The following is a 68,512-nucleotide window of genomic DNA, read 5'->3' as shown; positions in this document are numbered from 1 at the left end:
AAAAATAGTAAACTGTGCTGCAATTAAGGAAACTGAAAATGCTGAAGGAGACAGTTGTGGGGGTCCAAATGGGTTGGTGGGGCCACCAACATCCACCTGGATCATTCCTCCCCCTTAGGAAGCAATGGTCCCCATTGCGTTGAGTTCCTCCATCTGCTGAACTTGTCCTGCATTCTCTGATGTGTCCAGTGATGGTGGAAGCATGGTCGACGATGGTCCACATTGAATACTCGGTGCAAGCGAAGGAATGGAGGAATGCTGTGCTTCAAAGCATTGTTGCCCATAGCCTTGGTACTGCTGTGAGGACCATGTCGAAGTGGTCGGAGCTTCTGATGGGCTCTTGTAAGGTGTTCTTTCTGCAGATGTAACCAAAACTTTGTTGCCCACCTGAAACTTATGTGGTACCCTGTGGGTGAGGAGAAGTTGTTCCTGTGTTCTGTCATGACCGTATCCCTTTGTTGCTGTGCTGCGTGTAGGACCCTTTGCGGGGTCATGGATGTAGCAACGATCTTCCCCTTATTTTGGGAGTGAACCAGACAAATGAATTTCCTGGTCTGTGATATGAGCTTGCTGCCTTTCTTGGTAGTGATCAAGGATGTAGCAGTAGGTGGGGCTACCTCTGGTATCCTGTATAATGAATTATTCAAAGAAATATTGACACCACGAGGCCTTGACTCATACACAGCATGTCGCCTCCACAAGTATGGCTGGCCTAATAGTACATCACAAACATCAGGGGTGTAAATCACACAATACCTCGTCTGTGAAGGGCTTCATGCTGTAGGGAAGGCGGCACTGCTGGCGAACTTTCAGATCTCGTCCTTCGTGAAGCCACCCGATACTGTACGGCTGCGGGTGTGGTGTAGTCGGTAGGCCCAACGCTTCACGACCTCTGCTGAAACCAGGTTCTTTTGGCTACCACTGTCGACAATGAATCGCAGCGGTGAACCCTTCACCCACATCTGTGAGTGGAAAAAGACGCTCCCCCTTCTGGATCTTCGGGCTCATTTTCTTGATCTTGGCAGTGGCAACAGTGGCGCTGGATCCGCATCAATGATCTGCTTCCCTTTTCCATTCCCTTTGTCGGGTTCTGGCTCAGGATCGGAACATGCATCTGATTCGGAAGCCTTCAACTCGGCCACCAGTGACTGCTTGGTCCGACACTCACTTGTGTTATGAGTGGGACTCTTGTGGAACTCACACCACTTCCCTGTGTCCTTCTTCGGCTTCATGGTGTTGTTATTTTCTTGCGGCTTTGACGGGTTGTCTTGGGTCACCCCGCCTTGGCTTTGTCCTTTGGGCTTCGGGTTTGCAGATCCAAAGTCTCGCTTCTTCTGTTTGAACTTTTGCTCGATTTTGACAGCGTATTGATATGTTGTGCCGAGTGAGGGGATGTTCAAGAACACCATCTCTTCCTGGATGTATCTGTGTAGGCAGCCGCGGTATTTGAGTACTAGATGCAGCTCAGAAATTTTGATACCCAACTGTGTGCGAAGGGTATGAAAAATGTTTGTGAACTCTGGCACATCTTGGTCTCGTCCCTGCCGCAGTGTGGTCCATTTGATGTATTTGTCCTCATAGCTTCCGACAGGGTAGTACTGCTCCTTGATGGCATCCCGAAAGTCATTCCAAGTGGGTGCGGCCGAAAATAGTGAGCCTGTACTTTCATCCTTCTGCTCGCAGTAGGTTTCCCACCAGTCCTTGACGTGGGGGGCTGCTTTGAGAAGGGCAAAAACAATCTTTTCCGACTTGAAAATTCATGAACAGAAAAATACCCATCGAGCAGATTTAACCATTTATCTACGGCATCTGCGTCTATTTGACCCTCGAATATGGGGATTTCAAAATTAACTTGTACCTTGAAGGGTGTGGCATTTCTAGAGTCGCTGTTTTGAAGCCGATGCGTCGCCTCTAGGTAGCCGCTGAAGGATCTGCGCAAAGCTATCCATCATCGCGTTCCTTTGCCGCTCGAGCGCTTCTTCGAGCAAGATTTTGATAGGATATCCTGCCCCCTCGTCTTTCTTCTCGTCCGCCATGGGAGGCCGTCGGGATTTTCGAGGGGGTTCTTGCAAAGGTTCCGACCAGTTCAAGCCCTAACTCCTTATACCCTGACCTGGTTGGGGACATGCAAAGAAAAACAGAGAAAAAGCAGGACCGCTCTGATACCACTGATCCGAATTTAGACAGGAACGCAATAGATTACAGAGATAACCATAAATACAGAGAGGCAATAACCATAAACAAACAGATATGCAGCGGAAATAATACTTCATTTCATTACTGTAAAATACTGAAATATGCTTACAAATAGAAATGGGAGAGAAACCAGCTAGGGCGATGGTAGCTATCTCTGAGAAGAGATGTGCGGCTACATGCCTCTGAACTGTTCCGAACTGTATTACAATGAGGCTCGAAGGCCTATTTATTGTTGAGAAACAATGGAAAACACCTTCACATACCGAAACCTAACCCTAGAAAGATGAAAACGCCAAATTTGTGGGGCCCCGTTTGGGTAAATTGGTACATCCTTTCCCGGGGTCGTAACTTTGGCATACGATCTCCGTTTGACGCGTACGATAGCTCGTTAGAAAGATCTATCCGTACAGTACTACCACTTTGGGAGGGAACATAGGCCTCGGTCGCCCCAGAATTCCAAAAAAAAACGTTCGTTTGGGCCTCAAAACGGCTCCGGAAGTTCAGGACCCCAAAAAAAAAACTGCTAAAAATAGTAAACTGTTGAGCTGCAATTAAGGAAATGAAAATGCTGAAGGAGACAGTTGTGGGGGTCCAAATGGGTTTGGTGGGTGGCACCAACATCCACCTGGATCATTCCTCCCCCTTAGGAAGCAATGGTCCCATTGCGTTGAGTTCCTCCATCTGCTGAACTTGTCCTGCAATCTCTGATGTGTCCAGTGATGGTGGGAAAGCATGGTCGACGATGGTCCACATTGAATACTCGGTGCAAGCGAAGGAATGGAGGAATGCTGTGCTTCAAAGCATTGTTGCCCATAGCCTTGGTACTGCTGTGAGGACCATGTCGAAGTGGTCGGAGCTTCTGATGGGCTCTTGTAAGGTGTTCTTTCTGCAGATGTAACCAAACTTTGTTGCCCACCTGAAACTTATGTGGTACCCCTGTGGGTGAGGAGAAGTTGTTCCTGTGTTCTGTCATGACCGTATCCCTTTGTTGCTGCTGCTGCGTGTAGGAACCCTTTGCAGGGGTCATGGATGTAGCAACGATCTTCCCTTATTTTGGGAGTGAACCAGACAAATGAATTTCCTGGTCTGTGATATGAGCTTGCTGCCTTTCTTGGTAGTGATCAAGGATGTAGCAGTAGGTGGGGCTACCTCTGGTATCCTGTATAATGAATTATTCAAAGAAATAATGACACCACGAGGCCTTGACTCATACACAGCATGTCGCCTCCACAAGTATGGCTGGCCTAATAGTACATCACAAACATCCAGGGGTGTAACATCACACAATACCTCGTCTGTGAAGGGCTTGATGCTGTAGGGAAGGCGGCACTGCTGGCGAACTTTCAGATCTCGTCCTTCGTGAAGCCACCCGATACTGTACGGTGCGGGTGTGGTGTAGTCGGTAGGCCCAACCGCTTCACGACCTCTGCTGAAACCAGGTTCTTTTGGCTACCACTGTCGACAATGAATCGCAGCGGTGAACCCTTCACCCACATCTGTGAGTGGAAAAGACGCTCCCCCTCCTCTGGATCTTCGGGCTCATTTTTCTTGATCTTGGCAGTGGCAACAGTGGCGCTGGGATCCGCATCAATGATCTGCTTCCCTTTTCCATTCCCTTTGTCGGGTTTGGCTCAGGATCGGAACATGCATCTGATTCGGAAGCCTTCAACTCGGCCACCAATGACTGCTTGGTCCGACACTCACTTGTGTTATGAGTGGGACTCTTGTGGAACTCACAACCACTTCCCTGTGTCCTTCTTCGGCTTCATGGTGTTGTTATTTTCTTGCGGCTTTGAGGGTTGTCTTGGGTCACCCCGCCTTGGCTTTGTCCTTTGGGCTTCGGGTTTGCAGATCCAAAGTCTCGCTTCTTCTGTTTGAACTTTTGCTCGATTTTGACAGCGTATTGATATGCTGTGCCGAGTGAGGGGATGTTCAAGAACACCATCTCTTCCTGGATGTATCTGTGTAGGCAGCCGCGGTATTTGAGTACTAGATGCAGCTCAGAATCTTTGATACCCAACTGTGTGCGAAGGGTATGAAAAATGTTTGTGAACTCTGGCACATCTTGGTCTCGTCCCTGCCGCAGTGTGGTCCATTTGATGTATTTGTCCTCATAGCTTCCGACAGGGTAGTACTGCTCCTTGATGGCATCCCGAAAGTCATTCCAAGTGGGTGCGGCCGAAAATAGTGAGCCTGTACTTTCATCCTTCTGCTCGCAGTAGGTTTCCCACCAGTCCTTGACGTGGGGGGCTGCTTTGAGAAGGGCAAAAACAATCTTTTCCCGACTTGAAAATTCATGAACAGAAAAATACCCATCGAGCAGATTTAACCATTTATCTACGGCATCTGCGTCTATTTGACCCTCGAATATGGGGATTTCAAAATTAACTTGTACCTTGAAGGGTGTGGCATTTCTAGAGTCGCTGTTTGAAGCCGATGCGTCGCCTCTAGGTAGCCGCTGAAGGATCTGCGCAAAGCTATCCATCATCGCGTTCCTTTGCCGCTCGAGCGCTTCTTCGAGCAAGATTTTGATAGGATCTCCTGCCCCCTCGTCTTTCTTCTCGTCCGCCATGGGAGGCCGTCGGGATTTTCGAGGCTGGTCTTGCAAAGGTTCGACCAGTTCAAGCCCTAACTCCTTATACCCTGACCTCGTTGGGGACATGCAAAGAAAAACAGAGAAAAAGCAGACCGCTCTGATACCACTGATCCGAATTTAGACAGGAACGCAATAGATTACAGAGATAACCATAAATACAGAGAGGCAATAACCATAAACACAGATATGCAGCGGAAATAATACTTCATTTCATTACTGTAAAATACTGAAATATGCTTACAAATAGAAATGGAGAGAAACCAGCTAGGGCGATGGTAGCTATCTCTGAGAAGAGATGTGCGGCTACATGCCTCTGAACTGTTCCGAACTGTATTACAATGAGGCTCGAAGGCCTATTTATTGTTGAGAAACAATGGAAAACCCTTCACATACCGAAACCTAACCCTAGAAGATGAAACGCCAAATTGTGGGCCCCGTTTGGGTAAATTGGTACATCAATTTCCCGGGGTCGTAACTTTGGCATATGATCTCCGTTTGACGCGTACGATAGCTCGTTAGAAAGATCTATCCGAGTACTACCACTTTGGGAGGCAACATGGGGCTCGGTCGCCCCAGAATTCCAAAAAAACGTCGTTTAGGGCCTCAAAACGGCTCCGGAAGTTCAGGACCCGAAAAACTGCTAAAAATAGTAAACTGTGCTGCAATTAAGGAAACTGAAAATGCTGAAGGAGACAGTTGTGGGGGTCCAAATGGGTTGGTGGGTGGCCACCAACATCCACATGGATCATTCCTCCCCCCTTAGGAAGCAATGGTCCCCATTGCGTTGAGTTCCTCCATCTGCTGAACTTGTCCTGCAATCTCTGATGTGTCCAGTGATGGTGGAAAGCATGGTCGACGATGGTCCACATTGAATACTCGGTGCAAGCGAAGGAATGGAGGAATGCTGTGCTTCAAAGCATTGTTGCCCATAGCCTTGGTACTGCTGTGAGGACCATGTCGAAGTGGTCGGAGCTTCTGATGGGCTCTTGTAAGGTGTTCTTTCTGCAGATGTAACCAAACTTTGTTGCCCACCTGAAACTTATGTGGTACCCTGTGGGTGAGGAGAAGTTGTTCCTGTGTTCTGTCATGACCGTATCCCTTTGTTGCTGCTGCTGCGTGTAGGAACCCTTTGCAGGGGTCATGGATGTAGCAACGATCTTCCCCTTATTTGGGGAGTGAACCAGACAAATGAATTTCCTGGTCTGTGATATGAGCTTGCTGCCTTTCTTGGTAGTGATCAAGGATGTAGCAGTAGGTGGGGCTACCTCTGGTATCCTGTATAATGAATTATTCAAAGAAATAATGACACCACGAGGCCTTGACTCATACACAGCATGTCGCCTCCACAAGTATGGCTGGCCTAATAGTACATCACAAACATCCAGGGGTGTAACATCACACAATACCTACCTCGTCTGTGAAGGGCTTGATGCTGTAGGGAAGGCGGCACTGCTGGCGAACTTTCAGATCTCGTCCTTCGTGAAGCCACCCGATACTGTACGGCTGCGGGTGTGGTGTAGTCGGTAGGCCAACCGCTTCACGACCTCTGCTGAAACCAGGTTCTTTTGGCTACCACTGTCGACAATGAATCGCAGCGGTGAACCCTTCACCCACATCTGTGAGTGGAAAAGACGCTCCCCCTCCTCTGGATCTTCGGGCTCATTTTTCTTGATCTTGGCAGTGGCAATAGTGGCGCTGGGATCCGCATCAATGATCTGCTTCCCTTTTCCATTCCCTTTGTCGGGTTCTGGCTCAGGATCGGAACATGCATCTGATTCGGAAGCCTTCAACTCGGCCACCAGTGACTGCTTGGTCCGACACTCACTTGTGTTATGAGTGGGACTCTTGTGGAACTCACACCACTTCCCTGTGTCCTTCTTCGGCTTCATGGTGTTGTTATTTTCTTGCGGCTTTGACGGGTTGTCTTGGGTCACCCCGCCTTGGCTTTGTCCTTTGGGCTTCGGGTTTGCAGATCCAAAGTCTCGCTTCTTCTGTTTGAACTTTTGCTCGATTTTGACAGCGTATTGATATGCTGTGCCGAGTGAGGGGATGTTCAAGAAAACCATCTCTTCCTGGATGTATCTGTGTAGGCAGCCGCGGTATTTGAGTACTAGATGCAGCTCAGAATCTTTGATACCCAACTGTGTGCGAAGGGTATGAAAAATGTTTGTGAACTCTGGCACATCTTGGTCTCGTCCCTGCCGCAGTGTGGTCCATTTGATGTATTTGTCCTCATAGCTTCCGACAGGGTAGTACTGCTCCTTGATGGCATCCCGAAAGTCATTCCAAGTGGGTGCGGCCGAAAATAGTGAGCCTGTACTTTCATCCTTCTGCTCGCAGTAGGTTTCCCACCAGTCCTTGACGTGGGGGGCTGCTTTGAGAAGGGCAAAAACAATCTTTTCCCGACTTGAAAATTCATGAACAGAAAAATACCCATCGAGCAGATTTAACCATTTATCTATGGCATCTGCGTCTATTTGACCCTCGAATATGGGGATTTCAAAATTAACTTGTACCTTGAAGGGTGTGGCATTTCTAGAGTCGCTGTTTGAAGCCGATGCGTCGCCTCTAGGTAGCCGCTGAAGGATCTGCGCAAAGCTATCCATCATCGCGTTCCTTTGCCGCTCGAGCGCTTCTTCGAGCAAGATTTTGATAGGATCTCCTGCCCCCTCGTCTTTCTTCTCGTCCGCCATGGGAGGCCGTCGGGATTTTCGAGGCTGGTCTTGCAAAGGTTCGACCAGTTCAAGCCCTAACTCCTTATACCCTGACCTCGTTGGGGACATGCAAAGAAAAACAGAGAAAAAGCAGACCGCTCTGATACCACTGATCCGAATTTAGACAGGAACGCAATAGATTACAGAGATAACCATAAATACAGAGAGGCAATAACCATAAACACAGATATGCAGCGGAAATAATACTTCATTTCATTACTGTAAAATACTGAAATATGCTTACAAATAGAAATGGAGAGAAACCAGCTAGGGCGATGGTAGCTATCTCTGAGAAGAGATGTGCGGCTACATGCCTCTGAACTGTTCCGAACTGTATTACAATGAGGCTCGAAGGCCTATTTATTGTTGAGAAACAATGGAAAACCCTTCACATACCGAAACCTAACCCTAGAAGATGAAACGCCAAATTGTGGGCCCCGTTTGGGTAAATTGGTACATCAATTTCCCGGGGTCGTAACTTTGGCATACAATCTCCGTTTGACGCGTACGATAGCTCGTTAGAAAGATCTATCCGAGTACTACCACTTTGGGAGGCAACATGGGACTCGCTTGCCCCAGAATTCCAAAAAAACGTCGTTTAGGGCCTCAAAACGGCTCCGGAAGTTCAGGACCCGAAAAACTGCTAAAAATAGTAAACTGTGCTGCAATTAAGGAAACTGAAAATGCTGAAGGAGACAGTTGTGGGGGTCCAAATGGGTTGGTGGGTGGCCACCAACATCCACCTGGATCATTCCTCCCCCGTTAGGAAGCAATGGTCCCCATTGCGTTGAGTTCCTCCATCTGCTGAACTTGTCCTGCAATCTCTGATGTGTCCAGTGATGGTGGAAAGCATGGTCGACGATGGTCCACATTGAATACTCGGTGCAAGCGAAGGAATGGAGGAATGCTGTGCTTCAAAGCATTGTTTCCCATAGCCTTGGTACTGCTGTGAGGACCATGTCGAAGTGGTCGGAGCTTCTGATGGGCTCTTGTAAGGTGTTCTTTCTGCAGATGTAACCAAACTTTGTTGCCCACCTGAAACTTATGTGGTACCCCTGTGGGTGAGGAGAAGTTGTTCCTGTGTTCTGTCATGACCGTATCCCTTTGTTGCTGCTGCTGCGTGTAGGAACCCTTTGCAGGGGTCATGGATGTAGCAACGATCTTCCCCTTATTTTGGGAGTGAACCAGACAAATGAATTTCCTGGTCTGTGATATGAGCTTGCTGCCTTTCTTGGTAGTGATCAAGGATGTAGCAGTAGGTGGGGCTACCTCTGGTATCCTGTATAATGAATTATTCAAAGAAATAATGACACCACGAGGCCTTGACTCATACACAGCATGTCGCCTCCACAAGTATGGCTGGCCTAATAGTACATCACAAACATCCAGGGGTGTAACATCACACAATACCTCGTCTGTGAAGGGCTTGATGCTGTAGGGAAGGCGGCACTGCTGGCGAACTTTCAGATCTCGTCCTTCGTGAAGCCACCCGATACTGTACGGCTGCGGGTGTGGTGTAGTCGGTAGGCCCAACCGCTTCACGACCTCTGCTGAAACCAGGTTCTTTTGGCTACCACTGTCGACAATGAATCGCAGCGGTGAACCCTTCACCCACATCTGTGAGTGGAAAAGACGCTCCCCCTCCTCTGGATCTTCGGGCTCATTTTTCTTGATCTTGGCAGTGGCAACAGTGGCGCTGGGATCCGCATCAATGATCTGCTTCCCTTTTCCATTCCCTTTGTCGGGTTCTGGCTCAGGATCGGAACATGCATCTGATTCGGAAGCCTTCAACTCGGCCACCAGTGACTGCTTGGTCCGACACTCACTTGTGTTATGAGTGGGACTCTTGTGGAACTCACACCACTTCCCTGTGTCCTTCTTCGGCTTCATGGTGTTGTTATTTTCTTGCGGCTTTGACGGGTTGTCTTGGGTCACCCCGCCTTGGCTTTGTCCTTTGGGCTTCGGGTTTGCAGATCCAAAGTCTCGCTTCTTCTGTTTGAACTTTTGCTCGATTTTGACAGCGTATTGATATGCTGTGCCGAGTGAGGGGATGTTCAAGAACACCATCTCTTCCTGGATGTATCTGTGTAGGCAGCCGCGGTATTTGAGTACTAGATGCAGCTCAGAATCTTTGATACCCAACTGTGTGCGAAGGGTATGAAAAATGTTTGTGAACTCTGGCACATCTTGGTCTCGTCCCTGCCGCAGTGTGGTCCATTTGATGTATTTGTCCTCATAGCTTCCGACAGGGTAGTACTGCTCCTTGATGGCATCCCGAAAGTCATTCCAAGTGGGTGCGGCCGAAAATAGTGAGCCTGTACTTTCATCCTTCTGCTCGCAGTAGGTTTCCCACCAGTCCTTGATGTGGGGGGCTGCTTTGAGAAGGGCAAAAACAATCTTTTCCCGACTTGAAAATTCATGAACAGAAAAATACCCATCGAGCAGATTTAACCATTTATCTACGGCATCTGCGTCTATTTGACCCTCGAATATGGGGATTTCAAAATTAACTTGTACCTTGAAGGGTGTGGCATTTCTAGAGTCGCTGTTTGAAGCTGATGCGTCGCCTCTAGGTAGCCGCTGAAGGATCTGCGCAAAGCTATCCATCATCGCGTTCCTTTGCCGCTCGAGCGCTTCTTCGAGCAAGATTTTGATAGGATCTCCTGCCCCCTCGTCTTTCTTCTCGTCCGCCATGGGAGGCCGTCGGGATTTTCGAGGCTGGTCTTGCAAAGGTTCGACCAGTTCAAGCCCTAACTCCTTATACCCTGACCTCGTTGGGGACATGCAAAGAAAAACAGAGAAAAAGCAGACCGCTCTGATACCACTGATCCGAATTTAGACAGGAACGCAATAGATTACAGAGATAACCATAAATACAGAGAGGCAATAACCATAAACAGATATGCAGCGGAAATAATACTTCATTTCATTACTGTAAAATACTGAAATATGCTTACAAAAGAAATGGAGAGAAACCAGCTAGGGCGATGGTAGCTATCTCTGAGAAGAGATGTGCGGCTACATGCCTCTGAACTGTTCCGAACTGTATTACAATGAGGCTCGAAGGCCTATTTATTGTTGAGAAACAATGGAAAACCCTTCACATACCGAAACCTAACCCTAGAAGATGAAACGCCAAATTGTGGGCCCCGTTTGGGTAAATTGGTACATCAATTTCCCGGGGTCGTAACTTTGGCATACGATCTCCGTTTGACACGTACGATAGCTCGTTAGAAAGATCTATCCGAGTACTACCACTTTGGGAGGCAACATGGGACTCGGTCGCCCCAGAATTCCAAAAAAACGTCGTTTAGGGCCTCAAAACGGCTCCGGAAGTTCAGGACCCGAAAAACTGCTAAAAATAGTAAACTGTGCTGCAATTAAGGAAACTGAAAATGCTGAAGGAGACAGTTGTGGGGGTCCAAATGGGTTGGTGGGTGGCCACCAACATCCACCTGGATCATTCCTCCCCCCTTAGGAAGCAATGGTCCCCATTGTGTTGAGTTCCTCCATCTGCTGAACTTGTCCTGCAATCTCTGATGTGTCCAGTGATGGTGGAAAGCATGGTCGACGATGGTCCACATTGAATACTCGGTGCAAGCGAAGGAATGGAGGAATGCTGTGCTTCAAAGCATTGTTGCCCATAGCCTTGGTACTGCTGTGAGGACCATGTCGAAGTGGTCGGAGCTTCTGATGGGCTCTTGTAAGGTGTTCTTTCTGCAGATGTAACCAAACTTTGTTGCCCACCTGAAACTTATGTGGTACCCCTGTGGGTGAGGAGAAGTTGTTCCTGTGTTCTGTCATGACCGTATCCCTTTGTTGCTGCTGCTGCGTGTAGGAACCCTTTGCAGGGGTCATGGATGTAGCAACGATCTTCCCCTTATTTTGGGAGTGAACCAGACAAATGAATTTCCTGGTCTGTGATATGAGCTTGCTGCCTTTCTTGGTAGTGATCAAGGATGTAGCAGTAGGTGGGGCTACCTCTGGTATCCTGTATAATGAATTATTCAAAGAAATAATGACACCACGAGGCCTTGACTCATACACAGCATGTCGCCTCCACAAGTATGGCTGGCCTAATAGTACATCACAAACATCCAGGGGTGTAACATCACACAATACCTCGTCTGTGAAGGGCTTGATGCTGTAGGGAAGGCGGCACTGCTGGCGAACTTTCAGATCTCGTCCTTCATGAAGCCACCCGATACTGTACGGCTGCGGGTGTGGTGTAGTCGGTAGGCCCAACCGCTTCACGACCTCTGCTGAAACCAGGTTCTTTTGGCTACCACTGTCGACAATGAATCGCAGCGGTGAACCCTTCACCCACATCTGTGAGTGGAAAAGACGCTCCCCCTCCTCTGGATCTTCGGGCTCATTTTTCTTGATCTTGGCAGTGGCAACAGTGGCGCTGGGATCCGCATCAATGATCTGCTTCCCTTTTCCATTCCCTTTGTCGGGTTCTGGCTCAGGATCGGAACATGCATCTGATTCGGAAGCCTTCAACTCGGCCACCAGTGACTGCTTGGTCCGACACTCACTTGTGTTATGAGTGGGACTCTTGTGGAACTCACACCACTTCCCTGTGTCCTTCTTCGGCTTCATGGTGTTGTTATTTTCTTGCGGCTTTGACGGGTTGTCTTGGGTCACCCCGCCTTGGCTTTGTCCTTTGGGCTTCGGGTTTGCAGATCCAAAGTCTCGCTTCTTCTGTTTGAACTTTTGCTCGATTTTGACAGCGTATTGATATGCTGTGCCGAGTGAGGGGATGTTCAAGAACACCATCTCTTCCTGGATGTATCTGTGTAGGCAGCCGCGGTATTTGAGTACTAGATGCAGCTCAGAATCTTTGATACCCAACTGTGTGCGAAGGGTATGAAAAATGTTTGTGAACTCTGGCACATCTTGGTCTCGTCCCTGCCGCAGTGTGGTCCATTTGATGTATTTGTCCTCATAGCTTCCGACAGGGTAGTACTGCTCCTTGATGGCATCCCGAAAGTCATTCCAAGTGGGTGCGACCGAAAATAGTGAGCCTGTACTTTCATCCTTCTGCTCGCAGTAGGTTTCCCACCAGTCCTTGATGTGGGGGGCTGCTTTGAGAAGGGCAAAAACAATCTTTTCCCGACTTGAAAATTCATGAACAGAAAAATACCCATCGAGCAGATTTAACCATTTATCTACGGCATCTGCGTCTATTTGACCCTCGAATATGGGGATTTCAAAATTAACTTGTACCTTGAAGGGTGTGGCATTTCTAGAGTCGCTGTTTGAAGCCGATGCGTCGCCTCTAGGTAGCCGCTGAAGGATCTGCGCAAAGCTATCCATCATCGCGTTCCTTTGCCGCTCGAGTGCTTCTTCGAGCAAGATTTTGATAGGATCTCCTGCCCCCTCGTCTTTCTTCTCGTCCGCCATGGGAGGCCGTCGGGATTTTCGAGGCTGGTCTTGCAAAGGTTCGACCAGTTCAAGCCCTAACTCCTTATACCCTGACCTCGTTGGGGACATGCAAAGAAAAACAGAGAAAAAGCAGACCGCTCTGATACCACTGATCCGAATTTAGACAGGAACGCAATAGATTACAGAGATAACCATAAATACAGAGAGGCAATAACCATAAACACAGATATGCAGTGGAAATAATACTTCATTTCATTACTGTAAAATACTGAAATATGCTTACAAATAGAAATGGAGAGAAACCAGCTAGGGCGATGGTAGCTATCTCTGAGAAGAGATGTGCGGCTACATGCCTCTGAACTGTTCCGAACTGTATTACAATGAGGCTCGAAGGCCTATTTATTGTTGAGAAACAATGGAAAACCCTTCACATACCGAAACCTAACCCTAGAAGATGAAACGCCAAATTGTGGGCCCCGTTTGGGTAAATTGGTACATCAATTTCCCGGGGTCGTAACTTTGGCATACGATCTCCGTTTGACGCGTACGATAGCTCGTTAGAAAGATCTATCCGAGTACTACCACTTTGGGAGGCAACATGAAGCTCGGTCGCCCCAGAATTCCAAAAAAAACGTCGTTTAGGGCCTCAAAACGGCTCCGGAAGTTCAGGACCCGAAAAACTGCTAAAAATAGTAAACTGTGCTGCAATTAAGGAAACTGAAAATGCTGAAGGAGACAGTTGTGGGGGTCCAAATGGGTTGGTGGGTGGCCACCAACATCCACCTGGATCAATCTCACACTGTGTGCATAATAGTTCCAAGTAGCCATAATTGATAAGTTTATTGCTCACACCAGAGGAAAGGATGACACCTGTGTGGGAGGTACAAAGTTCATTCCTCTCATTCATGGAGGAGATTAATGGCTTGGGTGTGGGTCTCATTTATTTAAAGGAGCATCATAGTCATTGGAACATTATGGAAGCTCGGCTCTACCTTCTCCATGTCGTGGGGATCCCTTTGAGCCAACAAGTTTTGGATGAGAAATTGGTCCCGCATTACATCCTAGATGGGATTGAAGTTTACTCGAGATTATATTTCACATTCAAGCTCTATTTTTTGGGTCTTGGCTGGCAAAGGAAGCTACACCCACTAGATTTCAAGCTCTTAGCAAATTCTATGATAATTGTCTAGGGATGAGCTAGTCTAAGCATTAAGTAGCACAAGAATTATTCGCCTTGCACGATAACGTACTTGCATGTGACTCCTTGGCAACATTTGAGCAAAATTTGGTGATTTTCCTCCTTCGTTGTACATTGCATTCGACTACAACATCTCTTTAGTGTTTCTCTGTGGCTATCCATTCCCATCTCCTACTTCAATTGACACATTGCAAATTTCGGGTATTTTTTTATGGTTTTAGTTGGTGACAGAGTTTGGATTTGGAGGCCTCTAGTATTCAGGGACATGATGGACAACTCTAGTCGAAGAGATGGAGGCAAAGGAACCTCAAATTCATGTCCCCTATTCCCACACCTTCCTATCAATGATAGCATTGATTGTCATTCCCTTCTTCAGATTCTCCTTCAACGATCCCACATAGTTACAAAACTGTTAGAAAACTGGAAAGAAAATCATGAATTGAATTAACTAGCAGCTCACAGGTGAGCAAGCTGCAGCTGGAGACTGTGAAAACTGGAGCATACACTCTCATATTCAATTAATCAAAGATGAGACAATAAATACATCTCAAAAGAATAGGGAGGTGAGAACAAACTCCTACAACCTAGGAACTAATCCTAACTTAAGGAGTTACATTACAACCATGTAACCATTTCTCCATTAATACAATATAATATTAATTATTTTCAACTCTCCCCCTTAATGGAGAAAGGATTATCTTGAAGTCCTAACATCCCCCTAAACAATTCAAACTTCACTTTCCCAAGAGGCTTTGTAAAAATATCAGCCATATTGTCACATGTTTTATAGTATTTAATAAAAATTTCTTTTGACTAGACCTTTTCTCTTACAAAGTGAAACTGAGTATCTATGTGTTTCGTGTTCTTATGAAACACTGGATTCTGGATTGTTCGCCAGCTTAATGGAACTCTGTTTGTCACAGTTGATGACAGTCGCTTCTTTCTGCTCTTCTCCTGCATCATGGAGAAGTCTCCTCAACCAAATAGCTTCACATGTCATTGCGCATACTGCTTGGTACTCGGCTTCAGCTGAAGATAAAGACACAGTGCTCTGCTTTTTACTACTCCATGCTATAACCCCAAATCCAATAATGAATGCATAACCCATGATAGATCGTCGATCATCTAGGTTACCTGCCCAATCAGATTCTGAAAAACCTGCTAAACTAACATCATATGTATCAGTGTATAAAATACCATAATCATTGGTACCATGAAGACACCTCAGTACACTTTTTGCCACTACCCAATGATTTTCAAGAGGTTTAGACATAAACTGGCTTAGCACACTAACAGAGTATGCTAAATCTGGTTTAGTTGTAGTCAAATATATCAGACTACCAGCTAGTTTCCTGTAAAAAGTGGCATCCACCTCCTTAGAGCCATTGTCTTTGCACAATTTCAGGTTCTACTGCAAATGTACTGATGTTGTTTTACATTGTTCCATTCTGAACTTTTTGAGAAGCCCTCTGACATACTTCCCTTGAGTAAGGAAAGTCTGCCCAGAGTCTCTCCACACTTCTAGACCTAGACAATAATGTAAACTTCCGAGGTCTTTCATCTCAAAAACTTGTGACATCTGCAATTTGATTTCTTTGATTAATGCATATGCATTACTTGTTATAATCATGTCATCCACATACAAGGAAATCAAAATTATCTGCCCCTGTTCATCATACATGGTATATAGATTTGGGTCATTCTTACTCCTATGAAAACCATGTTGTAAGAAAAATGAATCAATCTTCTCGTACCAAGACCTGGGTGCCTGTTTTAAAACATAAAGAGCCTTTTTCAATCTACAAACTAAATGCTCCCACCCTTGTTTAAAAAACCCTTTAGGCTGCATTAAATAGACCTCTTCATTTAAATCACCATTTAAAAATGCAGACTTAACATCTAACTGGTGTAGCTTCTGCTGATGTTTTATAGCTACAACAATTAACATTCTAATAGTATTCAGTTTGGCTACAGGAGCAAAGGTTTCTTCATAATCAATTCCCTCTTTCTTTGAATAACCCTTTGCTACCAGTCTAGCTTTAAACTTTTCTATACTCCCATCTACATCAAATTTGGGTTTGTAAAGCCACTTGCAACCTATGGTTATTTTTCCTTCGGGTAATTCAAATAGTTCCCAAGTATTATTTCTAATAATAGATTCAAATTCTTCATTTCTTGTGGCCCTCCACTCATGAGATTGACTAGCTTATTTATAGTTTGTGGGCTCTATAACATCTAAAATGTTTGACATTAAAGCATAGTCTTTCAATCTGGCTGGTAGTTGAGTCTGCCTTCCTGACCTTCTTGGCAAGGGACTCACCTCAAATATGTCTGCTTCAAAACTTAGTGGGCTCGACTTACTGAGTACATCACCTGCCTCTTCCTCTTTCTGTTGCTACTGCTGCTGCATGTCCTCACTGCTTTCTTCCATCAACAATGGAATATCCCACTCTTCAAGGTTGTTCTCCTTATTTCCTTCCTCAGTCTGCTCATGAAGTAGCACATCTCAACTCATAAAAGGTTTATGATTCAAAGGATTAAACAACTTATAAACTTTAAACTCAGTGCAATATCCTACAAATATGCATTTCGTAGCCTTAGGATCTAACTTCTTCCTATCATCCTTGGGAATATGGGCATAGGCTTTTGACCCAAAAACCCTTAAATGATTCATTGCAGGCTTATATCCATAAAATGCTTCAAAACGAGTTTTAAAATTGAGACATTTAGTTGGACTACTATTTTTTAAGTAGACTGTAACGTTAATAGCTTCAGCCCAAAAACCATTAGATAGACCCTTACCTTGAAGCATACTTCTTGCACACTCCACAAGGGTTCTGTTCTTTTTTTCAACAACTCCATTCTGTTGTGGAGTGTATGGTACTGTGTATTGTTGAATAATCCAATGATTCCTGCAAAATTTCATGAACTCTCCCAGCTTGTATTCTCCCCCTTGATCAGAGCAGAGAATCTTAATGAATTTCCTTGTCTGCTTTTCCACCATATTCTTGAATTCTTTAAAGCATTGAAATGTCTGACTCTTCTTTCTAATAAAATATACCCAAGATAATCTAGTGTAATCATTAATAAAGAGTAGAAAATAATATGCACCACCTAGCGACCTAGTCTGCATAGGTCCGCATATATCTGTATGCACAAGCTCCAAAATATCTCTTTTCTTCCTATCATCATTCAAAGGAAATTCTTCCCTATGCATTTTCCCTAATGCACATCCATCACAATCTAAATGTACATTCTGAAAAGCAAGTAGTCCATCAACCATACCTTTTCTTTGTAGCTGCATGGGATCTTGTAGGTTCAAATGACCGAATATTTGATGCCAGAGATTCTCGGTTGTCAATTCTATTGAAGTCAAAGCTTGGTGTGGCATGCTCTTGACATTCAACCTATACATGCCTCCCACACGCACTCCTGATGCAACTGGTTCCTTCTTGCTATCCTTTATGACACAATATGATATGAAGAATTCGACTTGTAGGTCCTTATCTGCCATCATTGAAACATAGATCAAGTTCTTCTTGATCCCAGGTACATACATCACATTTTTAATATATCTGATGTTACCATCAGGTATTATCACCGGAATATCACCGTACACCTTGATTTGATAACCTTTGTCATCACCTAGATATATGTTAGCTCCATAAGTAGTTTCTTAAAAAATTTCGAACCAATGTCTAATACCTTTCATATGTGAAGATGTGCCTGAATCTACGAACCATATTTTGAACTTATCCTCCTCAATAGTTGAAAGAGCATAATCAACTACAAATAATCGAAGATCATGACTATGACCTTCATCATCAAAGTGCCTTGTATTTTTTCTCTGTTTGTTTCTAGCCTCATATGTTTGTCTCTTAAAACAAAACTTAGCAAAGTGACTGATTTTCCCACAGTAAAAACACTTAATGTCATATTTATTACCATTGTTACATGGAGACATACCTCTAAATGGTCTCTTCTGAAAAACGCCACCGCCTTTCTGTCCCTGTGGTTGTTTCCCTTTGTATGGCTTCTTCTTTGCCATCAAAGCAATATCGACACTTTTTGGTCTCAAATTCTGCCACCACTCTTCTACATGTATCAGGATTCCTATTAGCTCTTCAAATGAAGGGGTTTCCTCACAGGGGCTTCGCTCGGGGAGAAATACCATACCACATGGGTTCATATTGGGGGATATATAATGAGGAAAAAATGACATAATATATTGAGCATATAATAGGGGGTAAAGGATTTTTATATTGGAAGGTATATAAAATGAAGCTCAGAGTTAATGAAAAAATATAAAGGGGTATAAAAAAAATTAATGAAAAAATGGATACCTACAATATCTAGTGTAAGTAGGGGTTTTTTAAATTGGGAAGGTGTATTGGGTTCGTATTGCTAGGGGGTTAAATAATGTGATTTTTAGAGGTAGTTTCCAATATGTAGTGAAATTAGGGGTATTGTTTAGTATGTCACGAATGCACATGATATGTCAGAGGTTCATTGAGTGAAGCTCCTGTGGGTTTCCTTCCTTGCAGACAAGCCTATGATGAACATCTGGTATTCAATTGTCATTCTGTTCAATGTAATTGTGACAAGATCAGAATCAGACACCTTCTCCCCAATGTCTCCCAATCTGTCCTTCTGGTCCTTGACCCGTGCAATGAATCCGACAACGGATTCATTCTCCTCCATCCTCATGGAAAACAACTTGCCTTTGAGTGACAAGATGTGATTGGTTTTGTGTTTGGTAGAGGTTCTTGAGTGTAGTCCATATGTCACTGGATGATTTACAGTCTATGATATGTGGGATAATATTCTCTTTAACAAACATCTTTAATAGGACTTTCACCTTATTCTCCCTTTTATCCCAATCTTGCATTAGTGTTGTCATGTCGCCTGCTACCATGGTCGACTTCTGCTCTTCGCCACTGACGATCGACTAAGCGCTCGATCCCTCAAGCAACGTTTGTAGCTTAAATTTCCAATTGGTATAATTGGTCCCATTGAGTTTGTTAGACTTGTTGAGATAAGCCTATGTGAAATTGTACATTTTCGACTGATCAGAATCTCAATCTCTCGATTTACAGTCGATTCTCAACAAGTGAACAATTACAAGCTACAAAAAAAAATTCTCAAAACATACCAAAAACTTTGAATCGATCACAAAGCTGCCACCAAACTGCCCGATCTGCTTCTAATCTGGTCGATCTCCCACCAAACTACCACGATATTTGTGTCTGCAACTCAGATCTGTCACCAAACTGCCCGATCTAAAGCTTAGAACCATAAAAAACACGCCATCACTCTTTTATACTGAAAAACAACACTGATTTAAAATGCCTCTAAGGAGAGGTCGATCATCGCAGGTTTGACCCTAAGATTCGTGATGATCATCGCTTATGTCAGGCCGAAAGGCACGATGACCGCTTTGTGCTCAATTGGAGATAGGCTGAGACCTGTAAGAAAATAAATTTCTCTTGTGAGTAAGGTACATCACTACCAACCACCTAGACTCTGAAAATGTGTGCACTGAGGCTCCTTTGTTGCCAACGGGGCACTATAGCCACTAGGGATCTAATGTAGCTAATAAGGCTCTGTAGGTAAATCAGGCTCACCAGATCTGAGCTCTGATACCATGTTAGAAAACTAGAAAGAAAACCATGAATTGAATTAACCAGCAACTCACAGGTGAGCAAGTTGCACCTGGAGACTCCACAAATTGGAGCATACACTCCCATATTCAATTAATCAAATATAAGACAATAAATACATCTCAAAAGAATAGGGAGGTGAGAACAAACTCCTACAACCTAGGAACTAATACTAACTTAAGGAGTTAGATTACAACCATGTTACCATTTCTCCATTAATACAATACAATATTAATTATTTTCAACTTAATCGGAAAGAATGCAAGACTTTCAAGATCATATCAATAGGCAAAATGATGATATAGGTGCCCTTTGCAACCAAGTGGAGAGTCTCTCTTCAACAACTTAAGCTACAAGACAACAAACTTTAGAAAGAAACACAAACATATCAGGCGAAAATAATGTGAGTTAATTCCTCTTCTTATAAATGACAAAATATTGTAAAACTATTATACTTTATGGTCAAATTTACAAGCTTTAATAATTGCAAATATGCTAATAAGATGTATGTACCAAACCGTCACTGTGTTGATGTTGTAGAACTTCTTAATTTGTCTTGTTTTATTGAAAAATCTGGTCTCAATATTTGATATAAATCTCCCAATTTTTTACTACCTATTTTATAAAAATATCTACTCATCAATATTTAAAAAAATAATACCTGAATTAAATTAAAGGTAAATAAAATACTTTTTTATTGGAGTTGTCTATAATGCGACTTTTTGAGATTCCGGTGACGGAATCCGGCGGAAGAAATTGAGATGAAATCATGATTTGTTGCAGTTAAAATGGTTTTTTAACTGCATATTCGGATTCAACACCCTGGAAAACCCCTGGGACGCTTTCATTGTGCAGAAACTAGTTATCAAACTTGGATTTCAATAAATTACTGCCGGATTTTCACCGGAAAAAATCGCCGGAAAGGCTTTCAAAAAGTCGCGTTAAAGACTACGGCTTTTTTATTTATTTGATATATTTTCTAAATAAAAAAGAGGGAGCATGTCACTTCACGGTCTGCGACATGGTACTTGAATTTGGATAATTTATTTTCTCAAAAGAAGGCCGCTATATTTTAATATGGTTATATTTATGTTAGGTATTTGAAATCTAATGAATCTGTCAAAATTAGTTTCAACAATTTTATTTGTGGTATTATTTTGCAAAAGTAGGTGGACAAAGTGTCTAATGACATGCAATCTATCCTTAAAGTCCATGACCGCTGAATCATATTTATATATATGTTTTAAAATAATTATATTTATCTTTTGAAAAACAACGGTAATATATATATGATTATGTTTCCTGGGCTGGAGTATGCCCTAAAACTGCTTCTGCTTGGCTAAGAGCTCGTCTTCCTCGGACGTAAGGAAAAAGGTTAACGGCCCAAGACCCAGAGGCATCTGGCAGGAGTGAAAGCCTGCTCCCTTACGGACCACCAGCGGGTTATTTCAGGTGGCGTGGTTTTCCTTGATAACAGTGATGTGTCAACTGACATTTGCGGATAGCAGCCAGAGATGGCTGTCCTCACTGTTGGTTTGACAAACTGAGTTTGATAGGTTTTTCCACCTTTGAAAAAAAAAAAAAAAAAGACAAAAGAAAAAAGATTATTAAATGGTATTGTCTATACAGACTATAATATTGTGAATTTTTTTATTATTGAAATCCGTTTATTATTAAATGGTATTGTCTATACAGACTATAATATTGTGAATTTTTTTATTATTGAAATCTGTTTATTTTATTTTAAAATTTTTATTTATTTGAGTGTTTAAATCAGAAATAAATTTAGTATTATTAAAAAAATTTAAGTCGCTCAAATATTAAAGCTTTATAGCGGCCATTTAAATTGATTTCTCAAAATTTATACTAAATTTTAATAAAAATCTAAACAAAATTTCTACTATTTTCCAAACAAAATTATAACACCACTTATCCTCGTGATAACTAACTACACTTATTGGTTAAACAAATAAATAATGATGTGATTTTTACTAAAACCCCTCCCAATAAAATTATAACATTCTTAAACTACTCTTTATTAAATTATATGAAAAACTATCCGATTTTTTTTTTTTGCATCCCTGTTACTTAAAAGTTTACCGCCCAAAACGGATATGTGTTTATGATTTTATATTTATTAGATTTTTTGTTGAATTATCATTAAAGTTGCATTAATATAATATAAATATGATTGTCTATCATTGGTTTGGTTTACTTTACTTTTTAGTGAAGTCATATCTATTTTCAAAGTCTAAAATTAAAGATGAGATATTTATAATATTGTCTCGAAAAATGAGATATTTATTGACAAATAATGATGAAGAATTAAATAAATAATATTTATAAGGTTAAACTTTGTATTTGTATATAAAGTTTAAAGTTGTTGATTTAAAATAGACAAAAGAACTTTTAATATAATTAATATATTATCAAAAGAATTCCACGATAATATTCTCAAAATTAAGGTCGACATATTATGAATAATTTTTTTTTTCAAAATTAAAGTCAATTTTGACGTCCAACATACTTGAAATAAAAAAAATTATAAAATATTTAACATCCATAGCATCCACCATAAGTGGAGGGGAGGCGAGCGGGCCCACCCTTGGTAAAATTACACAACCCTTGAACGCAAATCTTTGGTCTATGTCCCATTACTCCGCACGAGCCTCGAGAGACCCATTTTGCAGTTGAACTTGGCCGTGTAAGGTTTCAACAACCTAGTTAAAAAACTATTTTCTAGAGGTGGGGTGAAAGTATGGAGATGGGTTATATTTTTGGACCAAACATGGTAATGAATTTTTTTTATTTTTATTTTTGAATTGAAGTTTTCCAAATTCTAAAAAGATAAATTGTGGAGAATTATATTGTTATCATAATATTTTTTGCAAAAATATTTAGTGTCCTATAATATGTCAATTTTCCTTTAAATAAATTATGGTGTTCACATACAATAACTTAGTGTAAAAAGTGTAATTCTAAAAAATATATATATGAGCATGATCTACGGGGAGAGGGCTAAGTTTTTCATATTAAAATTTTATTTTTTTATGCAAAAATATATTTTTTATTATTTTTCAAAGTTGACGAAGTAATATTTCAATTGCATTTTGCAAGCAAACACATGTATTCACGTAAGGTTTTTTTCTACTATTTAAATAAATTGAAAAACCAAAAGTACCATTTTGAAATTAGATGAAAAATATCATATGAATTTTAAAATGTCAAATTCATATGCCATTGGATGAATCCTTCATGAATCAAATTCATGAATCCAACGTGATCAAATCCGCCACCTAAGGACAAATTTAGCCTTAACTATGCTACGATACAAAATGGTGTTGCATGGAATTTTGCAGAAGGGGTGTTGAAATTGTGGATTTTAGGACTTAAGAGGCTCGGTCAGTCGCTTAAAGCACTTGATCAAGCACCTTGATTTCAAATTCAAATAGCTCAATCAAGGGTTTAGTAAACCCTCAATTGAGCCATATACATGGTTAATAAGTAGCAAGAGAAGAGCTTCAAACAAGTCAACAACACTGTTGTGGATGTAGTTCAGAAACTTGAAAGGACAAGCAACCCAAAACCAACGAATTCTTGACAGAACCCTGAAAGGCCTCGGTTACATAGTCCAAAAATTCAAATTTCATACAAATGGAACCGAGAAGGACATGCCTCAGTAAACACAATCAAAACAAGCTTAACAAGGTAAAAGAAACAACAAATGACAAGCTACACTGGTCTATTCAGGAGGTAGGGATGTAAAAATCAACCCTACAGGAATCGTTGCAGGGGTAAGACTGACAACATGAGACGATCGCCAAATCGTAGCAGGCACTACACGGCAACTGAGCGATGTCGTCACAAGGGCACACCTGTTCTTCGCGATGGTCCAATTTCAAGAATCGTCGCAGCTATATGACGAGATATCCGTGACGTATAACGTGGGTAAAGAGGACAGGAGCGATTCATCGTAGTTGTTAGGAATTAAACAACGATGATCTCAACAGAGAAGGAAAACAAGGCAAAAACAGCTAAAAGACACCAAGCTTATCACTCAGACAGTGAGGTGGACTACCAAATCTACTCAAGTGATCCAAAACATTGATGGTTTAGTCCCAAACAAGGAGACACTATGTAATTCAATAAAAAACAAATCAAGAGAAAAAATAAGAGACAATACACAAAGGGATCCCCAGTGGAGTCACCAACTTGTGATGCAGGTAAGTTCCCTCTGCGGACAAAGACAACCCATCTAGCCCTAGAGTGGGTCTAATCACAGCAAGACAAAGACAATAGCTAATTCCTTAAATAGTTATCGTTGAAGAGGCCTACCTTATAACGGTGTTTGATGAAGTCTTCGTCACGTCGCTTCAGCTTTTGCGATCTTCTCCTTAATGAATGATTTACCTAAAACAACATATGAAAATGACAAAAAACATAATAGAGCACAACAACGAACTATCTACTTACAGAGTCAAGGAACCATAAGCTATCAACATACATTTCATACATGATATATGAAATAACCATTGATTGTATTAATGTAAACAATAGTAAAGCTTACAACCACGCCTTGAAGTCGCAAGCTTCCTTGAAGGGTCCGATCATTATGTCTCCATAAGCATTCACTCTCGAAGGTCTCCCAGAAACACTGATGACTCTCTTTCTCACCCAAAAGCACAAGTATGAAACTAAGGCAATCACAACAAGGCTTCCTTCTTACAAAACCATTTTGCACTCTCAATCCACAACATGAAAGGCAATCCAAACTGTAAGCTATCAATCCAACAAGCTAAGAACTAGCACACCAAAAACTCAAATAACACTATCTGAACCAACAACCAATTCCAGAACCACCGAGAAGCATTCTGTTTGAACTAATTCTCCATACCTGGGTTGTTTCAGGTCAAACACTGAGACTCAAAGACGACGTCGTGAGGCGTTAGTTCATTCTGGGCTATCATCGCAGGCAGGACACTGATGACCTAAGACGATTTTGAAACATGGGTAAAAAGGGGTTAACTTCAGGATTAATGAGCTTAGGCAATCTTCTTGAGTAATATGGAAGATTTGGACACATATTTTGGTATATGACAAAGAGCGAATGTCACTCAGAGATTGACTTTATCCAGTATCAGGGGATGTGGGGTCGATGATAAAATACTGTGTAACAGGCTAGATTTTCTTCATCATCTTGCTTTGATGAAGATCCATCTCTGGTGCTTCTTCTTATCTCCTCCTGCATCAGATCCGACCAAAGTCGTTCCCAATCTGGCAGTTTCTCTCTTCCATTTACCGAGTCTTGGTAGCTATGCCAGCTCTTAGGAAGACCGAGGAGAGCAAGACTCACCATGTCATCATCGGCTGTCGTGATCCCTACACTTCCAAGCTCATCCCTGTAGGTGGTGAGCTTGTTCAGATATGTAGAGATCATGTCGCCCTTTTCACACTTGATTTTCCAAAGCTTGTCTTTCAGCGCCAGCTTCCTCTGATCGTTGTTGTTTTGATATAGATCTTTCAATGTTTTCCACATTGAAAACAGTGTCTCCTTCCCATGGAGATTTGAGACTATGTGGTCTCGAACTCCCTCCAGAAGAATCCTCCTCGCTCTAGCCACACATTTCTTCCATTCCGCCAATTCTGTAGCATTAGTTGCTGCTAGCTTGGGGACTTCTTGATCAATGAAGTCCTTCAAACCATTGTCCTCTAATACTGCTTCCATGTGATCCTTCCAGGCTATATAATTCGAGTTGCCATCAAGGGCATACTCGAGTCTCAAACCGTTGAACGCCATTGGTAAAATTTGAGATGTGATAAGAATTTGAATTCTATAATCAGGAACTTCAAACTTCGAACTTCTATCTTCTTTGTATACTGTTCTTTGCTCTGATACCATGTAGAATTTCCCACTATAGATCACCAGATAATGCAATATACTAAAGCAAAATACTTGATCTACTTCTACAAACAAACTTGTGGAAGCTTAATTGATTTTGAGCAAGATCAAATAGAACACATATAATAGAGAATGAGAAAGCAATCACACATGAACACAGAAGAATACTCTGGGGAAAGCCTCAGCTAAAAACCTCGATCTCTGTATTACCATACAAGTGGAAATATTTCAAGATTACACAAATCTTTATCTCACAAGCTATCCATCTCTCAGTACAATCCCTCAATACAACTCATAGACTGAATAGACACAACATATGCCTTCCTCCAGTCCTCCAAGCCTCCTATTTCCTTGCGCGGTTTCTCCTGGGTCCTTTGGCTGCCACCTGTGTGAATTGACCTCTCACACAACTCACCAAACTCAGAAGTAACTGCGTAATCTCCAAGGAATGAATTCATTCTACATGCAAGAGATATCCCTAATGGAATATTCCTACAACTGATAGTACACTGTCCCATCATCTGATCTCAACTGGGTCTCTGACTGAACTGACATGCATGAGTTATTTATGAGAGAATATTCAGTTATCTAAAGTGCAACAGTTACATGCATGCATGCATTAACTAACTGAACTCACAATCAGTTCCACAAACTATTGGAACTAATCTAACTGGACTTAACTCAGTTAACTGAGCTAACTAATTACAACTGAAAGTACAACTCATCCTGATCTCCTTAATCAAGGGATAACTTCCTCAATCAAAGGGGAAACTGTTGCATGTCTTCACATAGACTTCATATTTGATTTTCTACAACTAATTAACTCAAGATGAATTAATAAATTATTTACAAATAGTTGCTAAGATCAAATTCGAATTTTAATTCTCAATTTTAGTTTAGGGACTAACTAAAATTGGAATGTATCCCGAAATGCTATTTATAGCAGTTCTATTTTTAGCATTTCTTGTTGCTATTTTCAACAGTTCGCGCATTATATAAACAGCATAAACGTAATTTATACCCAATACGTTCAATGCAGAAAACAATATTGAATACACACGAATGGTATAAAACTTCTCTTTATTAATGCTTCAATAGTGACAGACTCAACCTGGGCTGGCACTTAGCTGCAGGGGTTCGCGTAGTCAGCTGCGAACTACTAGGCCTCTATGCACTCAGTTGTAGAGCCTTCTCCTACTCTACGACCCAAAGAATCGACTCTACACTTCAGACAAGACTCAATTCCTCATCATTCCTTTCTTTCTATTGACTAACTGATTTACAACTTAGAGCCTCGTTCTATTTATACAATTCCATGGTCCGCAGACCATGGGTAGATCTCTAAATCCGACATTACATTACAAAATTGAGGGCAGACAACCTTATGACTCATTTACAACTTCGCGCTCCGTGCCCAAAAAATGCAGAGTCTTTACATTGGATTTACACTTTTTAGCCAAACTCTGGGCTTTAAGCCCCAAAACTTCCCTTGGGGGATCCCGTGCCCAACAAGCCCCCAACACAAACATCGTGACTCACCCTCGAGTCACTCTGTCGGTGCGAAGATCTTCATGCAGAGACCTCCCAACTCTGCCTAGACTACTGCAAGATTGACAGTGCACTGAGCAACTTCTTGTTGCACTTCCTAAATGCGTTATTCAGAAACTGTTGTAGCTGAACTGATTCCCTGAACCTGTTCCTGCGTTCCCTGCATTTGTGAGAGCTTGGCTTCAATCGAGGCTGTAATGGTGAATGCCTCATTGATCCATGGTTGTACGTGCGCCTTCAAGACTTCCTTATGTTGCACAACGTCTACCTACTCCTTGAGCGCTTTTGCCTGCTGCATCCTCGCGAGCCTCTTTGTAAGGGCCACCATTTGTGCGGTCCCTTTTATGTCATCATACTGTTGCTGCAGCTCACGGGCCTCTGTTTCCAGGCGCTTTATGTTCAGGTCCTCCTGCAAAATGGTGAGGACCTCAAACGATTCTTCAAAAGGTTTGGTGCAGTCCTTCACTACACTGCTGATCTCCGCTATTCCTGTTGTAATGGTGCTGGCGCACTACTCTTTCACCTCTGGCGAAGTTGAAGGTTGCGCCTTCAGTTGCAGCTCAAATATCTAAAGGTTCAGCTCTTGTTGAACCTTAGCCATCTCTTCTTTCACCTTGCGCGGAGCTGAACCTTAGCCATCTCTTCTTTCGCCTTGCGCACCCCTACTGCTAATCTCTGGATGCGCACCTCTGCTGGGATGGCCAACTCAGGGACCATCTGGCAGGCTTCCTCGACCACTTGCACTAGCTGCCTATTCTGTGTGACAAGCTCATCGCGCCGCAGGCTCAATTGTTCCATATTAATCCGTTGCTCTCTCATCACTTGGAGCGCGCAATTCTCTTTGGCCCGCAGTTTGACAGTCACTCCATCCTGCAGAACATAGTGTGTCTCTCGTGGGAGCGTAGCCATGTTTATCCCAACTCCCTTCAGCGCATTGACCATATGCCTGTCGTGCGGGGGTGTAGCATTTCCTCAGCCACGGCTGTACCTACTGCGAGGCTGGTCAATAGAGTACCAGCCTGAGGAGTGCGCAACTGCAACTCTTGTATCTGTGTCTAGAGGCCCCCAACACCATCTGGTTTTCCTCCGTGGTGATGTCGCGCACTGTCTCCCTTATATCATGTAGATCGCCCTCAATGAGGGTGATCAGGTCGAAAGAAGTCTTGGAGGCTTTTGACTTCTTCCGCGGCCCCACCTACTCTCTCGGGCGCTGCCGCTTCAGCTGTGTGGACGTTGTTTGTGGGTCCATGCCACCTTCCTCTATTTCGGGCTCTTGTTCAGGTGAGGGTAACTTCTGGCCCTCTCACTGCTTCTATTCTACCTGTTGTTGTTCTGCTGCTACCTTCGCAGCGTCGCACGCCTCCTGCACCTTGGCTGTTGCCACTTCTTTCCTTCTCTTCTCTACCAGCTACACCATCCGCAGTTTTGCCTCCTCCTTCTTCCTTTGTGCAGCAGACTTCTCTAATTCCATCATGGATCTGGCGGGAGTGCGCCACTCCAGCGCGGCCAGGACTCAAGCACGATGAATATGACATCGTTCGTAGCTCATTCCATTTCTTCGCGGGGTCCTTGCGTGCCCTGATATATACATGATGGAAGTTCGCCTTAAACTCCACATAGCTCTGCAGACTGTTATAGACAGTGGGCGATAATCGCGGCTTGCGGTTAATCCCCATTCTGATGTTCATATCCATGAACACCCAGAATATTTTGTTGTCTCTAATCCTCTGCGCATCTTTAGTTGCCCACAACGAAGCATACTTCACTGCCTCTGGAAGATCCTTCACAATCATGGGGAACTAGATGTCCTCAGGCAATTCCCAAGCCATCAGTACTATGGATAGAAGAAGCCACACATAGTGGAAAGTCTTCCCTTGTTCTTGTTCCTCGTGACAATTCTCCGGGAAATCCTTGCACAAGTACTTTGACTAGTTAAACTGGACCCCCTCTGTGCACTGTGTGGCAAGTGCAACCACCAGTGTGGGCACCTCATCCGCGCGACACTTACGCATAACCTTGCTAGCTAGTATTTGTATTGTGACTCTAACCGCATTATTGTTGATATTGGAGATCGCGTACCCCCTCTTCTTCCTCTCCAGTTTGATTTTTTTCTTCATGGCCTCTACGATGGCCAAATCGTTGTTCTTACCCTCTGAAATATCCGTTGGGTCCTCCCCCTTGCAAGGGAGTTGGGTAATTCTATGGATTAGGTGGTCTGTGATGGGGATGGGGTCCTCTAGCCACAAACACCCATTGTGCACCAGGTAGAGCAGCTGCCTGATGACAAAAATAGTTACTGGGGAACGATGGTAATGTGGCACCCAAAGAAGGTTTAACAACCCTGCTTTCTCTACTCCTCGCAACCACTTGTGCGGCTCCAACTCTATGACTCCCGTCGTTGTATTTTTCTCGGCCGCATTAGCTGTGTGGTTGCCAGATGTGGGAATTTCTTATGGTACGCGAGATCCTAGTCTTCAAATTTTAGAACCGGCACCCGTCCCAAGTGCGCTCCATAGAAAACGATATCATCGGGTAGCAGTGGAGTCTGCAAAGAGCTCTGACTCTCATCTAGGTCCTTGGGCACCCTTGCTTTCCCCTTCCGCGGAGGAACATACAGGGGCAACCTGGTCAAGGGTCCGCACCTTGGGTTTCTTCCTCCATTTCTTCATCCTCCTCCTTTTCCACCAGGATTTCCTCAAGGTCTTCCTCCTCCTAATCGGCTTCCAAATTGATCGCCTTCCCCTTTTCTTCCATGGTCAATTTAGTTCTCAACGGGTTTCTAGGGGACATGCACACCAGTACCATAGGTTGCTTATCTTTCTTGGGTCTTGGCGTGTGCAGCGATTTAGGTATTTTTGCAACTATATCGATGCTTTCTGGGGCGTCTCCTCTCGTCATGGCCAATGCGGCCTCTTCAGCGGTCATCTCTCTGATATCCATGGATTCCTTTGGCATGGTCATACTGCTGTTCTCCAAATCTCTCAACGGTTCAGGTAGGTGCTCAAATAATACCTTCGACTTCAAAAGATCAAAAAAATCGGGGTTCATGAATCTTTGGGCGTGCAATAGCTCAATTCAATCATATCGGGTCAAAATTGGAGTGGTCCAAAACCACTCACACATCGGTCTTATACTAAAGTTGGGTTCTTCCATGTTTCCACGTTACATTCACTACATTTTTCGGTCTTCGCGACGCCAAAGCCATGTCCACTAGGGCTGGCGTGCTTCGTTTGGATTCTCATTCATTCAAGCTTTTAAAGCTCATGAGTCTCGGGCATTCCCGACCACCTTTTAGGTAGTAGCATCCACCAGAAGTGGAGGGGAGGCCACCGGGCCCTCCCTTGGTAAAACCGGCCTCATTCAAAGGCCCAACAACCCTTGAACGCAACTATGCTCCCAATTATAGCCATGCTCATCATAGCCATTCCAACTATGCACATAAGAACACATTCAAATTCAATAAGTAGACACATATATATTAAACACCAATCAATATCATTTCTATTTCAAGTAACTAAATTTCATTTGCAAATAAAAATTTATAGAGGTATTTATCTTAATGAATGCAATAATTGAATGTAATTGATAAAAGGTATGCAATTTTCCACCTAAGCAAGGGTTATACATTATCTCCTCTAGTAGCCAATGCCCCTTAGTCAGAGCATGGAGTTAGGAGTAGAAATCTCTCTCTCTATTAGTTAATAACATGTGGAATGATAAATTTCACTCTCCTTCATCAATAGAAAATTAGCAAGTTCCCTTTAAACCCTACTAAACTAGGAGCCTGCACATTACTATGGGTGGTTTGTCAACTAGATTGCATAGCACAAAGAAACCCCTTCATAGCCCCAATAATCCCTTGATGGCCTCTCCTTTCATTGCTTCAGTGTTGTACCCAAGAAAAACCTAAAAATGAAACTCTAAAATACAACTATGTTTCAAAAACGTATGCTCGATTTTCTCAACCCAAAAATGGATCTCATGACCCCCCCGCAATTATCCTTCCATCAACCAACAACACTTTTGTCACTCCATTTCACATATATTTGGTCCCTCGACCCAGTCGTGTGCAACCCATACCTCCAAACTTATGGAATATTTGCATATACCTATATCAAACATCAAATGAACATTTATAATATAACCATTTTTCTACAACCATTAATATATTCATTAGAGTTTTCACAATGTAGACAAGCAAGTCAAAATATACAACTCTCAATTATGTATGGCTACCCTTTACTTCACAAGACTTCCACAAGAAAAAAATTTAACTCTCTTTTGCTCAAACAAACCCAATGCACTCATGATCTCAATGTATGTGACATGAATCTTTCATAACAAATTCATTCAAGTATCCTCTTCATTGCAGTCACTCACCATTCCAAGCTCAGGCATTCCCTTCACTAAATAGTTTGTTGAACAATCCATCTCGCCAAGGATTTCTTGCATAGGAAGAACAAAGAGACTTATAGAGTCTCACAAACAGGGCATCCATTTGCATTGTTGTTAACGCAACACAACCCATATCATCATGGTGATCTATGCATCTCATAGGGTTCCAATGTCACCATAGTAGCCATGTTCCCAGAATTTCAACATTGCAAGCATCATCTATCCTTCTTGAATAGACTCATTATCTATCCTTCTTGAATAGACTCATTATCTCACTTGTATTGCATGCATATAGTTCCCATGAGGTTAATCATAGTAATTTCCAATCAAGAATTTCTTTTTATCAAACCTAATAGACGCAAATTTTCACAAGTATGAGATTCTTCACTTAATGTTTGGTTCTTTGCATGTGTTAATTCCTAGCATTCATCATGGGCTTACACTCAACACCATATCTAGGGCCATTCCACTTACAATCTACTCTTGCACTCAGCCAAGTAATGTTAGCAATCATGATGTAGTACCCCTTAAATGTTTTCAAAATTATCACAGGCTCATTAACACACACACACAGAGTAAATTGACTTGTATTACCTCAAAATATCAGATTACATCAATCTTTCCATTATCGATAAGCACAATACATAACAATTTACATTCACTATCTCTTTGATATTACTACCTAACCCATACATTACTTCTTTCTTGGATAATGAACCCGAGAATAATCATGGATCTCTCTGAGGATCATTTTTCCTTTTTTCTTGCGAACATCTATCCACCCTAAGGAATTTTTAGGGACAGATGAAGATGGTACAATAATTGTGTTTTCTTGAGTCAAATCCAACTCTGGGGGTTATGCATTTGTAGTTACTTCCTTATCACTATCTAAGTGATTCAATTCATGGGAACATTTGTGTCCGCTTATTATCGAAGCTAAAACCACAATTGTGTCTCATGCAACTCCATTCAAGGGGTGGACCCCACCATCCAAAGGATATGATGGTGTTACATGCCACTGAGTTGAAGCTGGGGGACTCGATTTATCTGTAGAGGTATTTTGGTGTTAAGGGTTATCTGGTTGGTTTTTTATAGATTTCTTGGATTACTTTGAAACTTTACGGTCATTCCATCCTCTAGGTTTATTCTTGGAAGCTGAAGGAGGAGAGCGCCCCTTAGAAAAAGGGTAGACATTCTGCAGATTACTTGGTTGTTGACAAAGTCTACAACATAGAGGCGTATTTTCATAATCCAACAACTACATACAAGTCAATCCATTCCATTCGAGACATATATTATTTGGCAGTGCACTAGTGAGATTTACTTCAACACATATGCAAGCGAACATAAAAATACCCTTCTCCAACCTATCTATGTCTACTTTTATGAAACAACCAACTGAGTTACGCGCTTTAGCTAAAATATTTTGATGAAGTAGGTGAAAGGGCATATTTGGGGGCCTAACCCAAACATGCATGGACAAAGATGGTATAGAAAATGGATTAAAACAATCAAAATATGACTTCATGCAACATGGCAATATAAATTTTAAGTATCGTTAATAATTTAATAAAATATATGAATATATAAGTTATATAGTATGTTATAAATTTTAAGTATATTAATAATTTAATAAAATATATATATATATATATAAGTTTTTAAACTTAACTTGATTTGTAATTTTTATATATAATTTAATAATTAAAAAATATAATAACTTATTTTATTTCTTTATATGGTTAATAAATTTAAAACCAAATAAAATATAATGTTTGGTGGATACTTTTGAGAGGTTAAGGTTCATTTGAATAAATTTAAAAACTAATAAAATATAATTATAGTATTAGAAAAGATTAAAAGATCAATGGTGATGGAAGAATTCATATGCATGGAAATAATATTTATGTTATTATTTTATAATAAATATATTATTATGTGATGGAAGAATTCATATGCTTACGCCTATTGTAATTTTATAATTTGATATTTTGAAAGTCCCCATCACTAAGATGATGACGGTCAACTTTGTGGTGTGAAGACACAACTCCCCTATATATACTTATATATATACAAGTCAATGAAATATCAAGAATATAAAAAATTATTACCTCCTTCGCAGCTACCATCTAATTCAAAGTGGATTTCCGTAGTCTCCATAAATAAAAACTGTTGTATGCTTAAACTATGGGTTTCAAACCAGTAGACGAAGTGTATTTTATTGTTTTAAATTTATTCAAATGAGTTTTGTTCTTAAAAAATCTATATATATACTGTCTCCAGTCCATCACATTTATGGACTGAACACAAGTAGCATATACGTACACATGTACTTTTACAGAAGGAAAAACACGTATATCTTGGAAAACTAAGTTTTTGGTCCAAGGTATTTGGTCCATGGTATTTTGATCCATGGTATTTTGATCCATGGTATTGGTTCAAGGTATCTGGTCTGAGGTATTGACCCTAGGTATTTGCTCCAAGGTATTGGTCCTAAGTGGTTTTGGTCCATCGTATTGAGAAAGACCTAAAATTATAAAAGGAGGAGAAGATCATTAGGCCAGGTGTGCAAGTATCAAATATCTGATGAAGTGTGAGATCTAGTATGCATGTTATTGGCTTATGGTATTGTGCTTGATCTGAACCAGGGATGAACCTCAATGGTTGGTGAAGGATAAGATGTAATGATGGATTGGGATCTTAAGACTTGAAATGAATTATCATTATGTGGTTTGATCATGTATAGTCTAGATCTAAATACTGACGCATGTGTTGTTCTGTAAATATTATGATTTGGGTATAACTTAAGTTTGGAATAGCTGCAGAATTATGAATTAATATTTGCAAATGTATACGCTGGTTGGCTTTGATAAAAGCATGTATACACGCAGGTTCGACACATGGAAGTAGCGTATACCTCATAAAATATGTTTTAGTTGTTTCTGTTTGCTGTTGCAGAATTCTGGGTTCTGGTCTGGGTTCTGGTGACTATATTCTGGTGATAGTGTTATGACTGATCAGATTGACTGTCAAAGTGATTGATTGGTTCAGTTATGGGTGATTCAGAAAGTGATGTTTGAGTTTCAGTGATTGGTTGATGCAGATGTATTTGATGATTGAATTGTAGTTATAATGTTGTTAATGGATCTAATATGAAAATTTATGAAGTGTGGTCCATGGAGGAAGAAAGAAGGTCGTAGCCTTCTGTAGGTTGCAGCCTATGTACTAGTAAACATATTGGCTAGTACAAAAGTTAGGGGATTGTAGCTCCCTTCCAGAAGAAGCTGGAGAACGAGAGAAGGTTGTAACCTTTTGTAGGTAGAAGCTTGTGTACTGGTATAAGTTTGCACCAGTACAAAATTGTAAACATATTTTCTTATTATTAAAAGAAGACAGAGACGACAACAGTAGGTGGTTTTCACCCACATTGGGTTTCCACCTTATATCTTGGTGTTCATGTGTGTTGCTTATGTGTGATGCTTTATTCTGCTTTTAATGCACTGTCTAATAAATCTCTGATATACTGGTTAAAGTTCAATGCATGATAAATTGGGTAAATCAAAAGTTCTCTGCATATACGCTGGTTTCTTTAAGTACAGTCGTGTATACATGCTAGTTCACTTAGCTGAAGTAGCGTATACAAATCTGTTTGGGAAATTAAATTATTGATCTGATATTACTGATTCACCCCCCCTCTTAGTATTATTTCCAACATCCATAACATAATTGTTCTCCATAGGAATATACATCTTCCATACTCGACATATATACATCATTGATCATCCAAGCAATATAAATGCAATCTAGAACAATCCGTACATAACTACACAATAATATAATCACACATGCACAAGTATTTATATGAAACCAAAAGGCAAAAACTACCATTTTAGTGCTTGGCCTCTCTCTCTCTCTCTCTCACACACACACACATTCTTTTATGTAGAATTTTATAATGGCCCTACGGTTGCATATTAGTTTACAAGCTCATTGGGTTTCCAAGCCAAAGGCCATGGCAACCTCAACCATTACCTCTATCTTGTTCCTCTCAAGATCTCCTCTCTTCTTCTTCTTCTTCTTCTTCAAGGCACCTCTTATCATTATTCATTCTATGATTAATCCTTTTCCAAACCATTCATCTTCAACTTCCAAATGGTTTGTTCATGTGCTTGCTTTAGCTACCAATGCTCATTCCCATTCATTTTTAACTTTTGATCCTTCTTCTACCTATAGTGTGACCTTTTAGATTTTGCTCAATAATATGCCATATGGATTCCTTTCTACACATGTGGATAAAGTTCCTTTTGACTTTTCTATTTTCTTTCATTCCTAGTTCCGCAACTTTGACTTGGGAAGTTTCATAGCCAAGAGTGATTCAACATGATCCATGTTGTAAAGTTTCAACACACACAATGGCTTCTATAGCACTATCACATTCTATAACAACTAGTTTCAACACCTATTTCTTTTGTGTGGAAGCATATTTCTTTCCATATTGCTCTTCATTATGCTATGTAATGCATTTCCACGGAAATCCATAGATTATGAACTCTTTTCTTACTTTAGACAAGTCTATCACACCTCTACTAACCATGATTAGTGTCACTAAGATGGTACCCTGAAAATGACCTTGATGCTCCTGCATCACATGTGGTCTCTTATTTCAATGTAGAGAGGTTTTAAGTATAATCACCTCCCTTAAGGAGAAATACCTAATATTTAGATCTTATATTCTATCCCTTAAGGAAGGATTGTATTTCTTAATCAACACGATACTAATTAAACTCATTCTAATCATCATCATAACGACACTAATTAACCTCATTCTAATCATCATCATATCTGAAAATTTCCAACTTTTCACTTTTGATTTGGTCCCTTTTTCCCTAAGAGGATGTGCTTAGAGTAAGAGCAAGTTACTTACAAATGTATTGGAATTTGAAATATCTAACATTAGAATTGCGTGCTCACATAATCCAAGACCCAAGACTGAGTGGATTTACAGTTTTCCCAGTAACATACCCAACACCCTTTATCACCTTAAGGAGGAGGGGTCGTGAAATCTTCAATTCTAACTCCATCTTTGGGACCACCATTTTTTCTACATGTTAAAGGTGTTGTCTAACGAGGCCACAATTTCAGCTGGACGATGAATTTCTTGTCAGAATCTGGCAAAAAATCTTCAAGAAATCCAAGTGTGGGTGTGTTTAAATCATTTTTTTAAAGGTAAAAATGGATTCAATACCATCAAGAACCCTTGGGCACACAAAATCCCGAAGCTTGACAACTATAATTTAGATTTTCAAATATTTTTGCCTCATTATCTCAAAATCATGCTGGAATTTCTATTATTTTCCGAGTGAAATTATGGTATGTTTAGGCTACCTACATGTTAAAAGCTTTCCAATAATAGAAATTATATAAATTTCATCTCAATTTAAACTTGAAACACAAAATTATACCCCTTAAAGAACTTTGTACCAATGCCATGTCATCATCCATCCATCCCTGTGAAGTCCAAAGCCATATGGCTACGGTCGATCCTTCCATAAATAACTTCCACGCTAAGAGAATGTGTTTCCTTCCATAAATAACTTCCACGTTAAGAGAATGTGTTTCCTCCTAAGAGATCACAGGGTCAAAACCAAAAAGAATAGAGTATGTATGCCTTCATAGACTTAACATTCAAATCACTAAACTTAACTTTAAAATCAAATAATATATATATAAACTGCAATCAGATAATATATATATATATATATATATATATATATATATATATATATATATATATATATATATATATATATATAATATAAACTGCAATATGTATATCATGACACGAAATCCAAATACCTTGGCACATTGCCATATCTCATGCAACCCATTGAAGTAGACAATTAAAAGGCAATATCGAGATTCGAGACTTTAAGTCGAGCATGGGTTCGTTTCCCGATACCACGGATTCGGGACTTTAAGTCGGGTGTGGGTTCATTTCCCGATACCACTCAACGTATACTACAGTCAAAATTGGAGTGGTCCAAAACCACTCGCACATCGGTCTTATACTACAGTTGGGTTCTTCCATGTTTCCATGTTACATTCATCACTTTTTTCGGTCTTCGCGACGCCAAAGCCATGTCCACTAGGGCTGGTGTGCTTCGTTTGGATTCTCATTCATTTCGAGCTTTTAAAACCCATGAGCCTCGGGCATTCCCGACCACCCTTTTAGGCGGTAGCATCCACCAGAAGTGGAGGGGAGGCAACCGGGCCCTCCCTGGTAAAACTGGCCTCATTCAAAGGCCAACAACCCTTGAACGCAACTATGCTCCCAATTATAGCCATGCTCATCATAGCCATTCCAACCATGCACATAAGAACACATTCAAATTCAATAAGTAGACACATATATATTAAACAACAATCAATATCATTTCTATTTCATATAACTAAATTTCATTTGCAAATAAAAATTTATAGAGGTATTTATATTAACTAATGCAATAGTTGAATGTAATGGATACAAGGTATGTAATTTTCCACCCAACCAAGGGTTATACATTAACTCCTCAAGTAGCCAATGCCCCCTAGCCAGACCATGGAGTTAGGAGTAGAATTTTTTTTTTCTATTAGTTAAAAAAATGTGGAATGATAAATTCCACCCTCTTTCATCAATAGAAAATTAGCAAGTTCCCTTTAAACCCTACTGAATTAGGAGCTTGCACATTACTATGGGTGGTTTATCAACTAGCTTGCATAGCACAAAGAAACCCCTTCATAGCCCCAATGATCCCTTGATGGCCTCTCCTTTCAATGCTTCAGTGTTGTAACCAAGAAAAACCTAAAAATGCAACTCTAAAATACAACTAGGGTTTCAAAAACGTATGCTTGATTTTCTCAACCCAAAAATGGATCTCATGACCCCCCCGCAATTATCCTTCCATCAACCAACAACACTTTTGTCACTCCATTTCACATATATTTGGTCCCTCGACCCAGTGGTGTGCAACCCATACCTCCAAACTTATGGAATATTTGCATATGCCTATATCAAACATCAAATGAACATTTATATTATAACCATTTTTCTACAACAATTAATATATTCATTAGAGTTTTCACTTCACAATGTAGACAAGCAAGTCAAAATATACAATTCTCAATTATGTATGGCTACCCTTTACTTTACAAGACTTCCACAAGAAACAAGTTTAACTCTCTTTTTGCTCAAACAAACCCAATGCACTTATGATCTCAATGAGTAGGTGACATGAATCTTTCATAAAAAATTCATTCAAGTATCCTCTTCATTGTAGTCACTCACCATTCCAAGCTCAGGCATTCCCTTCACTAAATAGTTTGTTGAACAATCCATCTTGCCAAGGATTTCTTGCATAGGAAGAACAAAGAGACTTATAGAGTCTCACAAATAGGGCATCCATTTGCATTGTTGTTAACACAACACAACACATATCACATATCATAACTCATGGTGATCTATGCATCTCAGAGGGTTCCAATGTCACTATAGCAGCTATGTTCCCAAAATTTCAACATTGCAAGCATCATCTATCCTTCTTGAATAGACTCATTATCTCACTTGTGTCGCATGCATATAGTTCCCATGAGGTTAATCATAATAATTTCCATTCAAGATTTTATTTTTCTCAAACATTATAAATGCAAAATTTCACAAGTATGAGATTCTTCACTTAATGTTTGCTTCTTTGCATGTGTTAATTCCTGGCATTCATCATGGGCTTACACTCAACACCATATCTAGGGCCATTCCACTTACAATTTACTCTTGCACTCAGCTAAGTAATGTTAGCAATCATGATGTAGCACCCCTTAAATGTTTTCAAAATTATCACAGGCTCATTAACACACACACACACACACATAGTAAATTGCTTTGTGTTACCTCAAAATATCAGATTACATCAATCTTTCCATTATCGATAAGCACAATACATAACAATTTACATTCACTATCTCTTTGATATTACTACCTAACCCATACATTACTTCTTTCTTGGATAATGAACCTGAGAATAATCATGGATCTCTCTGAGGATCATTTTTCCTTTTTTCTTGCGGACATCTATCCACCCTAAGGAATTGTTAGAGATAGATGAAGATGGTACAATAATTGTGTTTTCTTGAGTCAAATCCAACTCTGGGGGTTATGCATTTGTAGTTGCTTCCTTATCACTATCTGAGTGATCCAATTCATGGGAGCGTTTGTGTCCGCTTATTGTTGAAGCTAAAACCACAATTGTGTCTCATGCAACTCCATTCAAGGGGTGGACCCCACCATCCAAAGGATATAATGGTGTTGCATGTCGCTGAGTTGAAGTTGGAGGACTCGATTTATCTGTAGAGGTATTTTGGTGTTAAGGGTTATCCGGTTTGTTTTTTATAGATTTCTTGGATTCCTTTGAAACTTTACGGTCATTCCATCCTCTAGGTTTATTCTTGGAAGCTAAAGGAGGAGAGCGCCCCTTAGAAAAAGGGTAGACATTCTGCAGATTACTTGGTTGTTGACAAAGTCTACAACATAGAGGTGTATTTTCATAGTCCAACAACTACGTACAAGTCAATCCATTCAATTGGAGACATATATTATTCGGCAGTGCACTAGTGAGATTTACTTCAACACATATGCGGGCGAACGTAAAAATACCCTTCTCCAACCTATCTATGTCTACTTTAATGAAACAACCAACTGAGTTACGAGCTTTAGCTAAAATATTTTGATGAAGTAGGTGAAAGGGCATATTTGGGAGCCTAACCCAAACATGCATGGACAAAGATGGCATAGAAAATGGATTAACACAATCAAAATATGACTTCATGCAACATGGCAATATAAATTTTAAGTACCATTAATAATTTAATAAAATATATTATATATGAATATATAAGTTATGTAGTATGTTATAAATTTTAAGTATATTAATAAATTAATAAAATATACAGATATATAAGTTTGTCAACTTAACTTGATTGGTAATTTCTTTTGTATATAATTTAATAATTTAAAGAATATAATAACTTATTTTATTTCTTTATATGGTTAATAAATTTAAAACCAAATAAAATATAATGTAAGGTGGATACTTTTGAGAGGTTAAGGTTCATTCGAATAAATTTAAAAACTAATAAATAAATAAAATATAATAAATGATTTTTTTTAAGACCGGGTAGTTTGAATAAATTTAAAAACTAATAAAATATAATTATAGTATTAGAAAAGATTAAAAGATCAATGGTGATGGAAGAATTCATATGTATGGAAATAATAGATATGTTATTATTTTATAATAGATATATTATTATAGTATTAGAAAAGATTAAAAGATCAATGGTGATGGAAGAATTCATATGTATGGAAATAATAGATATGTTATTATTTTATAATAGATATATTATTATGTGATGGAAGAATTCATATGCTTACACCCATTGTAATTTTATAATTTGATATTTTGAAAGTCCCCATCACTAAGATGATGACGGTTAACTTTGTGGTTGACACTCAGAGTTTTAACGAAGTTAAGAATTAGATTGAAGACACAACTGCCCTGTATATACTTATATATATACCAGTCAATGAAATATCAAGAATATAAAAAATTATTACCTCCTTCGCAGCTACCATCTAATTCAAAGTGGATTTCCGTAGTCTCCATAAATAAAAACTATTGTATGCTTAACCTATGGGTTTAAAACCAGAGATACCATGGGAAATAAAACCATTGTATGCTTAAACTATGGGTTTCAAACCAGTAGACGAAGTCAAAATTGGGCAAATCACTATGTATTTTATTGTTTTAAATTTATTCAAATGAGTTTTGCTGTTAAAAAAAATATATATATATATATATATATATATATAAATATATAAAACATATATATATATATAAATATATAAAACATATATATATATATATATATTAAAATATAATATAAGTTTGTTTATTTTTTAATTTGTTAGATACTAACGGACATTAGTTTTAAAAATTTACAAATTAAATTATTATATTTTATATAATAATAATAATAATTAAATTATATATTTTAAATAATAATAATAATATTCTAATTTTAAAATTATAATCAAGTTTTACATCAAATTTAAATTAGTGTATGAAAATTAATAAAGAAACAAAGACAATGAAATCATTTAAAATATAAGGAATGATAAATATATAGGAATCAAAACAAAGATTTACTAACTAAAACAAAAAGGAAAAAATGTCATTATTAAAAAGTAGTTTTTTTTTTTTTTTTAATTTATTTATTTATTTTTATTTTTTTCACTTTGTGTAAGCTTATAGATTAAATATCCTAACTTAAGTAAGAGACATTCATATTAGTAGCCAATGGTGTACACTTGGGCTCACCATCCATTAACCATATAGTCATCTCCCATCTATCAATCATATAGACATCCCTTATCCCATAATTAATTGTTAAATAACTAAATTACTAGATAATTGAGATTAAGAAGGTTATTGGATGTATCTCCATTATTTGATTTTGGAGTTCCATCCGATTTCCAAAATATGAATACCTATCAATGGAAAAATATATACAAGAATAATACCATATCATGAAAATGAAACAAAGTGAATAAATGAAAAGCTACATCAAGAGGTAAAATCCTGCTAATGCGATTAGATTTAGAGGGTTTTGTTGGGCTAAGGTTTGAACTAGTCAAAATGAGACGGCAAAAAAATTCGTCCATGTTAAGGATTGGTGTGGCCTAGGTCAGGTGTGATCCCTGGGAGATTTTGATGGCTTAGATGCCCTTGGATCATGGTTTCTTAGACCACAAACTAGTCTTACAAGTCATGAATATGCTAGCGATTAAAAGAAAAAACTAAAAACTAAAAAAACGAACTTCATCAAGAGGAAACCATGTTCTACAAAAATATTTCAAATGGACAATTCGATGCCCATTCACAGGAATTTCCTTTATTTATAGATAAGAGAGAAAGAGGGTTTGATATATCCTACTCTTTGGATTGATCAACTATAACTAATAAAATAATAATGAATGAGAGTTATGACCTTAACATAGCCCCCTTCCTTTAAAAATATTTGCCCTCAAAGCTTGTAATTGAGGTCATTTCTACCTGTATTGTCATTTTCCCATTAACTTTTGTTCTAGAAACATATTCTTACACCTGACTAGGTACTCTATAGTGGTTCTATTATGGAAAAAAGAAAATGTCAATCTATATTTTTTTCCATTTTCAAGAACCAATTTCTCTTCTTTATCTAATTCTAGAAGTTATGTGTATACTAGAATAGAATTTTAGATTGTTTATATGGTTGGAGTCTCATATATACTCAATCCCCCACCTCAAATTGTCTGTCATTCCAACATTGATTTACTTATCACTTCATTCTTCTCTAGAACCTTTCAAGGTTTTCTTTAATTATTTGAAAAGTTTCTTTAGTATTCTCAATATTTGAGCCTACTACCTAAAATTTAGAATGATCATGTAAAAAGGATGTAATGCTAGGATATATGTATCCATAAAGACCTTGACATGGGAACATATTCATAACTGTGTGATAGTTCATATTATACCACCATTTTATTAGAGGAAGCCACTTGACTCGTTGGGATTTGTTTAAAGAATAAGAATGAAGATGAGTTTTTGAAAAATTAATCACTATTTTTGTTTGACCATCTATTTGTGGATGATATGTTTAACTCATGTCTATTTTTTTGTTTTTTTGTTTTTATCTTCCACAACTCCTTTCAAAAATTTACTATGAAATTTTGATATATATTTCTTACTTTTACTTTAGGAAATCCATGAATCTTATGAATTTCTTTCATGAAAACTTCTACTAATTGGCTCATAGTACATTGATTTTTAATTTTACAAAAATGTGCATATTTTGTGAGTCTAACCATGACTACAAAAATGGCATCCTTACCTTTAAATTTTGTTGACCCAATAATTAAGTCCATTTATATGTCTTTGATCTTTGATTAGACATGTGCAAGGATTGAGGTAACCACAAAGTATCTAGAGTCTCTCCTTTATTTCTTTGGCATACCTAACATTTTATTACAAATTTTTGAATATATTTCTTCCTTCCTTCTTCCAAGAATTAATTTTTGATCGGTTGATATGTTTTAAGAAATTCTAAATATCTCACCACGGGAGAGTTATGAGACTCCCTTAATGGTTTTTATTTCAACTTTGATTAGGGGCATAAAAATATTATATCCTTGCATCAAACCATTTCTCTTTCAATTGTGGAAATGCCCCATAGATTTCTTCACTTCTTTTAGACATTTTTTTTTTTTGTCTAGTACTATTGTCTTCCTACCATTCATGGTGAACTTCTTCTAACCACAAAATAATGAAAGATGTAATGTAATATAAATTCGATGCTTCTTCTATTCTAAAGAAGGCATTTTCTACCACATTCTCCTTCACCTTTTTTACATTATATCAAAATCAAACACTTGCATTTTAGCCCTCCCTTTTTCACTGTTGTTATGAAGACACCCCTGGCTTCAAATTATAGTTTAGGATATCACAATCTATTTTGACTTAAAATTCCTTCCAATGAGATATTGTCACCAATTCTTAACTGCAAGTAAAATATGCATGTTCAATTATTTTTCATAAGTTGATTTGTAAATCGCCATGTATATTCCACTAGAATAGTTCGTTACAACATATCTTATGTTATGTTTAAATCTTTTACTCTATAGTTTCTTTCCTTATATCTTAGATTTAAAAACACTAGTTTATTGCTCAAATTTATATAGATAATTAAAATATGGAAATGAAAGTGTAAGCTAAAAAACGCACCATCAACAAAAACTAACATAAGTATCATAGGAAACCCATGGGAGAAAACCTAGCTAGAAGGTGAGGCCTATGCTCTACTCTTTTCTTTAGTTATGAAAATCCAAATACAAAGAAAGGAGCACTAACTAGAGATTTTCCTATGACATTATGGCTTGAATGACTACTACGAAATATATTTCTTTATGTATAATTTATATTCTCAAATCCCACTCCTAGATGTTTTGATCAACTATAAAATAAGTAGAATGTTATAGAATGGAATCCCTTCTTCTTCTATTAGCTTAGTATTTAACATAGCTTTATAGCAATCCAGGGTTAGGTTTTTTGCATGCCTTAACGCTCAATTAGTGATAAGGTTTGAAACTTATAGAATCCTCTTGAATGTTCACATGTGGCTACCCCACATGTTGTTAGTTTTTCTGTAGCATTGGATGTGTTATAGCCACGAAATTTGGTGGAGAGGCTAGAATACTTGAGATCTCCAAAACCCAGAAATCGTTTCTGGAAATTCCTCTAAAAGTTTCTCAATTAGATTATTATCTGTTTTTTTTTTAATATTTTTGAAGTCTAAACTTAGGGAATTTGGTTAATTAATCAATATTAATTGAGATAATGCGAGAATAGTATAGACACTCACAAGGATCGATCCAGAGATGATTCCAACCATTGATTATGTTTTAATCTTGGTCGTTGGTGCTCCAATAGTGGATTATAAGAGGAGCTCGATGTGGTGATAGAGAGTGCACTTGAGAAGTTCGATTTCTTTGAAGATCGATTTCCATAGTAGCAACATTCAGTTGTTGGAGAGAGCCAGAGATCGAAGCAGTGAGTGAGGGGCAGGGACAATGATCCAGAGGAAGTTTTTCAGATCCGAAGAGGCAGAATCAAGAGGGCTGAGTTATCCCAGTGAGGCAACACAAAGCTATGCCAAATAACTTCAGAGAGGGAAGTTCGATTTGCTGGAAGGAAAATCGTTCTCAGATCCAAAGGCTGGGCAGAGGTCCTAGAAGGCCGAAGAGATATATTTCTCAGTAGCATAAGGAAAAATGACTTCATTAAAGGCTAGACGTCATAGTGACTACACATTCTAGTGTAGAGGGTGACGTAGAAGCTTCAAGAGGTCGATTTTTATGTAGGCAAGTTGTGTAGGGATTGCTTGTGGAGGAAGGGTAATTCCCTTCAATAATTTTTCCCAGATTTTCTTGTTGTTTGGATTTCCACTTGGGTGTCCATAGATGTACTCAGATTTTCACTGCTGCATAGTAATAAAAACCCTCATTACTGCAACGGTCTTCCCAAATTGGGTTTTTCCAGGGACATTTGTCCAAAAATAATTGTCTCATATTTTATGTGTGTGTGCTAGCATTTCTCAGTTTCCAACGCATTATTGTTTTTGTGATTTTATTTGTGAAGGTTGCAGTGTGTTTATTTCGATATTTTCCATTGCAGATAAATTGTTAAATTAATTAACAATTAGGTGAAATAATACCAGTTGGTGCAATATGATTCCATATTGGAATTTTAACATGGTATCAGAGCTTAGTTGATTAGCTAGAGAGCTCAAAAGTGAAAGAAGGAATTTTGTTGTTTAGTAAGAGCAGCAGGCTGAAATTCTCAGGGGAAGCACAATACTTTTCTAGGAGGCTGAGTTACTTAAGAAAAATTAATTTTTTAGAGTAGAAAATATCGATTTTCTAGATCGATTAATTACAGAGGCAGAGGGAATAGCTTAGTTTTTTTGTTGGGCATATCTTTAGCTAGAAATATAGGGTTTTGAAGTAGTTTGCTAGTGCATATCCAACGTCAGGTGGAAAAAAGAGAAGCACACACAGTTGAGGGAAAATTTTCCTTAGGGAGCTTCTAGTCTCAAAAGTTCGATTTTCCTTGTAGATTGGCAGTAGTTGTGAGTAGATCTTCTCACTCCAGAAGGGAGTGCAAATAGCGGAGCGGTAGCCAAGCAGAAGGAAAGAGGGTGTTTTTGACTGTTCGTTAAGATGACCACTGCAGGGCTTCGTGATCAAGATAGGTTGGATGGAGCTTCCAACTATGTCATCTGGAAGGCTAGGATGTCCTTCCTTCTAGATGAATATGGTCTGAAAGCCTACATTGATAATGTAGTGGAAGTTCCCCAGGATGAAAATCAGCAGAAAGAATACAAGAAAGAGATGGCGCAGGCAAAGTGGTTGATCTTGGATGGAGTCCGAGATCATATAGTCTCACATATAGCTGACAAAGATACTTCCAAACATATGTGGGATGCTCTGTCCACATTATACTAGGGAACTTCTGAGCAACAGAAGATGTTTCTTGAGGAGAAGCTGATATGTATCCAGATGCAAAAGGGGGAAGGCATAGATCCCTTCCTTACCATGGTTCAGGAGATCCAAGACTGGCTGTCAATTGTTGGGGTAGCACCTCAACCCATGGAGCTAGTGCGATTGGCACTCAATAGTGTCTCAGAGGAGTGGTAGGTCTTTGTTCAAAGCATATTGGGCAGAGATAGGATACCAGAGTGGGACAAGATGTGGGCCAATTTGCAACAGGAGGAGTTGAGACGAGCTTTGTTAAAGAGCTCCATTAGTGGCATCAACAACAATGGTTCGAAGACAATGAAGGAGGAGGAGAATGTGGCCATCGCATCAAAGGGTCCCAGTCAAGGGAAGGGGTAGTAGAGAAAGAAGAAGAAGGACCTATCAAAGGTTAAGTGCTTCAGGTATGGTGAGCTTGGTAACTATAGTACCCGGTGTCCTCTTAGGAAGAAGGACAAGGAGGTGAAGCAGGACTATCAGGCAACTTCAATAGATTGACATATTGTCCTCTAGGTTGGAGGAAGACTTTGTGATGTTTGTAGATATACCTCCAAGAGTGAGGTAGGGAGATTTGGTGTGTGGCCCTAGAGAGCTACAGAGATTGGGCAGGGTCCTTGAGGAGTCCACCTCATGGATAATTACCTAGCTATGGGGCCCACAATATTCAGTAGCAGGATGGATTAGTGGCAATTGATGCATTCAGAGACCAAGTGACAATTGCAGAGAATAATAACAATAAAATGTTGGGGAGCATGGTGCAAAGTTGGCAGTAGTGCAGTTTGTACAGTGCAGAGTCAACAACAACACAAATTATTCAGTGACAATGCAGATGTTAGTAACATTCAGAGACTCAGGAGACAGATGAATCATATTGAACACAATTGATTCAATATTTTGGATGCTTTTCAGTTGCAGATGTTGCAGTTGCAGCAATAGTAGATGAGAGGGAGTTGCAGTGCAGATGCAAAGTTGGCAGTAGTACAACAGTGTCAACAACAACACATATGCAACACATATTAGAGTTGCATAGTAGTTGATGGGTAGCAACAACCAAAAATCAACAACGTGACATGAGATGATGTAAAGACAAAGTGTCATGGTAAGGAGTGCAACACTAGAACACATTCCTCGCTGGGTTATATTTTTTGTAGCATTAAATGTGTTATAGCCACAAAATTTGGTGGAGAGACAAGAATACATGAGATATCCAAAACCCATAAATCGTTTATAGAAATTCCACCTAGAAAGGTCTCAATTAGATTATTAACCTTTTTTTAAAATATTTCCTAAGTCTAAACTTAGGTAATATGGCTAATTAATCAGTATTAATTGAGATAAGGCGAGAATAGTCTAGAAACTCACATGGATCAATCTAGAGACAATCCTAGCCATCGATTATGTTTTAATCTTAGCCGTTGGTGCTCCAACAATGGATTATAAGAGGAGGTCAATGTGGTGATGGATAGTGCACTTGAGAAGTTTGATTTCTTGGAAGATCGATTTCCAGAGTAGCAACAGTCAGTCGCTGGAGAGAGCTAGAGATCGAAGCAGTGAGTGAGGGGGAGGGATAGTGATTTAGAGGAAGTTTTCCAGTTCTGTAGAGGTAGTAACAAGAGGGCTGAGTTATCCTAGTGAGGCAGCATAGAGCTCTGTGTAGTAGCTTTAGAGAGGGCAGTTCGATTTGCTAGAGAGAAAATCATTCTCAAATCCAGAGGTTGGGTAGAGGTTCCAGAAGGTTGGAAGAATGAATTTCTCAGTAGCAGAAGGTAGAACAAATTCATCAGAGACCATTCAGAGGCAAGACATCATAGTGACTATGCAGTCAAACGTAAAGGGTGATGCAAAAGCTTCAAGATGTCGAGTTTTCTGTAGGAAAGTTGTGCTGAGATTGCTTGAGGAGGAAGGGTAATTCCCTTCAATAAATTTTCCCATATTTTCTTGTTGTTTGGATTTCTAGTTGGGCATTGTCGGCCAGATAAATCGTTCTTGCGGACAAGGCTGATCTCCCTAGTATCAACAGATATCTAGTGACAAGCAGAACAAGCAAATCTACCTTTCTCTAAATATATTGTGATTTATTAATAAAAACCAAGAGGTGTTTTAGACCTTACCTTAAGTCCAACACTAGTTTGTGGCAGCCACGTTTCGATCGTCCGAAAGAGTTTCCTTTTAAGAACCTGCAATCACAAACAAGCACACATCAAATAACACCTGCATAGCTAATATAATAAATCATATTCATCATGGTGATTAAGGAATCCATGAAATAAACCATAAAACACAGCTTATTGAGAAAAATAAACTTGATTGTATTAACTTTGAAAATAGAAGAACTTTACAACCTTTGGTGCCTTGATGTTGTACAAGCTCCGCCCAGGGTCCAAGCAAGAATCTCCTCTACTTTGACAGCCTCACACTCTTCCCAGTGAGATCAAAAAAGGTATGTAATCTCTCCTCTCAAGCTCAATTAGGAAGACTAAATTCCAACAACATTTCTCCTCAAAAATATTCAGCTTTCAACCTCCTCAGTAACCAGCCCAATGCCTCATTTTATAGTGCAGAGGGAGGAAGTTACAGGTCCACCTATGAAGGGATAGAGTCCTCCTTCAAAGGGATAAGCTCCTCACATCAAGGGGTTAGCTCCTTAAGGTATGGGATGCATGAACCTTAAAGGAGCGAACTTGCCACCTCAAGATTCCCTCTAGAAGCTTCCAGAAATAACCCAAAGTGAGTTTTTAAGAATGTACTTGCGCCTTTTTGACTTTTACAGGGGTTCGCACCCATTACATAGAAACAGAGTGGTCAGGTACGCAGGAGACATGACCAATAAGTGTGGGACCGAAGGTAATGCTAAGAGAAAGTGCGAAACTATAGTTTTAGAGATTTTTAAGGGCTTTATCTCATTTTTCAAGGCTTGACATGAAGAACTGAGGTTTAAGACTTGAAAAGGAGGAAAGTATGAGTGGTGATAGACTCACACTGATTTGCAGAATGTCATGGTGACAATATTTTGTGCAACAGATTGCCCCTTAAAGTGCGAAGTCTGTAATAGTTGAGGATAATATTTGTCATCTAAGAAGAGTGAAGTACTTTATCATTTCAAAGATCATCCTGTGGACACCCTGGTCAGAACCTGTAAAAACATTCAATACAAAATATATATATGTGAAAATATCATCGCTGAGGTAGGCATTCTCATACTCAGATCAAAACTGACTAGAAAACTAACTAAACTGCTCTGATATAGGAATGATTTTGTAATACATCACAAGTATAGACATAAGTAGACACAGTATGGACACAACCATCTATTTATGAATAGTCTACTGTATAATGAATAACAAAATTCCTCGAAGCCTGGATGGTGGAAACTAGATCCAGGGTCTTGATTTATGCTTCCCGAACTAGTACGATTCTATCCATGTGAATGAGTGTGTCGAAGTCGAACATGGTAGAAACCACTTGATTACCAGTCAATGATGTGAACTGTTAACAAGTGTGAGAGAAACCACCAGTAATGTCAATGGCTCTCAAAGTACTCAGTACAATCCATGAAATGTGAATAGATGAGCTGATGTCGAACATGTCATAGAATCCTTTGATCGAAGGTCAATGATGCAACCTGTCGTCGAAGGCGAGAAACCTACCATTGAGGCATGAAGATTCCAAGGTACTGACGATTTCTAGATCATCTTTCTAGATAATGAGCTGAATTCGATAGAAAGCGATCCGTCGTAGGCAAGCCCACAACACGAAATCATAGATCAAGTTTGAAGAAATATATTTGGCAAGGACTAACTTAGGGATGGTCAAGATGGATGACAGATATTTTGCAGATGAATGGTTTATTTGAACTGACCTCTTGAACACATAACGACATTGCAGATGGTTTGGTGACAATTGACCCAAAGCTAATACCCAGAAACTGGCTGAAGACTTTCAATATGGTTTGATTAACTGTTAGGCAAAGGATTTTCCAACCCAGGTGAAAAAAAAGTGTCATGTTCAAGAGTGGTTAAATGCTTTTCTAAGACACAAAGAATAACAAACAGGTTCATTTTTCTCTCTTTTCCCCCACCATTTCTGGCAAGTACCTCTTTATTTTTGACAAGCTTGAGGAGGATAAAATTTGCTTGGTTATAAGCTCACCCTTCGGATGAGTCTAACTTAGTTTAAAATTCGAACCCTAAGAAGGAGTGGTCCGTTCTTGTTTTTAAAATTAAATAGGTCTTTTACTGTTACATTTTAACGAGTCCAGTATAGGAGAAACTCGACGTTTTTCAATTTTAGGGAGTTAGAAGAAAAACTTAAGAAAACTCCATGGTTGTCCTTTTTCATAAATTTGTGTCTCCTAAGCCCGAAAAAGTATAAAATAATACTTGAGAGAATCACTTGACCATTACGATCAAGGAGTACTTTTCATAATTAGTGTCTTTGATCCGAAAAAGTAAAAAAGCGATCAATGACACGTCGTTTTATAACCAATATCGAACTTGAAACAACAAAAGTCCGACAATCTTTTCATGTTTATATGGTCAGAAAGAGTTGTAAGTGGACCGTCCTTTTAATTCCGTTTTAACGAGCTTAAAAAGAAAAACTCGACAATCTTTTCATATTTTACGAGTCAGAAAAAGCTTAAAGAGGACTCCAATGTTTTTTGTTGAAAATGATCAATTTTTCCTAAAAAATCCAATATTCTGCACAAAAACTCAAACATTACTCATACCTGTTTAAAATAAATAAAAATGCATCAAAAAGTTACCTTCTTAAAGTGAAAAATAAACAAATTTAAAATTCATTTATTCAAAAAAGCTTATAAAAAGGGCTTTTGTAAATTCATTTTTACCGTTTGACTTCAGAGTGAGAAAAGAGAGCTTTTGGGTAAGAAAATTCCTATGAAGATTGCGGAAAATTCGTCCGTTGGAACCGAAAACTATCAGCTCCAGGTAATCCACATCACTTTAATCTTGCATTTCAATCGTTTGAATTTCGTTTTTAGGCTTCCATTTTGATTTTTTAGGAAAAATTAGTTTAAAAGACCGCTCGCGGGGGTCCGCAGGCGCAACATGTGAAACCTGCGGACCTCGACTTTTCCCTACAAAGGAAAGAGCCAGGGGCCCGCACTTGCTGCTTGGGAAGAGTGTGGACCTACGCACTATCCCTAACAAGCGGGTGCGGACCCCGCGAAATAGGTTTTAAAAACTCCAATTTTTTCATTTCCGCCCAAATTTTTTTGAACTAAAATGTTCTAATCAGCCGTTTTTGCAATGTAGGATATACACAATGCTCATTTGGTGGGAATGGGAGCATGAAGATGTGGACCTAGCTGCAATTAATCATCAGCCCTCATTGGATGTATTGAGGGCATGCGGGCTATTTAAATTCTGGGCCATACCTGGTATGAGGGCCCAAGTAGACATTTTGTAATGGCTGGTGGACAGGTGGAATATACAGGACTAGTGTTTCATTATTGGTGGCCACCGGCTCGAAATCGAGCTAGAGAACATTTACTTCTTGACTGGTTTGCCCAAGAGAGGTGAACGATTATCTCTATTTGGGACTAGGCCAGGTGGCAAGTCTGTCGATATTCTCCGACTAGAGTTTTGTAATGACCAAACAAAGGACAAAGGGATCAATATCAAAACTATCTCTCGTCCTGAACTTAAAGTGATTGCATTTACTGTCACTAGACTCTGCGGAAGCGCAGCACTGCATGTAGCTACCGGATTCCAAATGCGAATGGCAGTAGACTGTTATCGAGGCACCATCTTCAATTGGTGCGAATTTGTGTTGGCGAATGTAAAAGGCAAACTAACTAGAGCAAAGAACGGACAACAAAAAAACTTTGGATATGGTTTCTTAGTTGTGAGCTTTGGTCTAGAGAGGGTCCCGATGTTGGTCCCACAGCATCTTTCCGTTGGAGCTGGACTTCCCCAAGAACCTAAGCTAATGCGTTGGGTTGCAGTTATGGCCCGTCATCCTGAGGAGGGTTCAGAGGTTGTTCGATTTCTGCCTGAGTATTTTCGTTGGTTGGAGAACCAGCTTTTCTTGATTCAGGATTTTCCATATGCTGGGATGGATTATCATGGTGATCCAAACATGACTCTTCCACTAGGAGAACAGTGGGATGATTTAGGTAAAATCATTCTCAACATTTTCTAAGTTTTAATTAAATTTTTATTTTTTATTTTTTATTTTTATTTTTTTATTTTATTTTTTTTATTTTTTTTTAATTTTTTTTTAAATCGTCCAAAACTGATAGTAAAAAGTTTCAAATGCAGATGTGGGTCCACGGTGACCAACCACTCTCCGGCCCTATGAGAGGAGACACCCAGCTGCAGCAGTACCGGCCCCACGGGACGAATCTACAGAGACCCTGACCGAATTGGAAAATCATCTAGAGCATTTGACAACAGATATTCCAAAGACTAGCATAGATGACATTCCACTTAGGTTACAACGCTATGTGATTGGGGTCCCAGGACCTTTCAGGAGGTTCCTTTGTAGGGTGGCCCGAGCAGTGGTTTCTTATCGTGATCATCACCAGTGATAGGATGATCACCTTTGTAGACTCATACGACATTTTTGCTTTTTGTACTATCATTTTTGCCGATCATAAGGTGTTTTTCAACCTATGATCGAAGACGATGTATATTTGACACACTTCTATGCTATGCTATATCACTATTACTGGCTATCTTGTATAATATGTTATGAAATGTTTTTAAATTTATTGTTTGACTATTGCAAATGTATATTTAACATTTGAGAAGAAATTATATCTGCTAATGTATTTAAATATCTTGGAATATGCTGATATTCAATATAGTCAAATTCACGTTCCAACAGACGAACTCTCAAAAATAATCTTAATAACACCAGATTTCTAATGGCATAAACTCTATTAAGCTGCAATACAACGAGTTCAGAATTTAACCTAACAATCAAACTCCGAATCCCAAATGAAATGGATTCAGATAATAACTCAATCACTGCACTATACTCTGCAATGTTGTTCGTTGTTTGCCCGAGGCTTACCCCATGCATAGATACCAACTCATCAGAGGGTGAATAGATAACCCAAGTTGCAGAAGAAATGTTCTGTGTATTACGACAAGCACCATCAGTGAAACCAATGTATGTTTGAAGAGACGTCGACATCTGAAATATCAAGAGTAAAATCAAGATAAGCAGGAATAATGATAAAAACACTCTCTAAACAGAGCACACTTTTCTAATCTAAAACACACCAGCTAAAAAGAGCCTAATCTAACAAAAATCTCTAGACCTAGATTTAAGCATAATATCTCTTGAGATAAAGACCATTTCTGGGTTTACCCAAAGAGACACCGTCAAAATCTACTAATTCATAGGCCCCTTTCACCAGCTTTCGCTTAACAACATACATAGGTACAAATTTTCCAGCCCCTAGCTTATCGTTTACTTGATCGTATAGTAAGACTAGGTCTCATTCCGAAAAATTACGAGGTATAACATGTCGATCGTACTGAGCTTTAATTCAATTGGCATGAGTTTCGATTGCTAATGCAGCATCACGTTGATTCTCATCTAACTGAGCTAAGTACAACAAACGTTTCTCCTCTTCAGAAGTGGCTGGGAGTAATTCTATGGCTATTTGCAATGACGGAATTTCGCATTCAATGGGTAACACAGCTTCCAAACCGTAAACCAGTTGAAAAGGAGTGAAACTAGTTGATGTTTTCACTGAGGTCCGATACGCCCAAAGTGCTGAAAATAACATGTTGTGCCAATTCGACCTATGAATACCAATGATTCATCGGATCATAATGACTAGAACTTTGTTGATAGCTTCAACCAGACCATTAACCTGTGGATAATATGGAGTAGAACTATCGTGACGCAGGCCAAGTTGATCTGTTAGTTCAGTCATCATGATGTTTCAAAAATGATTCCCATGATCGGTAATAATTGCTTGAGGAACACCAAATATAGTAATTATATGATTGAAAACGAAAATTGCCGCAGTTTTTCCATCTGCCAAAAATGTAGGCATCGCCTCGGCCCACTTAGTAAAATAATCTACTGCAAGGATGATATACGCATGCCCCCCAGTTGAGTGAGGGTTACATGTAATAAAGTCAATACCCCACTTTGCAAAAGGGCCGATGGAAATTATAGGGTGGAGAGGAGCAGGTGGAGCACGCATCTTTCGATAAAAATTTTGACAATTGTGGCATTTTCGGACCGCATAGATACAATCTTTAAATAAAGACGGCCAGAAATAACCAGCGCGCAATATCTTTTGGGCTGTGGCATACCCAGACATATGACCGCCACATGCTCCAGAGTGACAGTCATTTAGAACCTCTTCAACTTCTTCATGAGTTAAACAACGTTGGAAAACCGAATCTGCCCCACGACGATAGAGTGTATCTCCAATAATTTTGTATTGTTGGGATTGGAAACGTATTTTCCGTCGCTGAGATCATGAAAATTCAGGCCAAAAAGATTGGGTTTGGAGATAAACAATGATATCTCTGTACCATCGATCAAGAGTACTGATAAGAAACAAGGATTCGTCCGCAATGGGCTCTTCGGCCACAGTTTCAGTATCAGCACGCGGGAAATCACACATCAGTTCCGCGAATACCAAAGATTTCTTTGCCTTGGATTTTTCAAATTCCAAGTCAAATTCTTGCAGGATAACTATCCCTTTGGAATACTTTCCCCCTAACAATTGTATAGTCAAAATATAGATCATAGGGTTACAGTCATAAATTACGGTAGTTTTGCGTAGTAAGATGTAATGACGAAATCTTTGGACAGCTTAAACAGTTGCCAAGGCGAATTTCTCCACATGCAAATATTTAAGCTCAGTCAGATTCAAAGTTCGACTAAGATAGTAAATCACATGTTCACTGTTGAATTCATCTTCCTGAACTAAAACCATCCCAATGGTGGAATGAGAAGCGGCGAGGTACAAGAAGTAATCCTGGTTGTAGTTGGGAGGATGCAATAACGGTGCATGGGTCAACGCGTGTTTAAATGCATCAAAATTTTTTTCAGCTATCTCATCCCAAAAGAATGGAGTATTCTGTTTCAACAACCTGGTAAAACCCTTTGTTATCTCGGCGTAGTTAGGAATGAAACGACGTAAAAAGTTTGCTTTCCCATGCAAACTTTGGAGTTGGTGAAGAGTCGAAGGAGGAGGAAATTTGATAATAGCTTCAACCTTCGAGGGATCGACATGAATGCCGGCTTTTGAAACAACGAATCCCAGTAAACGACCCATTTCTATACAAAAAACACATTTGTGTGGATTCAGCCTAATTCGATAATGCCTACATCTCATAAAGATTGCTCGTAAATGAGTGAGATGATCGGCTCTACGTAATGAATGAGCAGGTAAATCATCGAGATAGGGCTGCACAATGTGCTTGATGTCATGAAACACGTAAGAAATAGCTCTTTGAAAAGTTGCTCCGGCGTTCTTTAATCCAAAAGGTAATTTGCAATAAGCAAATATCCCCCATGGAAAAATGAAAGTCGTTTTTGGTTGATCAGCAGGGAGTATGTTGATTTGATTGTAACCAGAAAAACCATCCATAAAGGAGAAAATTTCACTGCTGGCACAATCATCAATGATTTGATCGATATAGGGGGTTGGATAATTGTCTTTGGGACAAGCTTGATTAATATCCCTATAATCGATACATATTCTTATTGTTCATTGGTTTTTGTTAACAGGAACAATATTCGATACCCAATCCGTTAAGGGAATTGGATAAATGAAACCTGCTCGAAGTAATTTATCAACTTCAGCTTTAATAGCGGTAGCTTTTCGCGGATGTATCTAACGCAAATGTTGTCGGACAAGTTTAGCATCCGTAAGTTTTAATTTCATGAACAACAATTGCTGGATCAATTCCTGGCATTTCTTCGTATGACCAGGCAAACATGTCACGGAATTCTTGAAATAGGGCTTTATAAGTTTGGAGTTCATTGTCCGTACAGGAAGCACCTATATGAATGTTTTCAACAATTCCTGGTTTAACTGAAATGTCAATAGGAATCGTTCGAGAAATATTTCCCAAATTTAACTCAGAATCAGGATGTTGCAATGGATTCTGTGGTTCTTTGACATAATCAGTAGTAAAAATAGATGAAAAATCATTTTCAAAATGATCAAGCTCAAGTAAGAACGAAGATCGATGATGAAGATCTTCCCATGGTAAATCATCAACAAACAAAATTTCACGAATCTTCTCATCAGTATGAACAAGCTCGGAAAAAGTTGTTGAATCTGAGGTTGATATTGAAAGTGATTCTCCATGGACCACATTCATTAGATCAATTTCGGTTGAATAAGGGTTAGTAAACGACTGTACAACCTGATATGCAATTTCATAGGGACTCAATGGCATCGCATCACCAAATGAATCCACCTCAGATTTGGAAGGTACGATCCAAGGATCATCAAAAGCAATAGTGTTTGATGAAATCATATGAATGGTTGTAGTAGAAGGTGATACGTTAGGAGGAGGAAAGGAAAAAGTTCCTAGTAAACCAGAATCTTTAACCAATCCTACCCCAACATCCTTGTAAGGGATAGTTGTTTTACCGACATGTTGGATACTTTCAGAAGAGGCTGGGTCGGATGAAAAATAAGTCAGCTAGTCTATTGTAACGATCTTCCCATTATGAGGAAAGTTTATAAGCTGAAAGACCGATGAAACAACAACAGCCATAGCATAAGACCAGCTATGACCCAAAAGAAGGTTGTAATCTAGAGGGGCATCAACCACTTCCACATCTAGATTAACAATTTTTCCTTCAAACGCTATAGGTAAATCCTGTAGAATGCCAAAAGGATGGAACCCACAACCATCAAAAGCCTTTAGAATCGTCGAGGATTGATTGAGTGTAGGAGAACCAAGCGATCTCCAAAATTGGATCGACATAATACACATAGAAGCTCCCTCATCAATTACAGTCCTAAAGCAAGGTCTGTTTTTTACTAACACTGGAATCTGGAAAGCCATTTGATGAGGTAGGCGAGGTGTACTATTCTCTAAATCGAAGATTATAAGGTTTGAATCCTGAATATCAACAGCTCCTATAGCCGACAATAGTAATTTACGCTGTGCTGGGCATGATTGCAGCACCTCCAAAGCCGACATAAATAGCTAAGTCTTTAACAATGTTATAATTCTGAGCAGCTCTCACATGCAGATTGAAAGCTGAATTCTGAAGTATACCTTTAGCAAGCGGCTTGATTACTAATTCTGGGTTAGGTTTCTCGATCTGTAGCGGATCAGAACCGGAAGGAGTTGAAGATGATGGGTTTGAATTAGAAGATTCTGCTTCCTTACCACCAACAGGACTTTTACTACCATAATCTTGCGATCACGTCGCAATCCTAACATGAGACATCATCATTATGGGTTCTTCTGAGGCATTTGAGGAAGAACCGATCATCTTACTATCTTGACTAGGAAAAGGATCCTTCAAGATAGCAGGTGTTTGAGAACCTTTGACGATCTTCGCAACCTCAATGCGATGTGGGTAGTCTCTTGTAAAATGCTCTTCGTCACAAATGAGACAAGGATAGCGAGGTTTACGTTTCTCGTCAGTAGATTCAGTTTTATCTGATTTCTCTTTTGAGTTTTGTTTATTTTTCTTCTTCCCTTTCTTTTTACCGTCGAATTTTGATTTGGCCGTAGATGATTATACGACATGAATATCGGCAGGAATTTCAGCGAAAGAGTCTCTTGTCGGGGAATCTGGTAAAGTTATAATAGGAGAAGAATTCTTTGAAGATTTCTTCTTTCTTTTGGTGTTAACTAAACCAATCATACCATCAGCGGCATGAGAGCCTGAAGGAGCTGCAGTTATTTGATTTTGTTTTGGAAGGTCGGGGATTTTTTCGTGTAAAGTACCCGACTGCGTATAAACGAGGTCTAGGTACTGAGCTTGAGCAATTACTTGCTCTTCAGTAACAACTCCTGCCTTAGCTACATCCTCAATGATTTTAGGTAGTAATGATTTAACAAACCATTCTGCTAAAGTTTGATCCGGAATAAAAACTTTCACTAAACGTCGTCGACGTCGCCATTCATGAATATGATCTGAAATATATGTGGACGTTGACTGTTTTAATGAAATTAATAATTCCATGCCATTGTCATATCTGACATGCAACTGAAAATGAGTTAAGAATGAAATGGTTAACTGACTAAAATTATAAAAAAATCTCGCGGTAACTCAATGTACCACTTGGCCGCAAGACCAATCAGAGTGCGTTGAAAAAGACGTAAGCGAATTGAATCATCTATAATGGAATTAGATCCACACCAAAGGTGATAAGTCATCAAATGGTTTGACAGATCCTCTCTTGATTTACCTTCAAACTTTGGGATATCACTGGGCAACTTATTCGGCATTGGCGGCCAAAACAGAAGATAATTAATCGGATCATTCATAAGGCGTGACAAATCAGGCAAGTCCAAAGTTGCAATAAATGGTAACTGACGGTTAGGGTCACGAAAACCTTGGGTCATAAGACCAGCCCCAGGAGGAGGATATCCAAGATAACTTGGAATTGGAATTGCATTTGGAATATTATATCCTCCCGGAAAACCAGGATTAACCAGACCAAACTGGGGTTGTTGAGGTTGCTGATAAATATATCCAGGGTACGGTTGATACTGGTAAACTAGGCTTTGAACAGCGGGACCGAATTGGTATTGTCCCTGGTACGGTTGATAAGTGAATTGTGGTTGAATTATGACAACTATACTTGGACCAAGTTGTCCTACAGGCATCTGAACCGAAGTCTGAATTGTAGGTCCCGACTGAGGTAAAGATGCTTGAGGAGTTGATGCAGGAACAATAGAAACCGGAACTGTCGATACTCCAGAAGTAGTAGGTGGCGTAGATTGAACAGAAGCTGCAGTAGTTGCAGCAGTCGTTTGAGGCAAAGTTCAAGGTGAACTAGGCCCTGACTGATGAGCTACACCAGGTGGAGAAGTTTGAATAGTAGGCTGGACAAGTTGCTGGGCTGAACCAGAAACCAAAGGTTGTCTAGATTGAGATGACAACTGCACATTAGGTTGCAAGATCTGTTGAGATTGAGATGGATCCCACACCATGTTCATTCCGGGGTATGGACCCATAGAAGGTTGAGCATATTGAGGGCCATAACCGGGTTGAGCATAGAGCTGATAATTCAAAGGTACATTTCCAACTCCTTGTACAAATGATTGACCAAAAGGTGGTTGGAAACCTTGGGTTGGGTACTAAACTTGAGGTTGATAACCTTGAGGCACGTACTGAAACTGGGGTTGACCTTGAGGTATATATTGATACTGGGGTTGACCTTGAGGTATGTACCGGGTCTGGGGTTGACCTTGAGGAATGTACTGTCGCGAAGGAATGTACTGTCCTTGAGGTTGCCCTCCAGGCGGTCACTGACTACCTTGAGGTTGCCTCCCAGGCAGTAATTGAGTACCTTGAGGTTGCCCTCTAGGCGGTAACTGACTACCTTGAGGTTGCGGATTTGGAATAGTACCAGACATCATAAGAATTTCTTCTACGCTCAACGGTTGAGTTCTGTTATTACTAGTTGATATGCCATGTTCAATGGGTCGAGGAGATGCTCCTGAAAAAGTACCAGTGAGTGACTGATACCCAGAAGGAACAAAAGGACCGCCATATAAAAATGTTTCCGGTGATTGGGAAAACATGGATGACTGTCTCGACATATTCAAAGGAGGATAATAACCTCTAGGTGTTGGATGAAAAGGAATTCGAGTTGGTGAAAAACTAAGACCCATATTTTCTAAAAAGTTGGTCAAGGAGATGTACCAAGCGTCCCTCCTAGGTGGACTGTAGAAAATTGATTCACGCTCCCTAAGTTCTAAAGTTGGTTGATTTTCAGGGAGACTTATATCTTCTTATGGACTAACAAGTTATTCAATAGAATTAAGTCCCACAGGAAGATTTTGGGTAATGATCCTTCCTACCATGGGTGAACCAAGACCACTAGAAGTTGGAGAAGCAAATCCTGAGGATGGAGTAGCAGCAGGTTTAGTTTCAGGCTCAGAAATTTCAGGTTCTTCAACTAATTCACTAGTAGAAGAAAAACTACCAATAACTTCGGAAAATGAAATTGGTTCGGAAATATACTCTATTGCTTGAACTTGATAGTCAGGATGAACAATCAAAGAAGATTCTCTATCTTCCGGTGACCCAACTCTACTGTAACTAGAAGTTACAAGAGCTCGTAGCCCTTCAAGCTAGCTTGGTGAATACTTGGGAGGTTTCCCCTGAAGTCTACGGGACTATCTCGGTTATTTAGCCACGATTAAATATTTTAATTACTTCACACACAAACAAATAAAATCTCAATAAAACCACCTAAAGTTTCTAAAGAAACAAACAATTGAATGACACGCCTAAAAAATCTAAGAGTTCAAACCACACACAAACAGTAACTTTCTGTACCAAAAACACTAGTTGGTGATGAAATCCAACGTCGCAGAATTCAATATAGAAAGGGCGGTTGGAACAGTTACCTCGACAACCTGCTTAATGAAACAGACTGGCACAAGTTTCTTCAAAAAATTGTCTCGAGTGAAGAGAACCACCCAGAGAGTCCAAGTGAGTCTAGTCGACGTCTGCTCTAGGTACAGTGGGATCTTCCTTCCACCGTCACCTTAGGAAAGAATCCTATAGATTATGGTCACTATGGTTACCAACAGAAACAAATATACCTGGGGGAACAGTCTACGATCTGATACACATGCAAGGGCAGAGTAACAAAGCTCAATCCCCTTGAAGGCTCCTTGACATAATCCAAGGTTTACCAACAAGTGACCCCAGGCTCCTCGACAATGGTCAATCTGAGGTTTACCGTTTTTAATACGTGTATATCTGCTATCGTTCCCAATGAGGAAGGATTGATTACCTCACTGGTTCAGATATGATCTCGTGCTTGAATTCTTTAAGAGGAGCTTCCCAGAGCATACATGTAACAATTGGAATTTATTTCCTACCGCAAGATATAACTACTTGTTTGTTTTAACTATCTTGGAGAGTTAATTACTCCCTACTCCAAGATACTAGCCTAAGCTATGTTGGTGATAAGAGCCCTAGAAATAAAAATATTGCTAGATCAATTTTAATTTAAGCGTTATTTTTATAGGTTGTTTCTTAAGTCAATAGGAATGGAGATGAAACTTTATGGTGTGAAGACTCCACTCCAAAACACTAAAATGCGCCGAAGATGGTAAACAATTCTTTTTTTTCAATGAATTTCTAGCTAAAGAAAGAGTTGAGAATGCAATTCTTTGAAAAACAAATCTTTCCTTCAACATATAAATGAAAAGAAAAACTTTTTGTCTTTTTCAATAAACTCAAAAACGAGACTACTAATTATGCTCACGAAAAATCCATTTTCTTTTTCAACACTCAAAAACTACAGAAAACAATTTCTTTCAAAAGAGATTCTACAATTTCTAGAAAACACTCAAAACTATAAAAAACTATGCTTGAGATCTAAAAATTTCTAAAAACCTAATTGAAGTAAAAGCTTTAAAAATTTCTTTTTGAGGACGTTTTACTTAGTTATTCAGCAAGCTAAGGACTAATTCGTTTAGAATAACAAATTAATAAAAAAACACCCAGCTATGTTTTCTTTTTTAAAAATGAAATTCAAAACTTTCAAACAAGTCCGTTCAAAGCTTTGCTAAGAGAAAACGAGATCTATTTCTCACCAAGGGCAGATTTCACAAATCAGTCAAACTCATCAAGAAGACCAAAAATACCAGGGTAATCTGAGTTTTCTTAGGCTTCTAATATCTGAGTTACTACAAAGACCAAGCGGAAATCAATCCAGGCACACAAAACTTCTAGAAAATCACCTAAAACCAAAATGCCAATGGAACTTACTTACAAGAAATTTTTGACAGGACACATGCAGATCTGAGCAGAGACTAAAAAGCGTAAATAAATCCTAATCTTAACTGGACGAAAACAATTTAGTTTTTTCAATTAAAAGTTTGATAGGGTTCGCAGGCTTTCGGTATAACCAGATGCGGTACCTCTCTGTGTAGTAAAGTAACAGTGCGGGGATGTCCGCACTGTGTTACAAACAGAACGTGCGGTCCTCTTCAAAATTTCGGAAAAAACAAAATATACTCCAGATCCTAAAAACTACCGAATCCCACACACATCAAGAAAAAACCAGAAACAAGGAAAAGTTTCTCAAGTCAAAGTAAAAGTAAAGGCAAAAAAAAACCAAAATTCAAGTCCCTAGTATGGTCGCCAATTTGTCGGCCGGATAAATCGTTCTTGTGGACAAGATCGATCTCCCTAGTATCAACAGATATCTAGTGACAAGCAGAACAAGCAAATCTACCTTTCTCTAAATATATTGCGATTTATTAATAAAAACCAAGAGGTGTTTTAGACCCTACCTTAAGTCCAACGCTAGTTTGTGGCAGCCACGCTTCGATCGTCCAAAAGAGTTTCATTTTAAGAACCTGCAATCACAAACAAGCACACATCAAATAACACCTGCATAGCTAATATAATAAATCACAGTCATCATGGTGATCAAGGAATCCATGAAATAAACCATAAAACACAGCTTATTGAGAAAAATAAACTTGATTCTATTAACTTTGAAAATAGAAGAACTTTACAACCTTTGGTGCCTGATGTTGTACAAGCTCCTCCCAGGGTCCAAGCAAGAATCTCCTCTACTTTGACAAGCTTCACACTCTTCCCAATTAGATCAAAAAAGGTATGTAATCTCTCCTCTCAAGCTCAATTAGGAAGACTAAATTCCAACAACATTTCTCCTCAAAAATATTCAGCTTTCAACCTCCTCAGTAACCAGCCCAATGCCTCATTTTATAGTGCAGAGGAGGAAGTTATAGGTCCACCTATGAAGGGATAGAGTCCTCCTTCAAAGGGATAAGCTCCTCACATCAAGGGGTTAGCTCCTTAAGGTATGGGATGCATGAACCTTAAAGGAGCGAACTTGCCACCTCAAGATTCCCTCTAGAAGCTTCCAGAAATAACCCACAGTGAGTTTTTAAGAATGTACTTGCGCCTTTTTGACTTTTACAAGGATCTGCACCCATTACACAGAAACAGAGCAGTCAGGTACGCAGGAGACATGACCAATAGGTGCGGGACCACGGGTAATGCTAAGAGAAAGTGCGGAACCAGAGTTTTAGAGATTTTTAAGGGCTTTCTCTCATTTTTCAAGGCTTGACATGAAGAACTGAGGTTTAAGACTTGCAAAGGAGGAAAGTATGAGTGGTGATAGACTCACACTGATTTGTAGAATGTCACGGTGACAATATTTTGTGCAACAGGCATCCATAGATGTACTCATATTTTCATTGTTGCATAATAATAAAAACTCTCACTGTTGCACTGGTCTTCCCAAGTTGGGTTTTTCCGGGGACATTTGTCCAAAAATAATTGTCTCATATTTTATGTGTGTGTGCTAACATTTCTCAGTTTGCAGTGCATTATTTTTCTGTAGTTTTATTTGTGAAGGTTACAATGTGTTTATTTTGATATTTGGTTGTAGCAGATAAATTGTTAAATTAATTAACAATTAGGAGAAATAATACCAGTTGTTGCAATAAGATTCCATATTGGAATTTTCACACATGTGTGAGTGATGGGGGGATAATGTCGCATCAACTCATACCATGGTGGTAAATAAGGTAGGTTAACTTATGGAAGGCATAATTTTTATATACAATATTTGGTTGAGGTGATTTCCACACTATTGAAAACATCATGGTGTGTAGAAAAATATTGAGGGGTTTGGAATTATGCTTTAAAGTGTTGACCCAAAAATATGAAATTTTATGCCTCAAAGTGGCTTTGGAAGGCTCCAAACTTGAATTTCCAAATTGGACCTACCACTTAAATCAACCCCACATGATAATATGTCCAATTCTTTGACCTATAAAGTACCAAGATAGATGGAAAAATATATAATGATCTGTTGGGTCCTTTGTTTTGAGAAATTAAAGAATGTTGATGATAGGTTAGACAGTTGATGATATTTTGTAGAGATAGTTGTTGGGAAGTTGTAAGGGAGACAACCAAAATAAAAAGGAACTCGTGGAGAACTACCAGTCGCGGAGGAATGGCGGAGGAAGGAAACCACAACTGAGCAAAGAAAAATAATGACAACTGAGCAATAGAAGAAGCCAAGAAAGGAAGAAGGCTGAGTCTCCAAGAACGAACAGGTAGTCCAAGCAGAGGTAGAAATATAAGGAATGGATTGGGGAAAAGGGAGAGGAGGAGGAGAAGGTACTGAATTTCTGTTGCAGATCTGTTTGAGCTGCATTGTATCATTTGATGTGGTTGTGCATTGGTCTCTATGATATGTCTGCAACGTTGATAGGAGGCTCTTAAGCCAGATGTAACATTGTATGGCCATATGAATTAATAGAAAAGGGATTTTGCCAGGATATCTGTATAGCGCATGAAAGGTTATCTGACTTGTTAATTTCTTTTAATAGAGTCATACCTGTGTCGTATTTCTCTTCTGCATGTTCTTGATCTATTGAGACTAAGTTGTCTGATTGATATAGTTTGGCTCCTTGACCTTTGTGTTTGTCTTGTGACCTCTCCCTAGTATTGGACTTCCAACCCCATCTAACTAAGGTTGCGACACGCCTCGAGCGAGACTCGCTATCATTTTTGGGTAATTTGAAAAAGTCGGAATTGTGCTAGACTACAATGAAGCTTTGTTATCCCTTGTGCCTAGACCCGGGGTCTCAACCCTATTGATATTTTTACGCCAACAAATGGTTCTGTTGCTGGGACCCTGAAATTTTAGGAAGAGGTTTGGAATATGGTATTGAGGATCTTTAATAAGGAGCTGCAAGACTGGTGGCGCAAGCAAGTGGACCGGTTTGTCTCTAAACAAGCTCAACTCCACTGACGAGGTCTAGGGAAGTTGAAGGAAGAGATCCTATACTCGGAACCGGCTATCGATCAATACAAGATCTTTTGGTGCAAGTTTCTAGAGGAGATTTACAATTGGTTGCGGAGATTGCAAGTAAAAGGAAAAACCGGTGGACAAAACCCATCTTGTCGCTCTTGGACTCAGGAAGATATTATCAAGCTACATTGACTTGACACATATTTGATGCAAGCTACGAATTTATGGGTTCAGACAACGCTAGAGAAATACATTATTGAGTTCGCAACAAAGAGTCATTAGTCTTTTTCTAAAGTCAAAGTTATGTTTAGGTCAGGATTGAAAGGAAGACTATTAAAGGAAATATCGTCATGGGTTAAGATTCTAATGGTGGAGGATAACTTGTTGGTATTCCAGAACTCGAACATGGCAGCTTAACTTGATCAGGTGCTCATGTCCTAAGTGTCGTAAAATGCTCAAAATTTAAAATGCTCAGAACTAGTTCAAAGTTGAACGAATGGAAAGTGCTCGTCCTCCTGATTCTGGCACCGCAAACGGTTCGAAAAACGGTCGCCGTATGAGAAAGTTATGGCAAAAAGAAGAATTTCTCAATAACATTGAAATTTTGAATTTTTTCAAAAAAAATTTAAAATAGAATATTCTCAGAATATTCCAGAGAATATTCTTTTTCAGGCAGCGAATGGCAGGCTGCCACGTGGCAGTCCTGGAGGCTGCCACGTGTCCATGGTAACGTCAGCATATGTATGGGCGTTGGTTTCGGGCAACCAATCAAAGGATGCCACATGGCAGGCCCGGAGGCTGACACATGTCCATGGTGACGTCAGCAGGTGGTATGTGCTTTGTTTGTATGGGCGTTGGTTTCGGGAAACCAATCAAAGGATGCCACGTGTCCATGGTGACGTTAGCAGGTGGTATGTGCTTTGTTTAAAATTTTGGTGGCGGTGTGGTTTGAACCTAAGATCTGTTGTCTCCAAACGCTATGCCTTACCAACATGCCACATGGGTCGGACTTGATATATTGGCGTAGGCAACTTCATTTGAACGTTGAACTTTGAATGGGTGGATACAAAAGGGGGCCAGCCCCTAAGGGCCAGCCCCTAAGGGAAAGCCCCCATACCATGCGACCTCGGGCCCAGAACCTAGGGCTTAATCCCCAACCGCCAGCACAATTAAATAGTTAGCGCGTAATCCGAGGTAAACCCAAAACCGCTGGGAATGTTCACATGTGCATTGGAAAGACGCTAACAATTAGCTGGCAGTCATGGTCATTATGGCGGAGTGTTTGGCGGAGCACGCCAAATTTGGCGGCCGCTCCATATTTGGCGGGCCTATCTGGCCGTAACTACAGTTAGCTGGAGTTTTTTTAGGCCAAACTGGAGGAAATCTTTAATGGGCCATAACTTTGGCTAGGAAAGGCAGTTTTGGACGATTTTTTTTTTTGATTTTGGGTATCTTCGACCTTATGAAGCCATTGGTGCAGGTCTTACAGCCATCTGAGGTCATTTGCAGAGGGTTTGGAGCCGTGGAAGTTCTAGGAGCCACCAGGGCCTAGTGTTGGGAGAACTGTATAGGGTTGCAGGTATCCATTGGAGGTGAACCAGTAGTCAATCATGAAGGATTCAAGTGTTCTAAATCCATTTTTACCATCTATTCCACCTGTAGATGCTTCTATTCAGCTGTATATTCAATTTGAGCATTTAATTAAAACAAGGACAGGCCCATTTGGGAGCCTTGGACCCAGCAAACGTAGCCCAGGAGGGGTGAACTGCTTCACCAACTTCTTTTGCATCTGTGGTTGATTTATTTTGCAGAAAAAATTCATTTTAGTGTGTTAAACAGTAAAAGGAAATCAATCTGCTATACTTAAATGGGTCATGAACATCTGAAATTTTCATTTGTTTTCTTTCTGCAAGACATGGACATCTTTTAAACATGTATATATCTGAATTGAATACCTTGCAAACCATTTACAAGTAGTTTCAAATTCAGATCAAGTTGGTATGAGAGCTATGTTTTTGTTTCTTTGTATCAAAAGCAGTCAAATAAGCTATAGAAAGAGCCTAAACGAGCCAGGAAGCCTTCGAAATTCTCTTGTTATACAATTGCAAAGTAGATAAATGTTCTTTCAATCAATCTCTGGTATAGTTGTCTTTTGATTGTTTTTGTGCAAAGATCTTCTAACTGTCTTGCAAGTATTGATGCTTACCAGGTTGAAACTTAAAAGAGGGGAAGGACAGTTGACTAGAGAACGAGAGAATCCTCAGTCAAGGAAGGCCAGAGAGCCATCACCTCCACCTTCAATTTCACCCTCAAGAGTCTCAACAGAAGCTTCAAGAATGTCTACACATGAAGGAGAAATTCCTGCAGACATGGATCCAAAAGAAGAAGAAAGAGTCTTCAGAAAGGCTTTCTTGGACCTCACTGAAATGGTGAGGATATTGTACCAAGAAAGAAATGAGAAATTGGCTGGAGAAGGGTCCAAACATCCACATGAAGGAGAGGGTTCTTCAGGAGGTAAGAAGGATGATGATCATTCCAAGAAAGGACATGGAGGAAATGGTGATCCACCACCCCCATCGTCACCTTCTTCCTCTTCATCCTCGTCTTCTTTTTCTGTTCATAAGCATAGATCCTTTGGAAAAAGTCTTTTTTTGAAGCTCGATGTAAAATTTGAATTACCTATGTTTAATGGTGAAGTGAATGCAGAAAAGCTTGACAACTAGATTAGGCAGTTGGAAGTTTACTTGAGGATCCAGAATATGCATGATGATGCCACAAAGATTCAGTTGGCTTC

General features: G+C 39.7%; 1 pseudogene; it reads right to left on the bottom strand.

The window, feature by feature from the left end:
• Nucleotides 1-14,957: 14,957 nt before the first annotated feature.
• On the bottom strand, nt 14,958-15,365 carry LOC149218081 (secreted RxLR effector protein 161 pseudogene; annotated as a pseudogene).
• Nucleotides 15,366-68,512: the final 53,147 nt, after the last annotated feature.

This window comes from Pinus tabuliformis, chromosome Q, assembly GCF_031772625.1.
Source record: "Pinus tabuliformis cultivar Carrire ecotype Pingquan chromosome Q, CPIR1, whole genome shotgun sequence".
Classification (NCBI taxonomy): Eukaryota; Viridiplantae; Streptophyta; class Pinopsida; order Pinales; family Pinaceae; genus Pinus; species Pinus tabuliformis.
The sequence above is the reverse complement of the archived record's forward strand: the minus strand, read 5'-3'. Positions and strand labels throughout refer to the sequence as shown.